The sequence below is a fragment of the Pinus tabuliformis genome, chromosome 2_1, assembly GCF_031772625.1.
Source record: "Pinus tabuliformis cultivar Carrire ecotype Pingquan chromosome 2_1, CPIR1, whole genome shotgun sequence".
NCBI classification, from domain to species: Eukaryota; Viridiplantae; Streptophyta; class Pinopsida; order Pinales; family Pinaceae; genus Pinus; species Pinus tabuliformis.
Genome location: NC_142299.1, coordinates 620,234,984 through 620,307,072, shown reverse-complemented (window position 1 = coordinate 620,307,072; position 72,089 = coordinate 620,234,984). Strand labels below are relative to the sequence as shown.

At 34.1% G+C, this 72,089-nt stretch overlaps 4 protein-coding genes across 4 annotated transcripts; all 4 read left to right on the top strand.

Annotated features, from left to right (window-relative positions):
- The first annotated feature begins 3,128 nt into the window (after positions 1-3,128).
- On the top strand, positions 3,129-5,017 carry LOC149202055 (acetylajmalan esterase 1-like). Its single transcript, XM_089401463.1, has 5 exons — positions 3,129-3,405; positions 3,658-3,879; positions 3,967-4,115; positions 4,375-4,648; positions 4,740-5,017. The coding sequence occupies exons 1-5, from the start codon at positions 3,129-3,131 to the stop codon at positions 5,015-5,017; spliced, it is 1,200 nt and encodes a 399-aa protein (XP_089257589.1).
- A 16,406-nt stretch (positions 5,018-21,423) lies between these two features.
- LOC149202054 (acetylajmalan esterase 1-like) lies at positions 21,424-23,312 on the top strand. The gene is made up of 5 exons (XM_089401462.1): positions 21,424-21,700; positions 21,953-22,174; positions 22,262-22,410; positions 22,670-22,943; positions 23,035-23,312. The coding sequence occupies exons 1-5, from the start codon at positions 21,424-21,426 to the stop codon at positions 23,310-23,312; spliced, it is 1,200 nt and encodes a 399-aa protein (XP_089257588.1).
- A 16,250-nt stretch (positions 23,313-39,562) lies between these two features.
- Positions 39,563-41,451, top strand: LOC149202053 (acetylajmalan esterase 1-like). Its single transcript, XM_089401461.1, has 5 exons — positions 39,563-39,839; positions 40,092-40,313; positions 40,401-40,549; positions 40,809-41,082; positions 41,174-41,451. Exons 1-5 carry the CDS (start codon positions 39,563-39,565, stop codon positions 41,449-41,451), a joined length of 1,200 nt encoding a protein of 399 aa, XP_089257587.1.
- A 16,282-nt stretch (positions 41,452-57,733) lies between these two features.
- LOC149202052 (acetylajmalan esterase 1-like) lies at positions 57,734-59,622 on the top strand. The gene is made up of 5 exons (XM_089401460.1): positions 57,734-58,010; positions 58,263-58,484; positions 58,572-58,720; positions 58,980-59,253; positions 59,345-59,622. Exons 1-5 carry the CDS (start codon positions 57,734-57,736, stop codon positions 59,620-59,622), a joined length of 1,200 nt encoding a protein of 399 aa, XP_089257586.1.
- Positions 59,623-72,089: the final 12,467 nt, after the last annotated feature.

Below are 72,089 nucleotides of genomic sequence, written 5' to 3'. Positions count from 1 at the left end.
GTTATTTTTTGAGTTGCGATTGTAAATTGAAACTGGTTTTTCAAGAGTGTTAATTTTTGAGTTACAATTGTTGTTTTAGGGGGCCAAATTAAATTTATTTTCATTTAAATCAGAGTGAATTCAACTTTGTAAATATGATTGATTTAGTTGAGTTTCGGCTAACACGTTTTATTAAGGATATTGAAGTTAAAATTCTTTTCATTTAAATCACAGTGCATGCAGCGTTGTGAATATGCTTGAGTCGAGTTTTGTATAATATTTTTTATTAAAGATTTTGAAGTTGTGGCTTTTGAGTTTACATGTATATCAATTTTTTTAAGCCTAATCCTGGAATTATAAGAAGAATATTATAATTAAGCAAAGAATTAAATGAAAAATGTTTGTATTTCAACAAATTATTTAATAAAATTCTGGAGCCAAACATAAGTAAATTTGAATTGAATGAAAAATGTTTGTATTTCAACAAATTATTTAATAAAATTCTGAAGCCAAACATGAGTTAATTTTAGAGAAACACAGACATAATTTAATACTCCAATATTCTTGGAAATTTGAATCCTCCCATATTCTTGAAAATTCCAAAATTCAAAAGAAAACGTGAATATATTTTAGACCAAACGTAGACAGTAAAGCAAAGAATCCTCCCATATTCTTGAAAATTCCAAAATTCAAAAGAAAACGTGAATAAATTTTAGACCAAACATAGACAGTAAAGCAAAGAATCCTCCCATATTCTTGAAAATTCCAAAACTCAAAAGAAAACGTGAATGAATTTTAGACCAAACATAGACAGTAAAGCAAATATCAATCAATTTTAGACAGTAAAGCAAATATGAATAAATTTTAGACTAAACTTAGACAGAAATTTGAAAATTAAACACTAAAAATTCAAGAGAAAACATAAGTAAATTTTAAATCAAACATAAACAGACTTCAGTATTAATTTATAATGCATCAATATTCATGAAAATTCAAAAGAAAATATTGGAAGTTCAAGAACAGACAAACCAACTCTTATTCCGCCCTTTCTGGAGAGTGTTCTATTATGAGTTTGTTCTATTCAACCTTGGATACTGGTTCAACTTGGTAAATGGGTTATGGAATGCTTTGACCTCTACTACTTTACTTCTCGGTGCTTCCCCTCGAGAAAATGAAACTATTGGTAGTGCTGCTAAAACTGTTACTCTATCTACATCCTCACTTCTCCTCGAGTAAATGCAATTGCTGGTAGTGCTGCTAAAACTGTTACTCTATCTGCATCTGCACTGGAAAGAGCGTAAAAACCACACCGAAGAACAAGGTTATTTGATGTTCAAAACCAGCGGAAATTACAGAAATTGTCTTCTGGAAGCTACTATGACTAATTAATTGGGGTTATCTGCATCACAAAGAAAAAACTGCACTTGAAGATCGAGTACTAGACCCAACTCTGTTCATCCCCATCCAAAAGCGAAGAATTGTTGTGGGAAGACCCAACCCCAAAAGCGAAGGGAGGAGCCACAAATTGTTGTTTTAGCAGTTGTGGGAAGCTTCATAGATGACAAAGCCTCTTATTCAAATTTTATTATTATTAATATAACTTCGTTATTTCACCTTACATTCGTAGCTCATACACTTGTAAATTTTATCTAACGCCCAATAATATTTATTTTCAATTAATATAATAATATAAAAATTATTTTATGCAAATGCATTTTTTACGGTGTCCTTAGTCATATAGCCAGATCAAATAATTGAGATACGAAAGATTTTAAAGTAAACATTTATGTAAATTGAAAATATCAAATAGATCAAATAATTAAGATAGGGAAAGATTTTAAAGTTCATAGTTCATTTGCATCGGGGCACGTGAAGCGTGCAATAAGACCTCCAATTCACAACTTTGGTTATAAATTTCTTACACCAATATTTGCAGAGATAAACTTTGATAGTGGATAATTTTTTTTGGTCAAAAGACTGGTTAATGTATGGTCAACGATGGATCCATCGCTATTAGTCCCAGGCAAGGACTAATAAGGCATAATTAGCAATATGGTTTCAAGCCAAGAAATATTTAACTTAAGACAACAAAAAAGTTAACTACTAGTCACGAGTAATATTATAATTATGTATCTGGAAAGTAAATATAAACACTCGTAAATACTATATGTTTTATTTTAAACTCTAAAAATAGCTCTCTGTTTATCAAGGTTAGAATTAAAAGAAAAAGAAAAAGCAGGGTTTAGCAAAGTTAGAAGTAAAAAGCTGTGGAAAATAAATATAGATATTTAGTAAAAGGCTGTGGAAAACTAATCTAGATCTGTGCACATTATCTCTAAAAATAACCCACAGAGGCAGTGTAAAATTAGAAAAGTGAGTAAAAATGGAAAAATAAATAACCCATAGAGGCAGTGTAAAATTAGAAAAGTGAGTAAAAATGGAAAAATGGCAATGTAAAATCAGAAGAGTGAGTAAAAAAGGAAAAATAAATAGCCCATAGAGGCAGTGTAAAATTAGAAGAGTGAATAAAAGTGGGAAAATAAATAGCCCATTAGATGCATGCACGTTGGAAGTAACCGTGTAAAATTAGAAGTAAGAGTATCACTGGATCCATGCACGTCGGATCTAAAGAAATAAATAGGCAGCGGAAGCATGGTAAATTTAGAAGTAAAAACAACACTGGCAACTGCAAGTGAATGAATGAATCTTTAGAGAAGTGAAAACAACACAGCGTCGACTGCAGTTTGAGGATTAATTGGAAAATATTGTAGTAACAACACAACGTCGAGTGCAGTTTGAGAAGGATTAATTGGAAAATATTGTAGTAAAAAAATTCTAATTACGGTCCATGATCGTCGTTATGCATGTACCTGATCTAAATATAGCAGTGCAAGATTACACATAAATTACAAAATTAAAAATTACACATAAATTAAAAATTCTAATTACACGTAAATTAAAAATTCTAATTACGTTCCATGATCGTCGTCGTTATGCATGTGCATGATCTAAATATAGCAGTGCAAAATTACAAAAGCACCACTGCAAAATTTATTTATCTTTATAAGGACCACATTGAACGCACTTTGAAGATGATACGTGCTTAAGAGTGTGGAAGAACAGATATTAAGTGATTAAGAAGAGAAGAGATGATGATGAGGAATAGCCTGATGATGAGATTGTTGTTGGCGTTGGTGATGCTCCTTCATGTGGGAGCAGCAGCAGCAGACACAGACGACACAGCCTCAGGGCGATCTTGTTTTGCAGCAATTTACAGTTTCGGAGATTCATTCGCTGATACTGGAAACGCGGACATGGCTTCACCTCCTTACAACCTTCATTTTCGCTCTCTTCCATATGGAAAAACCTTCTTTGGCCTCCCCGCCGGTCGTGCTTCAGATGGACGTCTCGTCATTGACTTTTTGGGTAATAATTACCACCCATCATCCAATTCCATATACATGCCTCTTGGGTGTAAAATATTGCATAGTACTCATGATCACTTGTATATTGTGTATTTTTCAGCCAGTGCACTAGGATTTAATTTCCTCTCCTCTTCTTCTTGTGTATTTTTCAGCCAGTGCACTGGGATTTAATTTCCTCTCCTCTTCTTGTTGTGTATTTTTCAGCCAGTGCACTAGGATTTAATTTCCTGTCCTCTTGTTGTGTATTTTTCAGCCAGTTCGCTAGGATTTAATTTCCTCCGGCCTTCTATTGGACTGATCGACATGGAGCTGGCGGAGAGAAAAAACGGAGTTAACTTTGCCGTTGCGGGTGCCACTGCATTGGACAATTCCTTCTTAAATGACAGACTCATCTTCCCGCAGACACCATTATCTCTAGATACGCAAATCAGATGGTTCCACCAGTTGAAAAATTTCACCTGCAGAGCTAATTTGGGTATAATCATAGTATCATTTCAATTATGTAAAATTTTACTTAGGGTTATGCTTCCAGACGGTTCTAAAACATATATTTGGTCAACAGATTGCCAAGTTCATTTCTCAAGAGCGTTATATGTGATGGGTGGATTCGGTCTCAACGACTATCTAGACTCCACCTTTACGTCCTCGCCATCGGATGAGATAAGGGGCTTTACTCCTCTTATCATAGCCAAGATTCAGAAAGCTATACAGGTAATTGATTTTAATTAAACCCCACTTGATATGTCTTATTTCTTTCTCCATATCAATAACCCTCTCATAACATAATTACGGTTTTCTTTTATTTAGACGATGACATGCGTTGTCGGTTTTCTTTTATTTAGACGATGACATGCGTTGCGGTGAATGATTCGGTTTTCTTTTATTTAGACGATGACATGCGTTGCGGTGAATGAGTTTTTCTTTTTTTGGAAAATTTTTTATATTAAAATGGAATTGGAATTGAGTGCAGGCATTGATAGAAGAAGGAGCCCAGTACATATTTGTCCAAGGAATGCCACCTCTGGGATGTTTGCCCGCCATACTTACTCTAGACCCTTATCCGAGGAACTCCGATTATGATGAAAATGGATGCCTAGCATCATATAACCAACTCTCCCAGGATCATAACACAGCGTTGCAGGAGACACTAGAGCAGCTAAGGATTCAATATCCACACGCCATATTGGTGTATGCGGACTACTATAATATGTTTATGGAAATAATCAAGAACCATGCAGCATACGGTACGTACGGAAATTTTGGATTCGGTTAATAAACTCATATACATTTTGGATTGGATTAGTGTAGTGTAATGACAATGTTGAAATGATGCAGGTTTTACCGCTAATACATTTCAGTCTTGCTGTGGAACTGGAGAACTTTTTAATTTTGATATCATGCATACGTGTGGGACACCAGGAGTGTTAGCATGCTCAAATCCAGAAAGAGCCATCAGTTGGGATGGAATACATTTCACTGAAGCCGCATACAAAATTATTTCACAATTCATCATCAACAAAGCCCAATATACTCAGCCACCTTTCAGTGACATGATGAAAATCTCTGATAATGGCCTTTGTGATGCAGCCAGCCACCAGGGAACCACCTTATGAGAATGTTTTGTAATGGCGGTTTATATGTATTCTGGAGTGAAATATGTCAAATCTCTGGTAATGGCCTTTGTGATGCAGCCACCAGTTAATATTTTGTATTCGCTATTAATATGTATTCTGCATTGAATGTCGCCTTTGTGATGCAGCCACCAGTTAATATTTTGTATTCGCTATTAATATGTATTCTGCATTGAATGTCAAATCTCAATAGGACTTTTGAATTTGAGTCCCTATTTCTTTCATTTGTATTTCAATGGGGGATTTTTTATAATAATAATATTTAATTTGAGTCCCTATTTCTTTCATTTGTATTTCAATGGCGGATTTTTTATAATAATAATATTTTTAATTGTATATTGGTATTCTGAAATAAAAAATTATTATAACGCTTTTAAATTTGAGTTATATTTTTTATTTAAATTATATTATTGTTTAAATTATTATTTATTTTTTATGTTTTTTAATTTGAGTTACATTTTTTTATTTACATTTTGTTATTTTTTGGGATAAAATAAGTTGGTTCTTTGTTAATTTTAAGAATAAAAAAATAATTATTTCAAATCATTACAATGTTATATTACATTAAGAATTGAATATAGTATTTATTGGATTTGGATATCCGTAGATCTAATTATAATAATTATTCCTTCTAGTTAATCAAGTATAAATCAATAAAATTTTGAATACAGTGGTTTATATCTTAGAAATAAAAACTTATATGAAATAGAATCAAAATAAATGTGGTTTAGTTATCATATTATTAGCAAATATTATATTTCATTTTGCCATTGATACTTTAACCACAATCAACCTTAAAAGCTGCTAAATACTCTTTTAAATTAATCCAAAAGAAAGTCATCAATCCAAGGAATCGAACATGTAGACATATCCTCAAGAGTATGCTATCCTTGTTCATATATTAATCATCATTGCAAAGTCAAATGACATCATCTTTCATTTTGTCAACAATTACTAGTTTTCTCTATGGAGATACACCAAGCATGGTCATTCTCAAATAAAGCATATCCTTTAATTGGATGATTAATTCATTATATTCATTATAATTGATTCGTATGGTAAAAGGCCAGCTATATATTTCATTTTAATTTCCCATGTAGTAACTATTATTATACCCTGTATTATAAGGAATATTTATTTAGTTAAATGTATTAAAGTGTATATGGGTACTCTAACTATTTTGTAATGAAAAATAGTATTTCCAAATGAAAAAATATATTTACCTATAAATCTAATGCGATGATCTATATTGTAGCTTAATTAGACAGCTGGATATGTTACAATATGTTATCAAAATGATTTGGATAATATTGGTATGCTAGAGATTGGGTATAGTATACCTCATGATTGTAAATTCAATTATTGATATCATAGTGGTCATCAATGGCCTTTCCCTCTCTTTGTTCCACTTGAATTTAACTTAGGGAAATCCCTAATACAATTGGCTTACAAGGATCGTGCTTTCTAGATGGGAAAACTAGAGGAATTGGCTTACAAGGATCATTTTACAAGTAGCTACTAGTAAACCTCTAGGGGTTTGTAGCCTATCCTCCTCTCCATAAACATGGTCACAATCGAGGGGATTTGAACTTTGGAACTCTCAGTTTTCATAGATTTCACATTATTTTTTATATTTTTAATCTAAGTTATATTGTTTTGAGAAAATTTCTTAATACTTTTTTTTAGATTGAAGAATTAATAATAGAGTTTCAAGCTACCATTAATTAAAAATCGAATACGTAGCTTATTGAAATTAAATTTGAGTGAGAAGAATAACTCATCTGATTGCATTCTATTCCCAAGGTTTACATATTAATACATGGTTTTTTAACCCTTAGTTTTCATCTTCCAAGAGGTCGCTTAGACTTCTATGAATGTCTGAATTCATGCACACCAATCCTATCAGATTAGGCATCCAAAAAACCCCAACCTATTTCCAGTATGGAAGGTATCAACCCTATTGTGGGTGCTAACAATGGAAGTAATTTTGGTGTTAATGGCATAAATAACGTGGGTCCCACCAATGGAAACAATATAGTAATGACCACCACAATGTACACAACTCGGACTTTTCTTTTGTTTATGGCTAGTTTGAACCTCCTTGATTTGAGCCAACCAATAATTGATCCTCTCTTGCATGATTTTGCATGGCATACATGCCAACCAAACTTCTCTAAAATATCCCCAATTTTGAGGGTGATTTTGCATCTTTGTATTTATGGTTATATCTGTAATTTGTGGTGTTCCTGTTTAAATCCAAATCAGTGGATGAGATGCCACATGTCATGTTTTACCACTTCATTAGACTCATTACCATGATGTTGACTGGCACAAACATTTTCTACTTGCTATTTCTTTTTGGTTTATTAGCATAATTTTGATTTGAGGATATAGAATAGAGTCTTGCATTAACTATATGCACAGTTTCAACAAAGTATATCCTTCAAGAAAATCACAACAATTTATCATGTCATTGTCGCAGTTATCTAATCATGATTGCAAACACATAACAAAAGTTATGAAGTTTGCACTCAGCTATAATGTGAATCATCCATTTACATGTTATTAAGTGGAAATGATATCATATAACTTGTTTAGCAAGACCATTGCATAGAATCGCCCCCTAACTAACTAACACCTTTTATTAAGCATGTAATTTGAATAACAACCTAATTGTGAGAACCTTATATCTATGAAAAATAGGCACAAACTCGAAATAAATTAAGCTCCTTAAATTTGATCCTTGGTCATTTCCATCTCTTTAGCCATGGATTTTATAAACCTGTTAAACCCCTTTTCAAATTTGGTCTTTAGCCCTTAATCTTGTCCATTGTTTATAATAATAAAAAATCTTCATTCACAGTATATTTGTATTCAAACATATATAGACGGATATGACTAAATTTGCATTCTTGCACCAAAGCTAGAATACAAATCATGCATTTGTATATCCTTATGCAGATCCTTAATAATAAATGGAAAATTTACCAAGTAACATGTTTACCAAGACCATTAGATGCCAAGTAAAATTTCATTGAGTTTATGTTGAGTATGATATTTAAGTTTACCATTTCCCATATATCATGACATGAAAAACATGCTAGGATATAAATGAATAAATTGTTTGCAAAACATGGTCTTGGAAACTATTACAAGCAGCAATATGTGTAGCTCATAAGGAATTTTGGAAGTACTTTTCCAAGACCATAGAGACATGATCATGTCTATTTTTCAAGTGCAATAGATACAAGCACTAATTTATTAAATACGGATAATTACTTCTAATAATGTAGATCTCCTTTTAACAATTCAATTTTATCATTAAGAAGTTATACTTCGGAAATTCAACCATCAACTCACAAGGACAATAGATATCAGAATGCACAAAGAGAACATATTTACCCTGGGAAAACCGGGCAAAATTTACTTAGATAAATTATTCAATTCAACAAGAGATATTCCTAATATTGCTAGTCAACTATGAGGTCAAACTGACCAACAATGTTATGGTCAAAGCTAGTCAAACAACCCTTTTATCAAGTCAAAATATTTCCCTTCAACTTCAGCCCTCTCGGATCTTCCTAGGCTGAATTTCATCCTCCTAGAATATGCCCAGAAACTCGACCCTGCTACCCAAAATGTTATGCCCAGAATTTTGGACCTACATCCTAGAAGTCCGGCCTGTTACCCAAAAACTTCCTAGAAAGTCACATGTTCAACGTATATAAATCGATAAATGTTCTTGATGTGAATTTGTCCTTATTTTCCTTCTTCATTGTCGTTCTTCTTCGATTGGATGCCCAAAATATTTCTACCTGTGTGAGAAATCGAATCGTGACTTGTGGAGGAGGTTAAGTTCTCTATATATAATGTTTTGTCTCTATGAATGGGTGTCTCTTCACTAGAGCAGACTTGACATTAAGGAGGACCGAATTGAAAAATTTGGAGCCAAAAAATCAGAATTCAAAATTTCAAAATTTCTTTCTTGATATCGACATGAACAATGTGTCTTATATTAATTCTTTCAAGGGAAAAAATGACATGAAGAACATATCATAGAACTACATTATATACTTCAAGGGATAAAATATAAATTATAAAGGCCAACCATGGCTACAAGATTCAGCACTCCCTCTTAACTAGGGAGGTATTCGTAATAACTACGCAGATGTTATTTTGTTGACAAAATTCTCTAACAGAAAGCTATAGAAAATCATCATCATTATTCTATTACCATGAATAGGTGAGCAATTTTGACACATGGTAAACCAATAGCATCCACTAATTACCATAATCTGGTCAAACATCTTTGACATGTGGTAAATCAACAACCTCAACCAATTAATAATTCTAGTCAATACCTCTGACCTATGGTATATCCTCACCAAAATCTTGGTTGATACTCTTAACACATGGTACATCATTTAGCATCAACTAGTAACCATAATTCCAGTCTTTTTCGCATATGGTATACAGACTAATCTTGGTTCACCATTATTCGGTTCAATGTCTTTCATGCATGGTAAATCTCCAAAGGCCACATTTTATCTAAGTAATTTAGGGACTTATTTTAACTGATCCTCATGCTCCAGGAATATTCTTCCTAATTTGTGTCAACATACATTACAAAAGAAGAACAATTATCCTCTATTGGACCATTCTCGCCAATTAGGGTCAATATACTTGACATAGGAAGAATGTCGATCCATGATGTTATCTCATGAGCACTCCCTCTCACTGAGACAAACATTCTCAATAAGTCCAAGATTGTCCCTGAAGTATACAAAATACTATCTGGACAAAGGCTTTCTAAGTATATCAATGATATGCTCATTAGTAGAGACATATTAGAGATTCACTTCTCCCTTCTGCACTATGTCATGAATGAATTGGCACTTGATCTCGATGTACTTCAAATTGTCATGGAAAATTGGATTATCTATCAACTTAACACAGCTTTGATTGTCACAATATATCACAGTCGGTTCTAGCACCTGATCAAATAGTCTTGTGAGTAACTCCCAAAGCCACACTACTTCACAACTCGCTAGAATGGATGCAATATAATCTGCCTCAGCAGTGTTAAGTGCAATACATTTCTACTTCCTACTCATCCACGAATCATAGAGTATCCCGAGCTAAAGAAACCTTCGGAAGTACTATTTTTGTCTTCAACGCTCCCTGCCCAATCTGCATCTGTATATCCGTACAATTGTATATCACCGTTTGAGACATATGTCAAACCATAATAAATTGTACCATGAAAATTGATGAGGCTCAAAAATAGGTGCATCATAAGGGTCATAATGTCATCCTCCATCTTTGGAACTATGTCTTTCTCACATTTATTTATAATTTTTGTTATATTATGCCTAGTGAGAAGGGTAAAAGATGTTTTTCTATGTCATGTAACCTAATATGGTTTAATTGGAGGAAACAGAGGATTTTTTGGGTAATTTACATGTATGGGCTGGGAGTAGACAACGGGGAGAGATTCTAGGAGGTTTTCCACCTCCTTAACTCCTTCAATGAGCCCAAGATCACCACACACTCTCTCATCATCTCGAGGTCATTTGACATTGATGCAATGATAATGATAAGCTTGTTACTGGTTAATCACTAAGTTATCTCTAGAGGGTTGAGGCTCTTGGGTTTGGGCCCAAACCCAATGGCTTAGGCCCCTCTTGTGTATTGGTATTTCTTTTTAGTTCAAAGTGTTTATTAGTTTTCTGCATTTCATTAGAAAATAACCCTTAAAAATCTTGTGATTGTGACCTCTATCTCATCTCTCCCATGGGAGCACGAATGGAAGGATCTACAATCACAGTCCAAAAATACTATGTTTATGATTTCTTGGAAGAAGGTCTATGTTATTCATATTGTTTTTCATGGGCTTAATATAGCTTAGGAGTTGATTCATTGACTGGATCGGAGTTTTTGACACAGATTAGATCACATTTAAATTCAACTCATCCTTTCCACTATTAGTTGTTTCATTTTTCAATGATGAAAGGGTATATGCATGTGATGTTGCAGGGATATTTGTATCTTCAAGAAAGGGGCCTTTCACCACATCCATCTTGGACTTCCTCGGCATCTTTTATGAAGCTCAAATTCTATCTTCAAAGTTATGTTCTTGAGATCAGCCTCTTAGATCACCGTGAGAAGCTCTCCTAGTTCAAAACAGGCCTTCGAAAGGATTTGAACTTGGATAGGGGTGTTGGTCAAGTTTAATCCATTTACCTCAACCTCCATCCACCTTTCCATCCCTGGAACCCATCATTCCTACCTCCTAAATCTTCTCGGCAACCTTCCTATAGAATTACAGGCCTTCAAGTAGCAATATAGGGTACCTGTCGCAGCCTTCTATAACATACATGTAGCGTCCTCTTTCTCCACTTATTTTGACCTTTTATGCAATTTGGACTTAGTTTAGAAGTAGGTTGGCCCCCAACTGTGACTCAATGATCAAGGGAAGCACCTAAGCCACTCCAACCATCATTTTCCTTTACTGCAAAATAAGATAGCAGGACTTTCTTTATTACAGATTTGGCACAAATAAAACATTGGTATATATGCAAGTGTGAGCTATATAGATGATAAATGGAATCTTGAGTTATAATTTGGTGGGTTAGCTTCTTGTCTGCAAGTGTATTTGGTAGCTAGATGGTTGATTGCAAGATAATGTAGTTCCTTATCTACAAGTAGTGTAGCTCTTATATTTTCATGAATTGATTCAATAACATTTACAAGTTGAAGTTCAAAAAGAATTTTCCTTTTGATCATTAAAGGTAGGTTCTAAGTTGCACCTTCATTAGTTATTTTTCCTTCTAATTCAGTAGGAAGAATGGTCTTGGAGAACTATTGATCAAATTTCCTAATTGAGGGTGGCATGAGTAGAATCCCATCTACTGTGTATATAGCATTCTCACCTCGAAGTGTGTACGAACCTTCGGTTGATAAATAGAGTTGAGGAGCCCTTGGGAGTTGCAGAACTCTTGGTGCAATACCAGGTCTCACCACTTTCTTGCGTCATTGTCGGGGAGGTGTCTAGGTAGATGTTATATATGCTTCAACATTGTTTTATGTTTTACATACAGTTTTGAAAAAGCAACATAAAAACAAAAGAGAAAAATTCCTTTCATACCTCGTAGGAATAGAGATACCCAAGGAAAATTCTTACCGAACACCCCCACCCCCTCAAGTAGTCAACCTTCACTCTTCTCCGGTGACTGCGAGCTTCCCTCTCTGACTCTAGGGGTGTTAGAAGACCCTCTAGGTGAGAAACCTGAGATATTTGAAGAACCTATTCGGGAAGGAGAAGTACCCACTTCACCTACCCAAACCATGGCTGGAAATAGGAACAATGATTTTTTTCCCTATCATAGAGACTAGTGGAGAGGCTAGAATGGAGAATATCGGCCCTAATTCCATTCCACACTTTCATGGATTAGCCTCTAAGGATCTTGATACCTTTATGTTTAAATTTGTCGTTACCTGTAGGACCTATGACTATGCCTCTAATGACCAGAAGTTGAATTTATTCCCATCTACCCTTAAGGATGCAGCCTTGGGCTGGTTTATGGGTCTGCCTGGGGATAACGCCACTACCTAGGCTCAAATTCAACAAGCTTTTAATGACAAGTGTAGGGACTACTGTAGGTCCAAATAAACCAAGGAATAAATATTTAGAATGACTCTTGGACATGATGAATCCTTGGAAGACTATGAGGAGAGATTTCAACTCAGTTATAGGAGGGCCAGATGCACCCTTGATCCTGAATCACTCAAGCTAGTTCTTCTTTGAGGGATTAGGGAGGACATGCTGGAAAACATCAACATGTTGTCTCGGGCAGATATCTATCATTTATCCTATGACGGCATCAAAGCATTGTTCAAAATTCCCTCTAGGGCCAATAGAAAGAAGGGTAGGGCTAGTCAAGGCTTGATCAATTCCTCCCCTTCCACAACATCCATCAAGAATGAGATTAGGAACATGTTGGAAGACTTTAAAAGTGAAATTTATGTGCCTTTTCTTTGCAAATGGATACCATGCAAATGAAGAGGAAACCAAAGGAAGCAGAGAGAGCCCTAGTTATTTTATGCCCTAAATGAACTAAAAGGAAACCCAGAAATGAATGCCCATTACATGTTGTACAGGTCTCCTCAATCTGTGAGGAGAACCATGCCACAGATAAATACCCTTATTTTATTTGTTTAAAAGTTGTATACGAAGGGGCGGAAGGTGGGGCTGAGCAACTCTGCTTTATAAATCAAAGGAGGCCTCAAGGACCTCGTCCATACCAGCAGGGCATGCAAGGTGCATCTTACTCTTAATACCATCCCTACCAGAATGCACCCTTTCCACCATAGTACTATTCCCCTCATCCATCACGTTCCACACCTCCTCCTTGGCTTGATGCCCCTCAATATCCTCCCCAACATGTCAATTAACCATTTCAGCCATATGTTTCCCAACCTCCTAAATGGAATAACCCATCACATGGGTGGAGGCCTCAACTTAACCAACCTCCTACTTTACTGCTTCACCTCCACCTCAACCACAAATCACTCATCCCGCTCCAACCAAGCAACCTCAGATGCATGCTCAACCTAATCTGAACCCGAATAATGAGCAAGCACAACAAGTCTACATTGGAGAGACATCTTACTGTTCCTATGCTATGGAGATCTAAGAAATCAACCTTAGGTCCAAAAGGGAACTTGAAGATAACCAACCTCCATCTCCACCTTAAGAACTTGAAGAGGAAAAGGAAGAGAGTATCCCTAAAGTAAATCCACCTCCTTTTCCGTAGAGATCGATCCATCCCAGCTAGCACCCCCCAGAAGAGACTGAACTTATGGGAGGACACAAGAAATGGAAGATCCCAACCAATGCATAAGAAATGGCTAAGATCTAGCAAAGATCGGCAGCTAACAGAAAAATAAATAAATAGATCCAATAGATCAGAAAAAACAAGAAGATCAATGCCTAGTACAAGTCAAAAACCCTCTCCCAATGAAGGACAGAAAATCTAAAGAAATCAAGCAAAATAAAATGAATTTGTACCAGTTCTAGCTATTAAATAGAGAGCTCAGACAGATCGAGGATAGAAAGAAAAACTTTTGAAGACAAAAATTGGTCTTTCGAGGCTAGAAGCTCGGTCGCACACAGAAGACAGGATAAATTTGGTTGGTCGCTAGGGTTCAATTATTGTATAAGTTTCCTAACTTCTCAAGCCCTAGGTGCCTAGATACACAAGTGGGTCAAGTTGATCTCCTTGGGAATGGAAAAGACTAGAAACCTTTTTCACAATTACTTTAGTACTTTTTCATGATTGAAACTACTTTAGTACCTTCCTAATTTATTTTTCATTGCAAGGACAACATGTTCCATTAGTTGGGAGGAGTGGGAGGGGGAACATGGGGTAATTCTCCTGACTATTACATTGCTAATCTTCTAATCACTTCACCCTCATAATCAACTATATCTTCCATAATCTCTAGCACACTAAGGTCCATTATGACACAACACTCTAGAGGTCACTAAATTTTATTTTTGGCATTGATACCTTATTTGGAAATTACTAACCCTCATCTTCCTCATTACATGAATGTTGTCAATGTTTCCATTATTACTATTATTGTTTGATACTGCTATTGGTGTTCATAGCATATTGCTACCACTATTTAATATGATACATCAATCTTTTGCACAATGGGAAGTTCAACTATCCAACATGAACCTGTCACCTTCAAACAACTTTGGGGCAACCCTGAAGTGTGTCAAATTTTTCAAGATGGAGGGTGGATAATCTATAGGGTTTCACCTATAAGTTTTTCCTATTTACAACTATAGCGTGGGGACTCAAAATTAGAGTAATAGAGGAAATCCTTGCCCACGTTATAGGGATAACTTGAATCAATGAGCTTTAGAATCAACTGCTTATTACTGGGAGAAATTGCCAAAGATGATGGTAGGGGAGTTGAAAGAGGTATTATGTTTACTTTATGTCTAATTAATTATTTCCACAAGTTTTGAGCTCTATGCTGATAACTTTAGATTTAAAATAATAAACTACATAATAAAAGATTTCGAAATAGTTTAGGAGGATATCCTAATTAAATATCTATGATTGGGAGGTGAAACTTAACGCACAGATCAAACTTGCTCACTTCCATTTATACAACATAAAATTGTAAAATCATTAAATGTAATGCACCATATAAAAATATTTAAGAAAGAGAGTTGTTAAAATAGGTGATTTCATTGTCAACATTGTTTTGAGCACTATGCTGATAACTTTAGATTTAAAATAATAAATTACATAATAAAAGATTTCGAAATAGTTTAAGAGGATATCCTAATTAAATATCTATGATTGGGAGGTGAAACTTAACGCACAGATCAAACTTTCTCACTTCCATTTATACAACATAAAATTGTAAAATCATTAAATGTAATGCACCATATAAAAATATTTAAGAAAGAGAGTTGTTAAAATAGGTGATTTCATTGTCAACATTTCTTCGTCTTTATTTGCATCGCATCGATTTATATACTCTAAGTCATCCTTTGATAGTTGTTAAAAAGCTTACATCAATGAAGTCATTCAATGAAAATTTCCTTCGACATTCCCAGAATGCATAGAATGTGATCTATAGATATAAGTTCAATATCATCACTCATTCTACGATATTTTCCAAAATCTATTAATTCCAAATATTTTATAATATTTCTAAACGTATATTGTTAACAAGGAGCCACTGCCGTGGCGGTAGTCCCTGCCGGGTCTGCAAGGACAACACAAATGGATTGTATACTGTCCGATTTGAAATGAAACTGAAATAGTTCACCTAGAGCTGTCAAATCGATGGTGATGTGCGGAATTTAATATGCAATTGGGTTTTATTCGAAACCTATGGATTTTGTTTTAGTTAGACCTACTGATTAGTTGAAACAGATTTCAATATTTATTGACATATTTTGAATATTATGGTGAGAAAAATTTGATGTCTTATTCTTCAGTGCATATGTCTTAGTCACACATATGTGTATTTTTAATATTTTTCCCAAACCTATAAATATATATTTAAAATAAAATAAAAGCATATAAATTTATATAATAAAAGCTTTATATATCAAGCTTAGTGCATTGGGAGATCTCTTCCATGGTTTCAGTGCATATGTCTTAGTCACACATATGTGTATTTTTAATATTTTTCCCAAACGTATAAATATATATTTAAAATAAAATAAAATTATATAATAAAAGCATATAAAATTATATAATAAAAGCTTTATATATCAAGCTTAGTGCATTGGGAGATCTCTTCCATGGTTTTATTGGAATGCTAGGGAAAAGTTTCCTACTTTTTAGGCACAATGAAAAATAATGGTTTTGTTTTTGTTTTTGTTTTTTTTTAATAAAAGTTTATATATATTTATGTGAACAAAATATTTTGTTTAATTTTCTTTTATCTTTATTAAGATTAAATAATATAATGATTAAATAATATAATGGTTAAAATGGATATATAATTTTATTTTATCTTTATTAACATTAAATAATATAATAGTTAAAATAGATGCATGCTACTACACATAAAAATATAAATATTTTTAAGACTTAATTCAGATTTAAACACTAGCAAAGATGTTCACCACCTAAACTATAAGACATTTTTCATTATTCATAATGCAGTGCAGTGTTTTGAAGAAAAGAGTAGTGTTTTTATTGATTTTGCAATTATGTAATTGATCTGGATATTTTTAACTTGGGAATTCTTAAATCTTTTACAATATTTTTAAGTTAGAAATTCTTAAATTTTTTACATTATTTGTACAAGTTTTTGATATTAAATATTAATTCTTTACATCATCCATTTTTTAGGAAACAACATATTACAATTTATTATGTTCAAACTTCAATAAAACCAATAACATCATAAAATATAAAAGATTTTACACTAAAAAAATTATATATACTTAATCTTTCAATGAATTTCAATATATTTGACTATATTATATGTAACACAAAAAAATGTATAATTATGCATTTCATTTTTACTAAATAAGTGGAGTTATAAAGTTAAGTTATATATATATATATATATATATATATATATATATATATATATATATATAATATTTGATTTAAATTACTTTAATTTTTAATGTAAATAAAATTTCAAAATATTTATATAATTATATATATAATTTAAAAGACAAAAACTATAATAATTAACGAACTGTAATTAGAATCCAATACTCTCCAATTTCCCTAATAAAACAAAAACAAAAATAACAATAATAAAAATATTTAAAAATTCACGAAATCATAAAAATAATATTTTATATTGAAAAATATATATTTTTATAAGTAATCCCAATGCACTGTGCGATTACATTAACCAATGGGGAATCCCAAGGACATTGGTCCTCTACTTATTAGTATATTTCTACCATTCATGAACAATGCGTTCACGGCATGAGGATGAATTGATATAATCACGTCACTTGTTTTCAGTATTTACTAAGATACTTTGAATATTATGAGAGGGTTATTTTAATATAAAATCAATGTATATAAATGAATTTTATAAAAATGTTCCAAGTCAGCATTGATTTTTGAATTCTTGAACTTATTGGAATGGTCTATTAAATGGAGCCACTATCTTGGATTATAACCCCCCAACATATCACACCACGGATATCTTGTTATTTAACGGAAAAAGTATGGATTGACACATGGGCATCCATGCAAAGCACCATTGAAACAGGTGGACAGGGATGCAAACCACTGTTGGCTCGAACATCATGAAAGAAAAACATAAATAACCAAATCATTTTTGTGCCATAGCTACTGCATCATCAGCCATAGCAACTGCCTAATCAACCAACTGCTCTGTTGATGCCCCTTTAGATATAGTAATCGAGCAGGTATAAATAGAAGTGCGAAAAAAGGAAATGGAAAAAAAAGGCATTTGTTACAGGTTGGACAAAAGGAAATGGCAGGTATAAATAGAAGTTTGAAAAAAAGGAAATGGAAAAAAAATGTACATAAAAGGTTAGAAAAAAGGAAATGTATAAAAAGGAAGAAACAAATGTGCAGAAGACACCTGAAGTACCTGGATCATATGAAGGAAGTTTTAGACCTGAAGGAGAGGCTAGGCGTAAACTGAAACAGGTTTTTCAAGAGTGTTATTTTTTGAGTTGCGATTGTAAATTGAAACTGGTTTTTCAAGAGTGTTAATTTTTGAGTTACAATTGTTGTTTTAGGGGGCCAAATTAAATTTATTTTCATTTAAATCAGAGTGAATTCAACTTTGTAAATATGATTGATTTAGTTGAGTTTCGGCTAACATGTTTTATTAAGGATATTGAAGTTAAAATTCTTTTCATTTAAATCACAGTGCATGCAGCGTTGTGAATATGCTTGAGTCGAGTTTTGTATAATATTTTTTATTAAAGATTTTGAAGTTGTGGCTTTTGAGTTTACATGTATATCAATTTTTTAAGCCTAATCCTGGAATTATAAGAAGAATATTATAATTAAGCAAAGAATTAAATGAAAAATGTTTGTATTTCAACAAATTATTTAATAAAATTCTGGAGCCAAACATAAGTAAATTTGAATTGAATGAAAAATGTTTGTATTTCAACAAATTATTTAATAAAATTCTGAAGCCAAACATGAGTTAATTTTAGAGAAACACAGACATAATTTAATACTCCAATATTCTTGGAAATTTGAATCCTCCCATATTCTTGAAAATTCCAAAATTCAAAAGAAAACGTGAATATATTTTAGACCAAACATAGACAGTAAAGCAAAGAATCCTCCCATATTCTTGAAAATTCCAAAATTCAAAAGAAAACGTGAATAAATTTTAGACCAAACATAGACAGTAAAGCAAAGAATCCTCCCATATTCTTGAAAATTCCAAAACTCAAAAGAAAACGTGAATGAATTTTAGACCAAACATAGACAGTAAAGCAAATATCAATCAATTTTAGACAGTAAAGCAAATATGAATAAATTTTAGACTAAACTTAGACAGAAATTTGAAAATTAAACACTAAAAATTCAAGAGAAAACATAAGTAAATTTTAAATCAAACATAAACAGACTTCAGTATTAATTTATAATGCATCAATATTCATGAAAATTCAAAAGAAAATATTGGAAGTTCAAGAACAGACAAACCAACTCTATTCCGCCCTTTCTGGAGAGTGTTCTATTATGAGTTTGTTCTATTCAACCTTGGATACTGGTTCAACTTGGTAAATGGGTTATGGAATGCTTTGACCTCTACTACTTTACTTCTCGGTGCTTCCCCTCGAGAAAATGAAACTATTGGTAGTGCTGCTAAAACTGTTACTCTATCTACATCCTCACTTCTCCTCGAGTAAATGCAATTGCTGGTAGTGCTGCTAAAACTGTTACTCTATCTGCATCTGCACTGGAAAGAGCGTAAAAACCACACCGAAGAACAAGGTTATTTGATGTTCAAAACCAGCGGAAATTACAGAAATTGTCTTCTGGAAGCTACTATGACTAATTAATTGGGGTTATCTGCATCACAAAGAAAAAACTGCACTTGAAGATCGAGTACTAGACCCAACTCTGTTCATCCCCATCCAAAAGCGAAGAATTGTTGTGGGAAGACCCAACCCCAAAAGCGAAGGGAGGAGCCACAAATTGTTGTTTTAGCAGTTGTGGGAAGCTTCATAGATGACAAATGGCTAACATGCCAATAGCCAGTTGTGGTTAACATAGCCTCTTATTCAAATTTTATTATTATTAATATAACTTCGTTATTTATTTCGTTATTTCACCTTACATTCGTAGCTCATACACTTGTAAATTTTATCTAACGCCCAATAATATTTATTTTCAATTAATATAATAATATAAAAATTATTTTATGCAAATGCATTTTTTACGGTGTCCTTAGTCATACAGCCAGATCAAATAATTGAGATACGAAAGATTTTAAAGTAAACATTTATGTAAATTGAAAATATCAAATAGATCAAATAATTAAGATAGGGAAAGATTTTAAAGTTCATAGTTCATTTGCATCGGGGCACGTGAAGCGTGCAATAAGACCTCCAATTCACAACTTTGGTTATAAATTTCTTACACCAATATTTGCAGAGATAAACTTTGGTTAAACTTTGATAGTGGATAAATTTTTTTGGTCAAAAGACTGGTTAATGTATGGTCAACGATGGATCCATCGCTATTAGTCCCAGGCAAGGACTAATAAGGCATAATTAGCAATATGGTTTCAAGCCAAGAAATATTTAACTTAAGACAACAAAAAAGTTAACTACTAGTCACGAGTAATATTATAATTATGTATCTGGAAAGTAAATATAAACACTCGTAAATACTATATGTTTTATTTTAAACTCTAAAAATAGCTCTCTGTTTATCAAGGTTAGAATTAAAAGAAAAAGAAAAAGCAGGGTTTAGCAAAGTTAGAAGTAAAAAGCTGTGGAAAATAAATATAGATATTTAGTAAAAGGCTGTGGAAAACTAATCTAGATCTGTGCACATTATCTCTAAAAATAACCCACAGAGGCAGTGTAAAATTAGAAAAGTGAGTAAAAATGGAAAAATAAATAACCCATAGAGGCAGTGTAAAATTAGAAAAGTGAGTAAAAATGGAAAAATGGCAATGTAAAATCAGAAGAGTGAGTAAAAAAGGAAAAATAAATAGCCCATAGAGGCAGTGTAAAATTAGAAGAGTGAATAAAAGTGGGAAAATAAATAGCCCATTAGATGCATGCACGTTGGAAGTAACCGTGTAAAATTAGAAGTAAGAGTATCACTGGATCCATGCACGTCGGATCTAAAGAAATAAATAGGCAGCGGAAGCATGGTAAATTTAGAAGTAAAAACAACACTGGCAACTGCAAGTGAATGAATGAATCTTTAGAGAAGTGAAAACAACACAGCGTCGACTGCAGTTTGAGGATTAATTGGAAAATATTGTAGTAACAACACAACGTCGAGTGCAGTTTGAGAAGGATTAATTGGAAAATATTGTAGTAAAAAAATTCTAATTACGGTCCATGATCGTCGTTATGCATGTACCTGATCTAAATATAGCAGTGCAAGATTACACATAAATTACAAAATTAAAAATTACACATAAATTAAAAATTCTAATTACACGTAAATTAAAAATTCTAATTACGTTCCATGATCGTCGTCGTTATGCATGTGCATGATCTAAATATAGCAGTGCAAAATTACAAAAGCACCACTGCAAAATTTATTTATCTTTATAAGGACCACATTGAACGCACTTTGAAGATGATACGTGCTTAAGAGTGTGGAAGAACAGATATTAAGTGATTAAGAAGAGAAGAGATGATGATGAGGAATAGCCTGATGATGAGATTGTTGTTGGCGTTGGTGATGCTCCTTCATGTGGGAGCAGCAGCAGCAGACACAGACGACACAGCCTCAGGGCGATCTTGTTTTGCAGCAATTTACAGTTTCGGAGATTCATTCGCTGATACTGGAAACGCGGACATGGCTTCACCTCCTTACAACCTTCATTTTCGCTCTCTTCCATATGGAAAAACCTTCTTTGGCCTCCCCGCCGGTCGTGCTTCAGATGGACGTCTCGTCATTGACTTTTTGGGTAATAATTACCACCCATCATCCAATTCCATATACATGCCTCTTGGGTGTAAAATATTGCATAGTACTCATGATCACTTGTATATTGTGTATTTTTCAGCCAGTGCACTAGGATTTAATTTCCTCTCCTCTTCTTCTTGTGTATTTTTCAGCCAGTGCACTGGGATTTAATTTCCTCTCCTCTTCTTGTTGTGTATTTTTCAGCCAGTGCACTAGGATTTAATTTCCTGTCCTCTTGTTGTGTATTTTTCAGCCAGTTCGCTAGGATTTAATTTCCTCCGGCCTTCTATTGGACTGATCGACATGGAGCTGGCGGAGAGAAAAAACGGAGTTAACTTTGCCGTTGCGGGTGCCACTGCATTGGACAATTCCTTCTTAAATGACAGACTCATCTTCCCGCAGACACCATTATCTCTAGATACGCAAATCAGATGGTTCCACCAGTTGAAAAATTTCACCTGCAGAGCTAATTTGGGTATAATCATAGTATCATTTCAATTATGTAAAATTTTACTTAGGGTTATGCTTCCAGACGGTTCTAAAATATATATTTGGTCAACAGATTGCCAAGTTCATTTCTCAAGAGCGTTATATGTGATGGGTGGATTCGGTCTCAACGACTATCTAGACTCCACCTTTACGTCCTCGCCATCGGATGAGATAAGGGGCTTTACTCCTCTTATCATAGCCAAGATTCAGAAAGCTATACAGGTAATTGATTTTAATTAAACCCCACTTGATATGTCTTATTTCTTTCTCCATATCAATAACCCTCTCATAACATAATTACGGTTTTCTTTTATTTAGACGATGACATGCGTTGTCGGTTTTCTTTTATTTAGACGATGACATGCATTGCGGTGAATGAGTCGGTTTTCTTTTATTTAGACGATGACATGCGTTGCGGTGAATGAGTTTTTCTTTTTTTGGAAAATTTTTTATATTAAAATGGAATTGGAATTGAGTGCAGGCATTGATAGAAGAAGGAGCCCAGTACATATTTGTCCAAGGAATGCCACCTCTGGGATGTTTGCCCGCCATACTTACTCTAGACCCTTATCCGAGGAACTCCGATTATGATGAAAATGGATGCCTAGCATCATATAACCAACTCTCCCAGGATCATAACACAGCGTTGCAGGAGACACTAGAGCAGCTAAGGATTCAATATCCACACGCCATATTGGTGTATGCGGACTACTATAATATGTTTATGGAAATAATCAAGAACCATGCAGCATACGGTACGTACGGAAATTTTGGATTCGGTTAATAAACTCATATACATTTTGGATTGGATTAGTGTAGTGTAATGACAATGTTGAAATGATGCAGGTTTTACCGCTAATACATTTCAGTCTTGCTGTGGAACTGGAGAACTTTTTAATTTTGATATCATGCATACGTGTGGGACACCAGGAGTGTTAGCATGCTCAAATCCAGAAAGAGCCATCAGTTGGGATGGAATACATTTCACTGAAGCCGCATACAAAATTATTTCACAATTCATCATCAACAAAGCCCAATATACTCAGCCACCTTTCAGTGACATGATGAAAATCTCTGATAATGGCCTTTGTGATGCAGCCAGCCACCAGGGAACCACCTTATGAGAATGTTTTGTAATGGCGGTTTATATGTATTCTGGAGTGAAATATGTCAAATCTCTGGTAATGGCCTTTGTGATGCAGCCACCAGTTAATATTTTGTATTCGCTATTAATATGTATTCTGCATTGAATGTCAAATCTCAATAGGACTTTTGAATTTGAGTCCCTATTTCTTTCATTTGTATTTCAATGGGGGATTTTTTATAATAATAATATTTAATTTGAGTCCCTATTTCTTTCATTTGTATTTCAATGGCGGATTTTTTATAATAATAATATTTTTAATTGTATATTGGTATTCTGAAATAAAAAATTATTATAACGCTTTTAAATTTGAGTTATATTTTTTATTTAAATTATATTATTGTTTAAATTATTATTTATTTTTTATGTTTTTTAATTTGAGTTACATTTTTTTATTTACATTTTGTTATTTTTTGGGATAAAATAAGTTGGTTCTTTGTTAATTTTAAGAATAAAAAAATAATTATTTCAAATCATTACAATGTTATATTACATTAAGAATTGAATATAGTATTTATTGGATTTGGATATCCGTAGATCTAATTATAATAATTATTCCTTCTAGTTAATCAAGTATAAATCAATAAAATTTTGAATACAGTGGTTTATATCTTAGAAATAAAAACTTATATGAAATAGAATCAAAATAAATGTGGTTTAGTTATCATATTATTAGCAAATATTATATTTCATTTTGCCATTGATACTTTAACCACAATCAACCTTAAAAGCTGCTAAATACTCTTTTAAATTAATCCAAAAGAAAGTCATCAATCCAAGGAATCGAACATGTAGACATATCCTCAAGAGTATGCTATCCTTGTTCATATATTAATCATCATTGCAAAGTCAAATGACATCATCTTTCATTTTGTCAACAATTACTAGTTTTCTCTATGGAGATACACCAAGCATGGTCATTCTCAAATAAAGCATATCCTTTAATTGGATGATTAATTCATTATATTCATTATAATTGATTCGTATGGTAAAAGGCCAGCTATATATTTCATTTTAATTTCCCATGTAGTAACTATTATTATACCCTGTATTATAAGGAATATTTATTTAGTTAAATGTATTAAAGTGTATATGGGTACTCTAACTATTTTGTAATGAAAAATAGTATTTCCAAATGAAAAAATATATTTACCTATAAATCTAATGCGATGATCTATATTGTAGCTTAATTAGACAGCTGGATATGTTACAATATGTTATCAAAATGATTTGGATAATATTGGTATGCTAGAGATTGGGTATAGTATACCTCATGATTGTAAATTCAATTATTGATATCATAGTGGTCATCAATGGCCTTTCCCTCTCTTTGTTCCACTTGAATTTAACTTAGGGAAATCCCTAATACAATTGGCTTACAAGGATCGTGCTTTCTAGATGGGAAAACTAGAGGAATTGGCTTACAAGGATCATTTTACAAGTAGCTACTAGTAAACCTCTAGGGGTTTGTAGCCTATCCTCCTCTCCATAAACATGGTCACAATCGAGGGGATTTGAACTTTGGAACTCTCAGTTTTCATAGATTTCACATTATTTTTTATATTTTTAATCTAAGTTATATTGTTTTGAGAAAATTTCTTAATACTTTTTTTTAGATTGAAGAATTAATAATAGAGTTTCAAGCTACCATTAATTAAAAATCGAATACGTAGCTTATTGAAATTAAATTTGAGTGAGAAGAATAACTCATCTGATTGCATTCTATTCCCAAGGTTTACATATTAATACATGGTTTTTTAACCCTTAGTTTTCATCTTCCAAGAGGTCGCTTAGACTTCTATGAATGTCTGAATTCATGCACACCAATCCTATCAGATTAGGCATCCAAAAAACCCCAACCTATTTCCAGTATGGAAGGTATCAACCCTATTGTGGGTGCTAACAATGGAAGTAATTTTGGTGTTAATGGCATAAATAACGTGGGTCCCACCAATGGAAACAATATAGTAATGACCACCACAATGTACACAACTCGGACTTTTCTTTTGTTTATGGCTAGTTTGAACCTCCTTGATTTGAGCCAACCAATAATTGATCCTCTCTTGCATGATTTTGCATGGCATACATGCCAACCAAACTTCTCTAAAATATCCCCAATTTTGAGGGTGATTTTGCATCTTTGTATTTATGGTTATATCTGTAATTTGTGGTGTTCCTGTTTAAATCCAAATCAGTGGATGAGATGCCACATGTCATGTTTTACCACTTCATTAGACTCATTACCATGATGTTGACTGGCACAAACATTTTCTACTTGCTATTTCTTTTTGGTTTATTAGCATAATTTTGATTTGAGGATATAGAATAGAGTCTTGCATTAACTATATGCACAGTTTCAACAAAGTATATCCTTCAAGAAAATCACAACAATTTATCATGTCATTGTCGCAGTTATCTAATCATGATTGCAAACACATAACAAAAGTTATGAAGTTTGCACTCAGCTATAATGTGAATCATCCATTTACATGTTATTAAGTGGAAATGATATCATATAACTTGTTTAGCAAGACCATTGCATAGAATCGCCCCCTAACTAACTAACACCTTTTATTAAGCATGTAATTTGAATAACAACCTAATTGTGAGAACCTTATATCTATGAAAAATAGGCACAAACTCGAAATAAATTAAGCTCCTTAAATTTGATCCTTGGTCATTTCCATCTCTTTAGCCATGGATTTTATAAACCTGTTAAACCCCTTTTCAAATTTGGTCTTTAGCCCTTAATCTTGTCCATTGTTTATAATAATAAAAAATCTTCATTCACAGTATATTTGTATTCAAACATATATAGACGGATATGACTAAATTTGCATTCTTGCACCAAAGCTAGAATACAAATCATGCATTTGTATATCCTTATGCAGATCCTTAATAATAAATGGAAAATTTACCAAGTAACATGTTTACCAAGACCATTAGATGCCAAGTAAAATTTCATTGAGTTTATGTTGAGTATGATATTTAAGTTTACCATTTCCCATATATCATGACATGAAAAACATGCTAGGATATAAATGAATAAATTGTTTGCAAAACATGGTCTTGGAAACTATTACAAGCAGCAATATGTGTAGCTCATAAGGAATTTTGGAAGTACTTTTCCAAGACCATAGAGACATGATCATGTCTATTTTTCAAGTGCAATAGATACAAGCACTAATTTATTAAATACGGATAATTACTTCTAATAATGTAGATCTCCTTTTAACAATTCAATTTTATCATTAAGAAGTTATACTTCGGAAATTCAACCATCAACTCACAAGGACAATAGATATCAGAATGCACAAAGAGAACATATTTACCCTGGGAAAACCGGGCAAAATTTACTTAGATAAATTATTCAATTCAACAAGAGATATTCCTAATATTGCTAGTCAACTATGAGGTCAAACTGACCAACAATGTTATGGTCAAAGCTAGTCAAACAACCCTTTTATCAAGTCAAAATATTTCCCTTCAACTTCAGCCCTCTCGGATCTTCCTAGGCTGAATTTCATCCTCCTAGAATATGCCCAGAAACTCGACCCTGCTACCCAAAATGTTATGCCCAGAATTTTGGACCTACATCCTAGAAGTCCGGCCTGTTACCCAAAAACTTCCTAGAAAGTCACATGTTCAACGTATATAAATCGATAAATGTTCTTGATGTGAATTTGTCCTTATTTTCCTTCTTCATTGTCGTTCTTCTTCGATTGGATGCCCAAAATATTTCTACCTGTGTGAGAAATCGAATCGTGACTTGTGGAGGAGGTTAAGTTCTCTATATATAATGTTTTGTCTCTATGAATGGGTGTCTCTTCACTAGAGCAGACTTGACATTAAGGAGGACCGAATTGAAAAATTTGGAGCCAAAAAATCAGAATTCAAAATTTCAAAATTTCTTTCTTGATATCGACATGAACAATGTGTCTTATATTAATTCTTTCAAGGGAAAAAATGACATGAAGAACATATCATAGAACTACATTATATACTTCAAGGGATAAAATATAAATTATAAAGGCCAACCATGGCTACAAGATTCAGCACTCCCTCTTAACTAGGGAGGTATTCGTAATAACTACGCAGATGTTATTTTGTTGACAAAATTCTCTAACAGAAAGCTATAGAAAATCATCATCATTATTCTATTACCATGAATAGGTGAGCAATTTTGACACATGGTAAACCAATAGCATCCACTAATTACCATAATCTGGTCAAACATCTTTGACATGTGGTAAATCAACAACCTCAACCAATTAATAATTCTAGTCAATACCTCTGACCTATGGTATATCCTCACCAAAATCTTGGTTGATACTCTTAACACATGGTACATCATTTAGCATCAACTAGTAACCATAATTCCAGTCTTTTTCGCATATGGTATACAGACTAATCTTGGTTCACCATTATTCGGTTCAATGTCTTTCATGCATGGTAAATCTCCAAAGGCCACATTTTATCTAAGTAATTTAGGGACTTATTTTAACTGATCCTCATGCTCCAGGAATATTCTTCCTAATTTGTGTCAACATACATTACAAAAGAAGAACAATTATCCTCTATTGGACCATTCTCGCCAATTAGGGTCAATATACTTGACATAGGAAGAATGTCGATCCATGATGTTATCTCATGAGCACTCCCTCTCACTGAGACAAACATTCTCAATAAGTCCAAGATTGTCCCTGAAGTATACAAAATACTATCTGGACAAAGGCTTTCTAAGTATATCAATGATATGCTCATTAGTAGAGACATATTAGAGATTCACTTCTCCCTTCTGCACTATGTCATGAATGAATTGGCACTTGATCTCGATGTACTTCAAATTGTCATGGAAAATTGGATTATCTATCAACTTAACACAGCTTTGATTGTCACAATATATCACAGTCGGTTCTAGCACCTGATCAAATAGTCTTGTGAGTAACTCCCAAAGCCACACTACTTCACAACTCGCTAGAATGGATGCAATATAATCTGCCTCAGCAGTGTTAAGTGCAATACATTTCTACTTCCTACTCATCCACGAATCATAGAGTATCCCGAGCTAAAGAAACCTTCGGAAGTACTATTTTTGTCTTCAACGCTCCCTGCCCAATCTGCATCTGTATATCCGTACAATTGTATATCACCGTTTGAGACATATGTCAAACCATAATAAATTGTACCATGAAAATTGATGAGGCTCAAAAATAGGTGCATCATAAGGGTCATAATGTCATCCTCCATCTTTGGAACTATGTCTTTCTCACATTTATTTATAATTTTTGTTATATTATGCCTAGTGAGAAGGGTAAAAGATGTTTTTCTATGTCATGTAACCTAATATGGTTTAATTGGAGGAAACAGAGGATTTTTTGGGTAATTTACATGTATGGGCTGGGAGTAGACAACGGGGAGAGATTCTAGGAGGTTTTCCACCTCCTTAACTCCTTCAATGAGCCCAAGATCACCACACACTCTCTCATCATCTCGAGGTCATTTGACATTGATGCAATGATAATGATAAGCTTGTTACTGGTTAATCACTAAGTTATCTCTAGAGGGTTGAGGCTCTTGGGTTTGGGCCCAAACCCAATGGCTTAGGCCCCTCTTGTGTATTGGTATTTCTTTTTAGTTCAAAGTGTTTATTAGTTTTCTGCATTTCATTAGAAAATAACCCTTAAAAATCTTGTGATTGTGACCTCTATCTCATCTCTCCCATGGGAGCACGAATGGAAGGATCTACAATCACAGTCCAAAAATACTATGTTTATGATTTCTTGGAAGAAGGTCTATGTTATTCATATTGTTTTTCATGGGCTTAATATAGCTTAGGAGTTGATTCATTGACTGGATCGGAGTTTTTGACACAGATTAGATCACATTTAAATTCAACTCATCCTTTCCACTATTAGTTGTTTCATTTTTCAATGATGAAAGGGTATATGCATGTGATGTTGCAGGGATATTTGTATCTTCAAGAAAGGGGCCTTTCACCACATCCATCTTGGACTTCCTCGGCATCTTTTATGAAGCTCAAATTCTATCTTCAAAGTTATGTTCTTGAGATCAGCCTCTTAGATCACCGTGAGAAGCTCTCCTAGTTCAAAACAGGCCTTCGAAAGGATTTGAACTTGGATAGGGGTGTTGGTCAAGTTTAATCCATTTACCTCAACCTCCATCCACCTTTCCATCCCTGGAACCCATCATTCCTACCTCCTAAATCTTCTCGGCAACCTTCCTATAGAATTACAGGCCTTCAAGTAGCAATATAGGGTACCTGTCGCAGCCTTCTATAACATACATGTAGCGTCCTCTTTCTCCACTTATTTTGACCTTTTATGCAATTTGGACTTAGTTTAGAAGTAGGTTGGCCCCCAACTGTGACTCAATGATCAAGGGAAGCACCTAAGCCACTCCAACCATCATTTTCCTTTACTGCAAAATAAGATAGCAGGACTTTCTTTATTACAGATTTGGCACAAATAAAACATTGGTATATATGCAAGTGTGAGCTATATAGATGATAAATGGAATCTTGAGTTATAATTTGGTGGGTTAGCTTCTTGTCTGCAAGTGTATTTGGTAGCTAGATGGTTGATTGCAAGATAATGTAGTTCCTTATCTACAAGTAGTGTAGCTCTTATATTTTCATGAATTGATTCAATAACATTTACAAGTTGAAGTTCAAAAAGAATTTTCCTTTTGATCATTAAAGGTAGGTTCTAAGTTGCACCTTCATTAGTTATTTTTCCTTCTAATTCAGTAGGAAGAATGGTCTTGGAGAACTATTGATCAAATTTCCTAATTGAGGGTGGCATGAGTAGAATCCCATCTACTGTGTATATAGCATTCTCACCTCGAAGTGTGTACGAACCTTCGGTTGATAAATAGAGTTGAGGAGCCCTTGGGAGTTGCAGAACTCTTGGTGCAATACCAGGTCTCACCACTTTCTTGCGTCATTGTCGGGGAGGTGTCTAGGTAGATGTTATATATGCTTCAACATTGTTTTATGTTTTACATACAGTTTTGAAAAAGCAACATAAAAACAAAAGAGAAAAATTCCTTTCATACCTCGTAGGAATAGAGATACCCAAGGAAAATTCTTACCGAACACCCCCACCCCCTCAAGTAGTCAACCTTCACTCTTCTCCGGTGACTGCGAGCTTCCCTCTCTGACTCTAGGGGTGTTAGAAGACCCTCTAGGTGAGAAACCTGAGATATTTGAAGAACCTATTCGGGAAGGAGAAGTACCCACTTCACCTACCCAAACCATGGCTGGAAATAGGAACAATGATTTTTTTCCCTATCATAGAGACTAGTGGAGAGGCTAGAATGGAGAATATCGGCCCTAATTCCATTCCACACTTTCATGGATTAGCCTCTAAGGATCTTGATACCTTTATGTTTAAATTTGTCGTTACCTGTAGGACCTATGACTATGCCTCTAATGACCAGAAGTTGAATTTATTCCCATCTACCCTTAAGGATGCAGCCTTGGGCTGGTTTATGGGTCTGCCTGGGGATAACGCCACTACCTAGGCTCAAATTCAACAAGCTTTTAATGACAAGTGTAGGGACTACTGTAGGTCCAAATAAACCAAGGAATAAATATTTAGAATGACTCTTGGACATGATGAATCCTTGGAAGACTATGAGGAGAGATTTCAACTCAGTTATAGGAGGGCCAGATGCACCCTTGATCCTGAATCACTCAAGCTAGTTCTTCTTTGAGGGATTAGGGAGGACATGCTGGAAAACATCAACATGTTGTCTCGGGCAGATATCTATCATTTATCCTATGACGGCATCAAAGCATTGTTCAAAATTCCCTCTAGGGCCAATAGAAAGAAGGGTAGGGCTAGTCAAGGCTTGATCAATTCCTCCCCTTCCACAACATCCATCAAGAATGAGATTAGGAACATGTTGGAAGACTTTAAAAGTGAAATTTATGTGCCTTTTCTTTGCAAATGGATACCATGCAAATGAAGAGGAAACCAAAGGAAGCAGAGAGAGCCCTAGTTATTTTATGCCCTAAATGAACTAAAAGGAAACCCAGAAATGAATGCCCATTACATGTTGTACAGGTCTCCTCAATCTGTGAGGAGAACCATGCCACAGATAAATACCCTTATTTTATTTGTTTAAAAGTTGTATACGAAGGGGCGGAAGGTGGGGCTGAGCAACTCTGCTTTATAAATCAAAGGAGGCCTCAAGGACCTCGTCCATACCAGCAGGGCATGCAAGGTGCATCTTACTCTTAATACCATCCCTACCAGAATGCACCCTTTCCACCATAGTACTATTCCCCTCATCCATCACGTTCCACACCTCCTCCTTGGCTTGATGCCCCTCAATATCCTCCCCAACATGTCAATTAACCATTTCAGCCATATGTTTCCCAACCTCCTAAATGGAATAACCCATCACATGGGTGGAGGCCTCAACTTAACCAACCTCCTACTTTACTGCTTCACCTCCACCTCAACCACAAATCACTCATCCCGCTCCAACCAAGCAACCTCAGATGCATGCTCAACCTAATCTGAACCCGAATAATGAGCAAGCACAACAAGTCTACATTGGAGAGACATCTTACTGTTCCTATGCTATGGAGATCTAAGAAATCAACCTTAGGTCCAAAAGGGAACTTGAAGATAACCAACCTCCATCTCCACCTTAAGAACTTGAAGAGGAAAAGGAAGAGAGTATCCCTAAAGTAAATCCACCTCCTTTTCCGTAGAGATCGATCCATCCCAGCTAGCACCCCCCAGAAGAGACTGAACTTATGGGAGGACACAAGAAATGGAAGATCCCAACCAATGCATAAGAAATGGCTAAGATCTAGCAAAGATCGGCAGCTAACAGAAAAATAAATAAATAGATCCAATAGATCAGAAAAAACAAGAAGATCAATGCCTAGTACAAGTCAAAAACCCTCTCCCAATGAAGGACAGAAAATCTAAAGAAATCAAGCAAAATAAAATGAATTTGTACCAGTTCTAGCTATTAAATAGAGAGCTCAGACAGATCGAGGATAGAAAGAAAAACTTTTGAAGACAAAAATTGGTCTTTCGAGGCTAGAAGCTCGGTCGCACACAGAAGACAGGATAAATTTGGTTGGTCGCTAGGGTTCAATTATTGTATAAGTTTCCTAACTTCTCAAGCCCTAGGTGCCTAGATACACAAGTGGGTCAAGTTGATCTCCTTGGGAATGGAAAAGACTAGAAACCTTTTTCACAATTACTTTAGTACTTTTTCATGATTGAAACTACTTTAGTACCTTCCTAATTTATTTTTCATTGCAAGGACAACATGTTCCATTAGTTGGGAGGAGTGGGAGGGGGAACATGGGGTAATTCTCCTGACTATTACATTGCTAATCTTCTAATCACTTCACCCTCATAATCAACTATATCTTCCATAATCTCTAGCACACTAAGGTCCATTATGACACAACACTCTAGAAGTCACTAAATTTTATTTTTGGCATTGATACCTTATTTGGAAATTACTAACCCTCATCTTCCTCATTACATGAATGTTGTCAATGTTTCCATTATTACTATTATTGTTTGATACTGCTATTGGTGTTCATAGCATATTGCTACCACTATTTAATATGATACATCAATCTTTTGCACAATGGGAAGTTCAACTATCCAACATGAACCTGTCACCTTCAAACAACTTTGGGGCAACCCTGAAGTGTGTCAAATTTTTCAAGATGGAGGGTGGATAATCTATAGGGTTTCACCTATAAGTTTTTCCTATTTACAACTATAGCGTGGGGACTCAAAATTAGAGTAATAGAGGAAATCCTTGCCCACGTTATAGGGATAACTTGAATCAATGAGCTTTAGAATCAACTGCTTATTACTGGGAGAAATTGCCAAAGATGATGGTAGGGGAGTTGAAAGAGGTATTATGTTTACTTTATGTCTAATTAATTATTTCCACAAGTTTTGAGCTCTATGCTGATAACTTTAGATTTAAAATAATAAACTACATAATAAAAGATTTCGAAATAGTTTAGGAGGATATCCTAATTAAATATCTATGATTGGGAGGTGAAACTTAACGCACAGATCAAACTTGCTCACTTCCATTTATACAACATAAAATTGTAAAATCATTAAATGTAATGCACCATATAAAAATATTTAAGAAAGAGAGTTGTTAAAATAGGTGATTTCATTGTCAACATTGTTTTGAGCACTATGCTGATAACTTTAGATTTAAAATAATAAATTACATAATAAAAGATTTCGAAATAGTTTAAGAGGATATCCTAATTAAATATCTATGATTGGGAGGTGAAACTTAACGCACAGATCAAACTTTCTCACTTCCATTTATACAACATAAAATTGTAAAATCATTAAATGTAATGCACCATATAAAAATATTTAAGAAAGAGAGTTGTTAAAATAGGTGATTTCATTGTCAACATTTCTTCGTCTTTATTTGCATCGCATCGATTTATATACTCTAAGTCATCCTTTGATAGTTGTTAAAAAGCTTACATCAATGAAGTCATTCAATGAAAATTTCCTTCGACATTCCCAGAATGCATAGAATGTGATCTATAGATATAAGTTCAATATCATCACTCATTCTACGATATTTTCCAAAATCTATTAATTCCAAATATTTTATAATATTTCTAAACGTATATTGTTAACAAGGAGCCACTGCCGTGGCGGTAGTCCCTGCCGGGTCTGCAAGGACAACACAAATGGATTGTATACTGTCCGATTTGAAATGAAACTGAAATAGTTCACCTAGAGCTGTCAAATCGATGGTGATGTGCGGAATTTAATATGCAATTGGGTTTTATTCGAAACCTATGGATTTTGTTTTAGTTAGACCTACTGATTAGTTGAAACAGATTTCAATATTTATTGACATATTTTGAATATTATGGTGAGAAAAATTTGATGTCTTATTCTTCAGCGCATATGTCTTAGTCACACATATGTGTATTTTTAATATTTTTCCCAAACCTATAAATATATATTTAAAATAAAATAAAAGCATATAATAAAAGCATATAAATTTATATAATAAAAGCTTTATATATCAAGCTTAGTGCATTGGGAGATCTCTTCCATGGTTTCAGTGCATATGTCTTAGTCACACATATGTGTATTTTTAATATTTTTCCCAAACGTATAAATATATATTTAAAATAAAATAAAATTATATAATAAAAGCATATAAAATTATATAATAAAAGCTTTATATATCAAGCTTAGTGCATTGGGAGATCTCTTCCATGGTTTTATTGGAATGCTAGGGAAAAGTTTCCTACTTTTTAGGCACAATGAAAAATAATGGTTTTGTTTTTGTTTTTGTTTTTTTTTAATAAAAGTTTATATATATTTATGTGAACAAAATATTTTGTTTAATTTTCTTTTATCTTTATTAAGATTAAATAATATAATGATTAAATAATATAATGGTTAAAATGGATATATAATTTTATTTTATCTTTATTAACATTAAATAATATAATAGTTAAAATAGATGCATGCTACTACACATAAAAATATAAATATTTTTAAGACTTAATTCAGATTTAAAAACTAGCAAAGATGTTCACCACCTAAACTATAAGACATTTTTCATTATTCATAATGCAGTGCAGTGTTTTGAAGAAAAGAGTAGTGTTTTTATTGATTTTGCAATTATGTAATTGATCTGGATATTTTTAACTTGGGAATTCTTAAATCTTTTACAATATTTTTAAGTTAGAAATTCTTAAATTTTTTACATTATTTGTACAAGTTTTTGATATTAAATATTAATTCTTTACATCATCCATTTTTTAGGAAACAACATATTACAATTTATTATGTTCAAACTTCAATAAAACCAATAACATCATAAAATATAAAAGATTTTACACTAAAAAAATTATATATACTTAATCTTTCAATGAATTTCAATATATTTGACTATATTATATGTAACACAAAAAAATGTATAATTATGCATTTCATTTTTACTAAATAAGTGGAGTTATAAAGTTAAGTATATATATATATATATATATATATATATATATATATATATATATATATATATATAATATTTGATTTAAATTACTTTAATTTTTAATGTAAATAAAATTTCAAAATATTTATATAATTATATATATAATTTAAAAGACAAAAACTATAATAATTAACGAACTGTAATTAGAATCCAATACTCTCCAATTTCCCTAATAAAACAAAAACAAAAATAACAATAATAAAAATATTTAAAAATTCACGAAATCATAAAAATAATATTTTATATTGAAAAATATATATTTTTATAAGTAATCCCAATGCACTGTGCGATTACATTAACCAATGGGGAATCCCAAGGACATTGGTCCTCTACTTATTAGTATATTTCTACCATTCATGAACAATGCGTTCACGGCATGAGGATGAATTGATATAATCACGTCACTTGTTTTCAGTATTTACTAAGATACTTTGAATATTATGAGAGGGTTATTTTAATATAAAATCAATGTATATAAATGAATTTTATAAAAATGTTCCAAGTCAGCATTGATTTTTGAATTCTTGAACTTATTGGAATGGTCTATTAAATGGAGCCACTATCTTGGATTATAACCCCCCAACATATCACACCACGGATATCTTGTTATTTAACGGAAAAAGTATGGATTGACACATGGGCATCCATGCAAAGCACCATTGAAACAGGTGGACAGGGATGCAAACCACTGTTGGCTCGAACATCATGAAAGAAAAACATAAATAACCAAATCATTTTTGTGCCATAGCTACTGCATCATCAGCCATAGCAACTGCCTAATCAACCAACTGCTCTGTTGATGCCCCTTTAGATATAGTAATCGAGCAGGTATAAATAGAAGTGCGAAAAAAGGAAATGGAAAAAAAAGGCATTTGTTACAGGTTGGACAAAAGGAAATGGCAGGTATAAATAGAAGTTTGAAAAAAAGGAAATGGAAAAAAAATGTACATAAAAGGTTAGAAAAAAGGAAATGTATAAAAAGGAAGAAACAAATGTGCAGAAGACACCTGAAGTACCTGGATCATATGAAGGAAGTTTTAGACCTGAAGGAGAGGCTAGGCGTAAACTGAAACAGGTTTTTCAAGAGTGTTATTTTTTGAGTTGCGATTGTAAATTGAAACTGGTTTTTCAAGAGTGTTAATTTTTGAGTTACAATTGTTGTTTTAGGGGGCCAAATTAAATTTATTTTCATTTAAATCAGAGTGAATTCAACTTTGTAAATATGATTGATTTAGTTGAGTTTCGGCTAACACGTTTTATTAAGGATATTGAAGTTAAAATTCTTTTCATTTAAATCACAGTGCATGCAGCGTTGTGAATATGCTTGAGTCGAGTTTTGTATAATATTTTTTATTAAAGATTTTGAAGTTGTGGCTTTTGAGTTTACATGTATATCAATTTTTTTAAGCCTAATCCTGGAATTATAAGAAGAATATTATAATTAAGCAAAGAATTAAATGAAAAATGTTTGTATTTCAACAAATTATTTAATAAAATTCTGGAGCCAAACATAAGTAAATTTGAATTGAATGAAAAATGTTTGTATTTCAACAAATTATTTAATAAAATTCTGAAGCCAAACATGAGTTAATTTTAGAGAAACACAGACATAATTTAATACTCCAATATTCTTGGAAATTTGAATCCTCCCATATTCTTGAAAATTCCAAAATTCAAAAGAAAACGTGAATATATTTTAGACCAAACGTAGACAGTAAAGCAAAGAATCCTCCCATATTCTTGAAAATTCCAAAATTCAAAAGAAAACGTGAATAAATTTTAGACCAAACATAGACAGTAAAGCAAAGAATCCTCCCATATTCTTGAAAATTCCAAAACTCAAAAGAAAACGTGAATGAATTTTAGACCAAACATAGACAGTAAAGCAAATATCAATCAATTTTAGACAGTAAAGCAAATATGAATAAATTTTAGACTAAACTTAGACAGAAATTTGAAAATTAAACACTAAAAATTCAAGAGAAAACATAAGTAAATTTTAAATCAAACATAAACAGACTTCAGTATTAATTTATAATGCATCAATATTCATGAAAATTCAAAAGAAAATATTGGAAGTTCAAGAACAGACAAACCAACTCTTATTCCGCCCTTTCTGGAGAGTGTTCTATTATGAGTTTGTTCTATTCAACCTTGGATACTGGTTCAACTTGGTAAATGGGTTATGGAATGCTTTGACCTCTACTACTTTACTTCTCGGTGCTTCCCCTCGAGAAAATGAAACTATTGGTAGTGCTGCTAAAACTGTTACTCTATCTACATCCTCACTTCTCCTCGAGTAAATGCAATTGCTGGTAGTGCTGCTAAAACTGTTACTCTATCTGCATCTGCACTGGAAAGAGCGTAAAAACCACACCGAAGAACAAGGTTATTTGATGTTCAAAACCAGCGGAAATTACAGAAATTGTCTTCTGGAAGCTACTATGACTAATTAATTGGGGTTATCTGCATCACAAAGAAAAAACTGCACTTGAAGATCGAGTACTAGACCCAACTCTGTTCATCCCCATCCAAAAGCGAAGAATTGTTGTGGGAAGACCCAACCCCAAAAGCGAAGGGAGGAGCCACAAATTGTTGTTTTAGCAGTTGTGGGAAGCTTCATAGATGACAAAGCCTCTTATTCAAATTTTATTATTATTAATATAACTTCGTTATTTCACCTTACATTCGTAGCTCATACACTTGTAAATTTTATCTAACGCCCAATAATATTTATTTTCAATTAATATAATAATATAAAAATTATTTTATGCAAATGCATTTTTTACGGTGTCCTTAGTCATATAGCCAGATCAAATAATTGAGATACGAAAGATTTTAAAGTAAACATTTATGTAAATTGAAAATATCAAATAGATCAAATAATTAAGATAGGGAAAGATTTTAAAGTTCATAGTTCATTTGCATCGGGGCACGTGAAGCGTGCAATAAGACCTCCAATTCACAACTTTGGTTATAAATTTCTTACACCAATATGGTTAATGTATGGTCAACGATGGATCCATCGCTATTAGTCCCAGGCAAGGACTAATAAGGCATAATTAGCAATATGGTTTCAAGCCAAGAAATATTTAACTTAAGACAACAAAAAAGTTAACTACTAGTCACGAGTAATATTATAATTATGTATCTGGAAAGTAAATATAAACACTCGTAAATACTATATGTTTTATTTTAAACTCTAAAAATAGCTCTCTGTTTATCAAGGTTAGAATTAAAAGAAAAAGAAAAAGCAGGGTTTAGCAAAGTTAGAAGTAAAAAGCTGTGGAAAATAAATATAGATATTTAGTAAAAGGCTGTGGAAAACTAATCTAGATCTGTGCACATTATCTCTAAAAATAACCCACAGAGGCAGTGTAAAATTAGAAAAGTGAGTAAAAATGGAAAAATAAATAACCCATAGAGGCAGTGTAAAATTAGAAAAGTGAGTAAAAATGGAAAAATGGCAATGTAAAATCAGAAGAGTGAGTAAAAAAGGAAAAATAAATAGCCCATAGAGGCAGTGTAAAATTAGAAGAGTGAATAAAAGTGGGAAAATAAATAGCCCATTAGATGCATGCACGTTGGAAGTAACCGTGTAAAATTAGAAGTAAGAGTATCACTGGATCCATGCACGTCGGATCTAAAGAAATAAATAGGCAGCGGAAGCATGGTAAATTTAGAAGTAAAAACAACACTGGCAACTGCAAGTGAATGAATGAATCTTTAGAGAAGTGAAAACAACACAGCGTCGACTGCAGTTTGAGGATTAATTGGAAAATATTGTAGTAACAACACAACGTCGAGTGCAGTTTGAGAAGGATTAATTGGAAAATATTGTAGTAAAAAAATTCTAATTACGGTCCATGATCGTCGTTATGCATGTACCTGATCTAAATATAGCAGTGCAAGATTACACATAAATTACAAAATTAAAAATTACACATAAATTAAAAATTCTAATTACACGTAAATTAAAAATTCTAATTACGTTCCATGATCGTCGTCGTTATGCATGTGCATGATCTAAATATAGCAGTGCAAAATTACAAAAGCACCACTGCAAAATTTATTTATCTTTATAAGGACCACATTGAACGCACTTTGAAGATGATACGTGCTTAAGAGTGTGGAAGAACAGATATTAAGTGATTAAGAAGAGAAGAGATGATGATGAGGAATAGCCTGATGATGAGATTGTTGTTGGCGTTGGTGATGCTCCTTCATGTGGGAGCAGCAGCAGCAGACACAGACGACACAGCCTCAGGGCGATCTTGTTTTGCAGCAATTTACAGTTTCGGAGATTCATTCGCTGATACTGGAAACGCGGACATGGCTTCACCTCCTTACAACCTTCATTTTCGCTCTCTTCCATATGGAAAAACCTTCTTTGGCCTCCCCGCCGGTCGTGCTTCAGATGGACGTCTCGTCATTGACTTTTTGGGTAATAATTACCACCCATCATCCAATTCCATATACATGCCTCTTGGGTGTAAAATATTGCATAGTACTCATGATCACTTGTATATTGTGTATTTTTCAGCCAGTGCACTAGGATTTAATTTCCTCTCCTCTTCTTCTTGTGTATTTTTCAGCCAGTGCACTGGGATTTAATTTCCTCTCCTCTTCTTGTTGTGTATTTTTCAGCCAGTGCACTAGGATTTAATTTCCTGTCCTCTTGTTGTGTATTTTTCAGCCAGTTCGCTAGGATTTAATTTCCTCCGGCCTTCTATTGGACTGATCGACATGGAGCTGGCGGAGAGAAAAAACGGAGTTAACTTTGCCGTTGCGGGTGCCACTGCATTGGACAATTCCTTCTTAAATGACAGACTCATCTTCCCGCAGACACCATTATCTCTAGATACGCAAATCAGATGGTTCCACCAGTTGAAAAATTTCACCTGCAGAGCTAATTTGGGTATAATCATAGTATCATTTCAATTATGTAAAATTTTACTTAGGGTTATGCTTCCAGACGGTTCTAAAACATATATTTGGTCAACAGATTGCCAAGTTCATTTCTCAAGAGCGTTATATGTGATGGGTGGATTCGGTCTCAACGACTATCTAGACTCCACCTTTACGTCCTCGCCATCGGATGAGATAAGGGGCTTTACTCCTCTTATCATAGCCAAGATTCAGAAAGCTATACAGGTAATTGATTTTAATTAAACCCCACTTGATATGTCTTATTTCTTTCTCCATATCAATAACCCTCTCATAACATAATTACGGTTTTCTTTTATTTAGACGATGACATGCGTTGTCGGTTTTCTTTTATTTAGACGATGACATGCATTGCGGTGAATGAGTCGGTTTTCTTTTATTTAGACGATGACATGCGTTGCGGTGAATGAGTTTTTCTTTTTTTGGAAAATTTTTTATATTAAAATGGAATTGGAATTGAGTGCAGGCATTGATAGAAGAAGGAGCCCAGTACATATTTGTCCAAGGAATGCCACCTCTGGGATGTTTGCCCGCCATACTTACTCTAGACCCTTATCCGAGGAACTCCGATTATGATGAAAATGGATGCCTAGCATCATATAACCAACTCTCCCAGGATCATAACACAGCGTTGCAGGAGACACTAGAGCAGCTAAGGATTCAATATCCACACGCCATATTGGTGTATGCGGACTACTATAATATGTTTATGGAAATAATCAAGAACCATGCAGCATACGGTACGTACGGAAATTTTGGATTCGGTTAATAAACTCATATACATTTTGGATTGGATTAGTGTAGTGTAATGACAATGTTGAAATGATGCAGGTTTTACCGCTAATACATTTCAGTCTTGCTGTGGAACTGGAGAACTTTTTAATTTTGATATCATGCATACATGTGGGACACCAGGAGTGTTAGCATGCTCAAATCCAGAAAGAGCCATCAGTTGGGATGGAATACATTTCACTGAAGCCGCATACAAAATTATTTCACAATTCATCATCAACAAAGCCCAATATACTCAGCCACCTTTCAGTGACATGATGAAAATCTCTGATAATGGCCTTTGTGATGCAGCCAGCCACCAGGGAACCACCTTATGAGAATGTTTTGTAATGGCGGTTTATATGTATTCTGGAGTGAAATATGTCAAATCTCTGGTAATGGCCTTTGTGATGCAGCCACCAGTTAATATTTTGTATTCGCTATTAATATGTATTCTGCATTGAATGTCAAATCTCAATAGGACTTTTGAATTTGAGTCCCTATTTCTTTCATTTGTATTTCAATGGGGGATTTTTTATAATAATAATATTTAATTTGAGTCCCTATTTCTTTCATTTGTATTTCAATGGCGGATTTTTTATAATAATAATATTTTTAATTGTATATTGGTATTCTGAAATAAAAAATTATTATAACGCTTTTAAATTTGAGTTATATTTTTTATTTAAATTATATTATTGTTTAAATTATTATTTATTTTTTATGTTTTTTAATTTGAGTTACATTTTTTTATTTACATTTTGTTATTTTTTGGGATAAAATAAGTTGGTTCTTTGTTAATTTTAAGAATAAAAAAATAATTATTTCAAATCATTACAATGTTATATTACATTAAGAATTGAATATAGTATTTATTGGATTTGGATATCCGTAGATCTAATTATAATAATTATTCCTTCTAGTTAATCAAGTATAAATCAATAAAATTTTGAATACAGTGGTTTATATCTTAGAAATAAAAACTTATATGAAATAGAATCAAAATAAATGTGGTTTAGTTATCATATTATTAGCAAATATTATATTTCATTTTGCCATTGATACTTTAACCACAATCAACCTTAAAAGCTGCTAAATACTCTTTTAAATTAATCCAAAAGAAAGTCATCAATCCAAGGAATCGAACATGTAGACATATCCTCAAGAGTATGCTATCCTTGTTCATATATTAATCATCATTGCAAAGTCAAATGACATCATCTTTCATTTTGTCAACAATTACTAGTTTTCTCTATGGAGATACACCAAGCATGGTCATTCTCAAATAAAGCATATCCTTTAATTGGATGATTAATTCATTATATTCATTATAATTGATTCGTATGGTAAAAGGCCAGCTATATATTTCATTTTAATTTCCCATGTAGTAACTATTATTATACCCTGTATTATAAGGAATATTTATTTAGTTAAATGTATTAAAGTGTATATGGGTACTCTAACTATTTTGTAATGAAAAATAGTATTTCCAAATGAAAAAATATATTTACCTATAAATCTAATGCGATGATCTATATTGTAGCTTAATTAGACAGCTGGATATGTTACAATATGTTATCAAAATGATTTGGATAATATTGGTATGCTAGAGATTGGGTATAGTATACCTCATGATTGTAAATTCAATTATTGATATCATAGTGGTCATCAATGGCCTTTCCCTCTCTTTGTTCCACTTGAATTTAACTTAGGGAAATCCCTAATACAATTGGCTTACAAGGATCGTGCTTTCTAGATGGGAAAACTAGAGGAATTGGCTTACAAGGATCATTTTACAAGTAGCTACTAGTAAACCTCTAGGGGTTTGTAGCCTATCCTCCTCTCCATAAACATGGTCACAATCGAGGGGATTTGAACTTTGGAACTCTCAGTTTTCATAGATTTCACATTATTTTTTATATTTTTAATCTAAGTTATATTGTTTTGAGAAAAATTCTTAATACTTTTTTTTAGATTGAAGAATTAATAATAGAGTTTCAAGCTACCATTAATTAAAAATCGAATACGTAGCTTATTGAAATTAAATTTGAGTGAGAAGAATAACTCATCTGATTGCATTCTATTCCCAAGGTTTACATATTAATACATGGTTTTTTAACCCTTAGTTTTCATCTTCCAAGAGGTCGCTTAGACTTCTATGAATGTCTGAATTCATGCACACCAATCCTATCAGATTAGGCATCCAAAAAACCCCAACCTATTTCCAGTATGGAAGGTATCAACCCTATTGTGGGTGCTAACAATGGAAGTAATTTTGGTGTTAATGGCATAAATAACGTGGGTCCCACCAATGGAAACAATATAGTAATGACCACCACAATGTACACAACTCGGACTTTTCTTTTGTTTATGGCTAGTTTGAACCTCCTTGATTTGAGCCAACCAATAATTGATCCTCTCTTGCATGATTTTGCATGGCATACATGCCAACCAAACTTCTCTAAAATATCCCCAATTTTGAGGGTGATTTTGCATCTTTGTATTTATGGTTATATCTGTAATTTGTGGTGTTCCTGTTTAAATCCAAATCAGTGGATGAGATGCCACATGTCATGTTTTACCACTTCATTAGACTCATTACCATGATGTTGACTGGCACAAACATTTTCTACTTGCTATTTCTTTTTGGTTTATTAGCATAATTTTGATTTGAGGATATAGAATAGAGTCTTGCATTAACTATATGCACAGTTTCAACAAAGTATATCCTTCAAGAAAATCACAACAATTTATCATGTCATTGTCGCAGTTATCTAATCATGATTGCAAACACATAACAAAAGTTATGAAGTTTGCACTCAGCTATAATGTGAATCATCCATTTACATGTTATTAAGTGGAAATGATATCATATAACTTGTTTAGCAAGACCATTGCATAGAATCGCCCCCTAACTAACTAACACCTTTTATTAAGCATGTAATTTGAATAACAACCTAATTGTGAGAACCTTATATCTATGAAAAATAGGCACAAACTCGAAATAAATTAAGCTCCTTAAATTTGATCCTTGGTCATTTCCATCTCTTTAGCCATGGATTTTATAAACCTGTTAAACCCCTTTTCAAATTTGGTCTTTAGCCCTTAATCTTGTCCATTGTTTATAATAATAAAAAATCTTCATTCACAGTATATTTGTATTCAAACATATATAGACGGATATGACTAAATTTGCATTCTTGCACCAAAGCTAGAATACAAATCATGCATTTGTATATCCTTATGCAGATCCTTAATAATAAATGGAAAATTTACCAAGTAACATGTTTACCAAGACCATTAGATGCCAAGTAAAATTTCATTGAGTTTATGTTGAGTATGATATTTAAGTTTACCATTTCCCATATATCATGACATGAAAAACATGCTAGGATATAAATGAATAAATTGTTTGCAAAACATGGTCTTGGAAACTATTACAAGCAGCAATATGTGTAGCTCATAAGGAATTTTGGAAGTACTTTTCCAAGACCATAGAGACATGATCATGTCTATTTTTCAAGTGCAATAGATACAAGCACTAATTTATTAAATACGGATAATTACTTCTAATAATGTAGATCTCCTTTTAACAATTCAATTTTATCATTAAGAAGTTATACTTCGGAAATTCAACCATCAACTCACAAGGACAATAGATATCAGAATGCACAAAGAGAACATATTTACCCTGGGAAAACCGGGCAAAATTTACTTAGATAAATTATTCAATTCAACAAGAGATATTCCTAATATTGCTAGTCAACTATGAGGTCAAACTGACCAACAATGTTATGGTCAAAGCTAGTCAAACAACCCTTTTATCAAGTCAAAATATTTCCCTTCAACTTCAGCCCTCTCGGATCTTCCTAGGCTGAATTTCATCCTCCTAGAATATGCCCAGAAACTCGACCCTGCTACCCAAAATGTTATGCCCAGAATTTTGGACCTACATCCTAGAAGTCCGGCCTGTTACCCAAAAACTTCCTAGAAAGTCACATGTTCAACGTATATAAATCGATAAATGTTCTTGATGTGAATTTGTCCTTATTTTCCTTCTTCATTGTCGTTCTTCTTCGATTGGATGCCCAAAATATTTCTACCTGTGTGAGAAATCGAATCGTGACTTGTGGAGGAGGTTAAGTTCTCTATATATAATGTTTTGTCTCTATGAATGGGTGTCTCTTCACTAGAGCAGACTTGACATTAAGGAGGACCGAATTGAAAAATTTGGAGCCAAAAAATCAGAATTCAAAATTTCAAAATTTCTTTCTTGATATCGACATGAACAATGTGTCTTATATTAATTCTTTCAAGGGAAAAAATGACATGAAGAACATATCATAGAACTACATTATATACTTCAAGGGATAAAATATAAATTATAAAGGCCAACCATGGCTACAAGATTCAGCACTCCCTCTTAACTAGGGAGGTATTCGTAATAACTACGCAGATGTTATTTTGTTGACAAAATTCTCTAACAGAAAGCTATAGAAAATCATCATCATTATTCTATTACCATGAATAGGTGAGCAATTTTGACACATGGTAAACCAATAGCATCCACTAATTACCATAATCTGGTCAAACATCTTTGACATGTGGTAAATCAACAACCTCAACCAATTAATAATTCTAGTCAATACCTCTGACCTATGGTATATCCTCACCAAAATCTTGGTTGATACTCTTAACACATGGTACATCATTTAGCATCAACTAGTAACCATAATTCCAGTCTTTTTCGCATATGGTATACAGACTAATCTTGGTTCACCATTATTCGGTTCAATGTCTTTCATGCATGGTAAATCTCCAAAGGCCACATTTTATCTAAGTAATTTAGGGACTTATTTTAACTGATCCTCATGCTCCAGGAATATTCTTCCTAATTTGTGTCAACATACATTACAAAAGAAGAACAATTATCCTCTATTGGACCATTCTCGCCAATTAGGGTCAATATACTTGACATAGGAAGAATGTCGATCCATGATGTTATCTCATGAGCACTCCCTCTCACTGAGACAAACATTCTCAATAAGTCCAAGATTGTCCCTGAAGTATACAAAATACTATCTGGACAAAGGCTTTCTAAGTATATCAATGATATGCTCATTAGTAGAGACATATTAGAGATTCACTTCTCCCTTCTGCACTATGTCATGAATGAATTGGCACTTGATCTCGATGTACTTCAAATTGTCATGGAAAATTGGATTATCTATCAACTTAACACAGCTTTGATTGTCACAATATATCACAGTCGGTTCTAGCACCTGATCAAATAGTCTTGTGAGTAACTCCCAAAGCCACACTACTTCACAACTCGCTAGAATGGATGCAATATAATCTGCCTCAGCAGTGTTAAGTGCAATACATTTCTACTTCCTACTCATCCACGAATCATAGAGTATCCCGAGCTAAAGAAACCTTCGGAAGTACTATTTTTGTCTTCAACGCTCCCTGCCCAATCTGCATCTGTATATCCGTACAATTGTATATCACCGTTTGAGACATATGTCAAACCATAATAAATTGTACCATGAAAATTGATGAGGCTCAAAAATAGGTGCATCATAAGGGTCATAATGTCATCCTCCATCTTTGGAACTATGTCTTTCTCACATTTATTTATAATTTTTGTTATATTATGCCTAGTGAGAAGGGTAAAAGATGTTTTTCTATGTCATGTAACCTAATATGGTTTAATTGGAGGAAACAGAGGATTTTTTGGGTAATTTACATGTATGGGCTGGGAGTAGACAACGGGGAGAGATTCTAGGAGGTTTTCCACCTCCTTAACTCCTTCAATGAGCCCAAGATCACCACACACTCTCTCATCATCTCGAGGTCATTTGACATTGATGCAATGATAATGATAAGCTTGTTACTGGTTAATCACTAAGTTATCTCTAGAGGGTTGAGGCTCTTGGGTTTGGGCCCAAACCCAATGGCTTAGGCCCCTCTTGTGTATTGGTATTTCTTTTTAGTTCAAAGTGTTTATTAGTTTTCTGCATTTCATTAGAAAATAACCCTTAAAAATCTTGTGATTGTGACCTCTATCTCATCTCTCCCATGGGAGCACGAATGGAAGGATCTACAATCACAGTCCAAAAATACTATGTTTATGATTTCTTGGAAGAAGGTCTATGTTATTCATATTGTTTTTCATGGGCTTAATATAGCTTAGGAGTTGATTCATTGACTGGATCGGAGTTTTTGACACAGATTAGATCACATTTAAATTCAACTCATCCTTTCCACTATTAGTTGTTTCATTTTTCAATGATGAAAGGGTATATGCATGTGATGTTGCAGGGATATTTGTATCTTCAAGAAAGGGGCCTTTCACCACATCCATCTTGGACTTCCTCGGCATCTTTTATGAAGCTCAAATTCTATCTTCAAAGTTATGTTCTTGAGATCAGCCTCTTAGATCACCGTGAGAAGCTCTCCTAGTTCAAAACAGGCCTTCGAAAGGATTTGAACTTGGATAGGGGTGTTGGTCAAGTTTAATCCATTTACCTCAACCTCCATCCACCTTTCCATCCCTGGAACCCATCATTCCTACCTCCTAAATCTTCTCGGCAACCTTCCTATAGAATTACAGGCCTTCAAGTAGCAATATAGGGTACCTGTCGCAGCCTTCTATAACATACATGTAGCGTCCTCTTTCTCCACTTATTTTGACCTTTTATGCAATTTGGACTTAGTTTAGAAGTAGGTTGGCCCCCAACTGTGACTCAATGATCAAGGGAAGCACCTAAGCCACTCCAACCATCATTTTCCTTTACTGCAAAATAAGATAGCAGGACTTTCTTTATTACAGATTTGGCACAAATAAAACATTGGTATATATGCAAGTGTGAGCTATATAGATGATAAATGGAATCTTGAGTTATAATTTGGTGGGTTAGCTTCTTGTCTGCAAGTGTATTTGGTAGCTAGATGGTTGATTGCAAGATAATGTAGTTCCTTATCTACAAGTAGTGTAGCTCTTATATTTTCATGAATTGATTCAATAACATTTACAAGTTGAAGTTCAAAAAGAATTTTCCTTTTGATCATTAAAGGTAGGTTCTAAGTTGCACCTTCATTAGTTATTTTTCCTTCTAATTCAGTAGGAAGAATGGTCTTGGAGAACTATTGATCAAATTTCCTAATTGAGGGTGGCATGAGTAGAATCCCATCTACTGTGTATATAGCATTCTCACCTCGAAGTGTGTACGAACCTTCGGTTGATAAATAGAGTTGAGGAGCCCTTGGGAGTTGCAGAACTCTTGGTGCAATACCAGGTCTCACCACTTTCTTGCGTCATTGTCGGGGAGGTGTCTAGGTAGATGTTATATATGCTTCAACATTGTTTTATGTTTTACATACAGTTTTGAAAAAGCAACATAAAAACAAAAGAGAAAAATTCCTTTCATACCTCGTAGGAATAGAGATACCCAAGGAAAATTCTTACCGAACACCCCCACCCCCTCAAGTAGTCAACCTTCACTCTTCTCCGGTGACTGCGAGCTTCCCTCTCTGACTCTAGGGGTGTTAGAAGACCCTCTAGGTGAGAAACCTGAGATATTTGAAGAACCTATTCGGGAAGGAGAAGTACCCACTTCACCTACCCAAACCATGGCTGGAAATAGGAACAATGATTTTTTTCCCTATCATAGAGACTAGTGGAGAGGCTAGAATGGAGAATATCGGCCCTAATTCCATTCCACACTTTCATGGATTAGCCTCTAAGGATCTTGATACCTTTATGTTTAAATTTGTCGTTACCTGTAGGACCTATGACTATGCCTCTAATGACCAGAAGTTGAATTTATTCCCATCTACCCTTAAGGATGCAGCCTTGGGCTGGTTTATGGGTCTGCCTGGGGATAACGCCACTACCTAGGCTCAAATTCAACAAGCTTTTAATGACAAGTGTAGGGACTACTGTAGGTCCAAATAAACCAAGGAATAAATATTTAGAATGACTCTTGGACATGATGAATCCTTGGAAGACTATGAGGAGAGATTTCAACTCAGTTATAGGAGGGCCAGATGCACCCTTGATCCTGAATCACTCAAGCTAGTTCTTCTTTGAGGGATTAGGGAGGACATGCTGGAAAACATCAACATGTTGTCTCGGGCAGATATCTATCATTTATCCTATGACGGCATCAAAGCATTGTTCAAAATTCCCTCTAGGGCCAATAGAAAGAAGGGTAGGGCTAGTCAAGGCTTGATCAATTCCTCCCCTTCCACAACATCCATCAAGAATGAGATTAGGAACATGTTGGAAGACTTTAAAAGTGAAATTTATGTGCCTTTTCTTTGCAAATGGATACCATGCAAATGAAGAGGAAACCAAAGGAAGCAGAGAGAGCCCTAGTTATTTTATGCCCTAAATGAACTAAAAGGAAACCCAGAAATGAATGCCCATTACATGTTGTACAGGTCTCCTCAATCTGTGAGGAGAACCATGCCACAGATAAATACCCTTATTTTATTTGTTTAAAAGTTGTATACGAAGGGGCGGAAGGTGGGGCTGAGCAACTCTGCTTTATAAATCAAAGGAGGCCTCAAGGACCTCGTCCATACCAGCAGGGCATGCAAGGTGCATCTTACTCTTAATACCATCCCTACCAGAATGCACCCTTTCCACCATAGTACTATTCCCCTCATCCATCACGTTCCACACCTCCTCCTTGGCTTGATGCCCCTCAATATCCTCCCCAACATGTCAATTAACCATTTCAGCCATATGTTTCCCAACCTCCTAAATGGAATAACCCATCACATGGGTGGAGGCCTCAACTTAACCAACCTCCTACTTTACTGCTTCACCTCCACCTCAACCACAAATCACTCATCCCGCTCCAACCAAGCAACCTCAGATGCATGCTCAACCTAATCTGAACCCGAATAATGAGCAAGCACAACAAGTCTACATTGGAGAGACATCTTACTGTTCCTATGCTATGGAGATCTAAGAAATCAACCTTAGGTCCAAAAGGGAACTTGAAGATAACCAACCTCCATCTCCACCTTAAGAACTTGAAGAGGAAAAGGAAGAGAGTATCCCTAAAGTAAATCCACCTCCTTTTCCGTAGAGATCGATCCATCCCAGCTAGCACCCCCCAGAAGAGACTGAACTTATGGGAGGACACAAGAAATGGAAGATCCCAACCAATGCATAAGAAATGGCTAAGATCTAGCAAAGATCGGCAGCTAACAGAAAAATAAATAAATAGATCCAATAGATCAGAAAAAACAAGAAGATCAATGCCTAGTACAAGTCAAAAACCCTCTCCCAATGAAGGACAGAAAATCTAAAGAAATCAAGCAAAATAAAATGAATTTGTACCAGTTCTAGCTATTAAATAGAGAGCTCAGACAGATCGAGGATAGAAAGAAAAACTTTTGAAGACAAAAATTGGTCTTTCGAGGCTAGAAGCTCGGTCGCACACAGAAGACAGGATAAATTTGGTTGGTCGCTAGGGTTCAATTATTGTATAAGTTTCCTAACTTCTCAAGCCCTAGGTGCCTAGATACACAAGTGGGTCAAGTTGATCTCCTTGGGAATGGAAAAGACTAGAAACCTTTTTCACAATTACTTTAGTACTTTTTCATGATTGAAACTACTTTAGTACCTTCCTAATTTATTTTTCATTGCAAGGACAACATGTTCCATTAGTTGGGAGGAGTGGGAGGGGGAACATGGGGTAATTCTCCTGACTATTACATTGCTAATCTTCTAATCACTTCACCCTCATAATCAACTATATCTTCCATAATCTCTAGCACACTAAGGTCCATTATGACACAACACTCTAGAGGTCACTAAATTTTATTTTTGGCATTGATACCTTATTTGGAAATTACTAACCCTCATCTTCCTCATTACATGAATGTTGTCAATGTTTCCATTATTACTATTATTGTTTGATACTGCTATTGGTGTTCATAGCATATTGCTACCACTATTTAATATGATACATCAATCTTTTGCACAATGGGAAGTTCAACTATCCAACATGAACCTGTCACCTTCAAACAACTTTGGGGCAACCCTGAAGTGTGTCAAATTTTTCAAGATGGAGGGTGGATAATCTATAGGGTTTCACCTATAAGTTTTTCCTATTTACAACTATAGCGTGGGGACTCAAAATTAGAGTAATAGAGGAAATCCTTGCCCACGTTATAGGGATAACTTGAATCAATGAGCTTTAGAATCAACTGCTTATTACTGGGAGAAATTGCCAAAGATGATGGTAGGGGAGTTGAAAGAGGTATTATGTTTACTTTATGTCTAATTAATTATTTCCACAAGTTTTGAGCTCTATGCTGATAACTTTAGATTTAAAATAATAAACTACATAATAAAAGATTTCGAAATAGTTTAGGAGGATATCCTAATTAAATATCTATGATTGGGAGGTGAAACTTAACGCACAGATCAAACTTGCTCACTTCCATTTATACAACATAAAATTGTAAAATCATTAAATGTAATGCACCATATAAAAATATTTAAGAAAGAGAGTTGTTAAAATAGGTGATTTCATTGTCAACATTGTTTTGAGCACTATGCTGATAACTTTAGATTTAAAATAATAAATTACATAATAAAAGATTTCGAAATAGTTTAAGAGGATATCCTAATTAAATATCTATGATTGGGAGGTGAAACTTAACGCACAGATCAAACTTTCTCACTTCCATTTATACAACATAAAATTGTAAAATCATTAAATGTAATGCACCATATAAAAATATTTAAGAAAGAGAGTTGTTAAAATAGGTGATTTCATTGTCAACATTTCTTCGTCTTTATTTGCATCGCATCGATTTATATACTCTAAGTCATCCTTTGATAGTTGTTAAAAAGCTTACATCAATGAAGTCATTCAATGAAAATTTCCTTCGACATTCCCAGAATGCATAGAATGTGATCTATAGATATAAGTTCAATATCATCACTCATTCTACGATATTTTCCAAAATCTATTAATTCCAAATATTTTATAATATTTCTAAACGTATATTGTTAACAAGGAGCCACTGCCGTGGCGGTAGTCCCTGCCGGGTCTGCAAGGACAACACAAATGGATTGTATACTGTCCGATTTGAAATGAAACTGAAATAGTTCACCTAGAGCTGTCAAATCGATGGTGATGTGCGGAATTTAATATGCAATTGGGTTTTATTCGAAACCTATGGATTTTGTTTTAGTTAGACCTACTGATTAGTTGAAACAGATTTCAATATTTATTGACATATTTTGAATATTATGGTGAGAAAATTTTGATGTCTTATTCTTCAGTGCATATGTCTTAGTCACACATATGTGTATTTTTAATATTTTTCCCAAACCTATAAATATATATTTAAAATAAAATAAAAGCATATAATAAAAGCATATAAATTTATATAATAAAAGCTTTATATATCAAGCTTAGTGCATTGGGAGATCTCTTCCATGGTTTCAGTGCATATGTCTTAGTCACACATATGTGTATTTTTAATATTTTTCCCAAACGTATAAATATATATTTAAAATAAAATAAAATTATATAATAAAAGCATATAAAATTATATAATAAAAGCTTTATATATCAAGCTTAGTGCATTGGGAGATCTCTTCCATGGTTTTATTGGAATGCTAGGGAAAAGTTTCCTACTTTTTAGGCACAATGAAAAATAATGGTTTTGTTTTTGTTTTTGTTTTTTTTTAATAAAAGTTTATATATATTTATGTGAACAAAATATTTTGTTTAATTTTCTTTTATCTTTATTAAGATTAAATAATATAATGATTAAATAATATAATGGTTAAAATGGATATATAATTTTATTTTATCTTTATTAACATTAAATAATATAATAGTTAAAATAGATGCATGCTACTACACATAAAAATATAAATATTTTTAAGACTTAATTCAGATTTAAAAACTAGCAAAGATGTTCACCACCTAAACTATAAGACATTTTTCATTATTCATAATGCAGTGCAGTGTTTTGAAGAAAAGAGTAGTGTTTTTATTGATTTTGCAATTATGTAATTGATCTGGATATTTTTAACTTGGGAATTCTTAAATCTTTTACAATATTTTTAAGTTAGAAATTCTTAAATTTTTTACATTATTTGTACAAGTTTTTGATATTAAATATTAATTCTTTACATCATCCATTTTTTAGGAAACAACATATTACAATTTATTATGTTCAAACTTCAATAAAACCAATAACATCATAAAATATAAAAGATTTTACACTAAAAAAATTATATATACTTAATCTTTCAATGAATTTCAATATATTTGACTATATTATATGTAACACAAAAAAATGTATAATTATGCATTTCATTTTTACTAAATAAGTGGAGTTATAAAGTTAAGTATATATATATATATATATATATATATATATATATATATATATATATATATAATATTTGATTTAAATTACTTTAATTTTTAATGTAAATAAAATTTCAAAATATTTATATAATTATATATATAATTTAAAAGACAAAAACTATAATAATTAACGAACTGTAATTAGAATCCAATACTCTCCAATTTCCCTAATAAAACAAAAACAAAAATAACAATAATAAAAATATTTAAAAATTCACGAAATCATAAAAATAATATTTTATATTGAAAAATATATATTTTTATAAGTAATCCCAATGCACTGTGCGATTACATTAACCAATGGGGAATCCCAAGGACATTGGTCCTCTACTTATTAGTATATTTCTACCATTCATGAACAATGCGTTCACGGCATGAGGATGAATTGATATAATCACGTCACTTGTTTTCAGTATTTACTAAGATACTTTGAATATTATGAGAGGGTTATTTTAATATAAAATCAATGTATATAAATGAATTTTATAAAAATGTTCCAAGTCAGCATTGATTTTTGAATTCTTGAACTTATTGGAATGGTCTATTAAATGGAGCCACTATCTTGGATTATAACCCCCCAACATATCACACCACGGATATCTTGTTATTTAACGGAAAAAGTATGGATTGACACATGGGCATCCATGCAAAGCACCATTGAAACAGGTGGACAGGGATGCAAACCACTGTTGGCTCGAACATCATGAAAGAAAAACATAAATAACCAAATCATTTTTGTGCCATAGCTACTGCATCATCAGCCATAGCAACTGCCTAATCAACCAACTGCTCTGTTGATGCCCCTTTAGATATAGTAATCGAGCAGGTATAAATAGAAGTGCGAAAAAAAGAAATGGAAAAAAAAGGCATTTGTTACAGGTTGGACAAAAGGAAATGGCAGGTATAAATAGAAGTTTGAAAAAAAGGAAATGGAAAAAAAATGTACATAAAAGGTTAGAAAAAAGGAAATGTATAAAAAGGAAGAAACAAATGTGCAGAAGACACCTGAAGTACCTGGATCATATGAAGGAAGTTTTAGACCTGAAGGAGAGGTTAGGCGTAAACTGAAACAGGTTTTTCAAGAGTGTTATTTTTTGAGTTGCGATTGTAAATTGAAACTGGTTTTTCAAGAGTGTTAATTTTTGAGTTACAATTGTTGTTTTAGGGGGCCAAATTAAATTTATTTTCATTTAAATCAGAGTGAATTCAACTTTGTAAATATGATTGATTTAGTTGAGTTTCGGCTAACATGTTTTATTAAGGATATTGAAGTTAAAATTCTTTTCATTTAAATCACAGTGCATGCAGCGTTGTGAATATGCTTGAGTCGAGTTTTGTATAATATTTTTTATTAAAGATTTTGAAGTTGTGGCTTTTGAGTTTACATGTATATCAATTTTTTTAAGCCTAATCCTGGAATTATAAGAAGAATATTATAATTAAGCAAAGAATTAAATGAAAAATGTTTGTATTTCAACAAATTATTTAATAAAATTCTGGAGCCAAACATAAGTAAATTTGAATTGAATGAAAAATGTTTGTATTTCAACAAATTATTTAATAAAATTCTGAAGCCAAACATGAGTTAATTTTAGAGAAACACAGACATAATTTAATACTCCAATATTCTTGGAAATTTGAATCCTCCCATATTCTTGAAAATTCCAAAATTCAAAAGAAAACGTGAATATATTTTAGACCAAACATAGACAGTAAAGCAAAGAATCCTCCCATATTCTTGAAAATTCCAAAATTCAAAAGAAAACGTGAATAAATTTTAGACCAAACATAGACAGTAAAGCAAAGAATCCTCCCATATTCTTGAAAATTCCAAAACTCAAAAGAAAACGTGAATGAATTTTAGACCAAACATAGACAGTAAAGCAAATATCAATCAATTTTAGTAAAGCATGAATAAATTTTAGACTAAACTTAGACAGAAATTTGAAAATTAAATTTCAAGAGAAAACATAAGTAAATTTTAAATCAAACATAAACAGACTTCAGTATTAATTTATAATGCATCAATATTCATGAAAATTCAAAAGAAAATATTGGAAGTTCAAGAACAGACAAACCAACTCTATTCCGCCCTTTCTGGAGAGTGTTCTATTATGAGTTTGTTCTATTCAACCTTGGATACTGGTTCAACTTGGTAAATGGGTTATGGAATGCTTTGACCTCTACTACTTTACTTCTCGGTGCTTCCCCTCGAGAAAATGAAACTATTGGTAGTGCTGCTAAAACTGTTACTCTATCTACATCCTCACTTCTCCTCGAGTAAATGCAATTGCTGGTAGTGCTGCTAAAACTGTTACTCTATCTGCATCTGCACTGGAAAGAGCGTAAAAACCACACCGAAGAACAAGGTTATTTGATGTTCAAAACCAGCGGAAATTACAGAAATTGTCTTCTGGAAGCTACTATGACTAATTAATTGGGGTTATCTGCATCACAAAGAAAAAACTGCACTTGAAGATCGAGTACTAGACCCAACTCTGTTCATCCCCATCCAAAAGCGAAGAATTGTTGTGGGAAGACCCAACCCCAAAAGCGAAGGGAGGAGCCACAAATTGTTGTTTTAGCAGTTGTGGGAAGCTTCATAGATGACAATAGCCTCTTATTCAAATTTTATTATTATTAATATAACTTCGTTATTTCACCTTACATTCGTAGCTCATACACTTGTAAATTTTATCTAACGCCCAATAATATTTATTTTCAATTAATATAATAATATAAAAATTATTTTATGCAAATGCATTTTTTACGGTGTCCTTAGTCATATAGCCAGATCAAATAATTGAGATACGAAAGATTTTAAAGTAAACATTTATGTAAATTGAAAATATCAAATAGATCAAATAATTAAGATAGGGAAAGATTTTAAAGTTCATAGTTCATTTGCATCGGGGCACGTGAAGCGTGCAATAAGACCTCCAATTCACAACTTTGGTTATAAATTTCTTACACCAATATTTGCAGAGATAAACTTTGATAGTGGATAATTTTTTTTGGTCAAAAGACTGGTTAATGTATGGTCAACGATGGATCCATCGCTATTAGTCCCAGGCAAGGACTAATAAGGCATAATTAGCAATATGGTTTCAAGCCAAGAAATATTTAACTTAAGACAACAAAAAAGTTAACTACTAGTCACGAGTAATATTATAATTATGTATCTGGAAAGTAAATATAAACACTCGTAAATACTATATGTTTTATTTTAAACTCTAAAAATAGCTCTCTGTTTATCAAGGTTAGAATTAAAAGAAAAAGAAAAAGCAGGGTTTAGCAAAGTTAGAAGTAAAAAGCTGTGGAAAATAAATATAGATATTTAGTAAAAGGCTGTGGAAAACTAATCTAGATCTGTGCACATTATCTCTAAAAATAACCCACAGAGGCAGTGTAAAATTAGAAAAGTGAGTAAAAATGGAAAAATAAATAACCCATAGAGGCAGTGTAAAATTAGAAAAGTGAGTAAAAATGGAAAAATGGCAATGTAAAATCAGAAGAGTGAGTAAAAAAGGAAAAATAAATAGCCCATAGAGGCAGTGTAAAATTAGAAGAAGAGTGAGTAAAAGTGGGAAAATAAATAGCCCATTAGATGCATGCACGTTGGAAGTAACCGTGTAAAATTAGAAGTAAGAGTATCACTGGATCCATGCACGTCGGATCTAAAGAAATAAATAGGCAGCGGAAGCATGGTAAATTTAGAAGTAAAAACAACACTGGCAACTGCAAGTGAATGAATGAATCTTTAGAGAAGTGAAAACAACACAGCGTCGACTGCAGTTTGAGGATTAATTGGAAAATATTGTAGTAACAACACAACGTCGAGTGCAGTTTGAGAAGGATTAATTGGAAAATATTGTAGTAAAAAAATTCTAATTACGGTCCATGATCGTCGTTATGCATGTACCTGATCTAAATATAGCAGTGCAAGATTACACATAAATTACAAAATTAAAAATTACACATAAATTAAAAATTCTAATTACACGTAAATTAAAAATTCTAATTACGTTCCATGATCGTCGTCGTTATGCATGTGCATGATCTAAATATAGCAGTGCAAAATTACAAAAGCACCACTGCAAAATTTATTTATCTTTATAAGGACCACATTGAACGCACTTTGAAGATGATACGTGCTTAAGAGTGTGGAAGAACAGATATTAAGTGATTAAGAAGAGAAGAGATGATGATGAGGAATAGCCTGATGATGAGATTGTTGTTGGCGTTGGTGATGCTCCTTCATGTGGGAGCAGCAGCAGCAGACACAGACGACACAGCCTCAGGGCGATCTTGTTTTGCAGCAATTTACAGTTTCGGAGATTCATTCGCTGATACTGGAAACGCGGACATGGCTTCACCTCCTTACAACCTTCATTTTCGCTCTCTTCCATATGGAAAAACCTTCTTTGGCCTCCCCGCCGGTCGTGCTTCAGATGGACGTCTCGTCATTGACTTTTTGGGTAATAATTACCACCCATCATCCAATTCCATATACATGCCTCTTGGGTGTAAAATATTGCATAGTACTCATGATCACTTGTATATTGTGTATTTTTCAGCCAGTGCACTAGGATTTAATTTCCTCTCCTCTTCTTCTTGTGTATTTTTCAGCCAGTGCACTGGGATTTAATTTCCTCTCCTCTTCTTGTTGTGTATTTTTCAGCCAGTGCACTAGGATTTAATTTCCTGTCCTCTTGTTGTGTATTTTTCAGCCAGTTCGCTAGGATTTAATTTCCTCCGGCCTTCTATTGGACTGATCGACATGGAGCTGGCGGAGAGAAAAAACGGAGTTAACTTTGCCGTTGCGGGTGCCACTGCATTGGACAATTCCTTCTTAAATGACAGACTCATCTTCCCGCAGACACCATTATCTCTAGATACGCAAATCAGATGGTTCCACCAGTTGAAAAATTTCACCTGCAGAGCTAATTTGGGTATAATCATAGTATCATTTCAATTATGTAAAATTTTACTTAGGGTTATGCTTCCAGACGGTTCTAAAATATATATTTGGTCAACAGATTGCCAAGTTCATTTCTCAAGAGCGTTATATGTGATGGGTGGATTCGGTCTCAACGACTATCTAGACTCCACCTTTACGTCCTCGCCATCGGATGAGATAAGGGGCTTTACTCCTCTTATCATAGCCAAGATTCAGAAAGCTATACAGGTAATTGATTTTAATTAAACCCCACTTGATATGTCTTATTTCTTTCTCCATATCAATAACCCTCTCATAACATAATTACGGTTTTCTTTTATTTAGACGATGACATGCGTTGTCGGTTTTCTTTTATTTAGACGATGACATGCATTGCGGTGAATGAGTCGGTTTTCTTTTATTTAGACGATGACATGCGTTGCGGTGAATGAGTTTTTCTTTTTTTGGAAAATTTTTTATATTAAAATGGAATTGGAATTGAGTGCAGGCATTGATAGAAGAAGGAGCCCAGTACATATTTGTCCAAGGAATGCCACCTCTGGGATGTTTGCCCGCCATACTTACTCTAGACCCTTATCCGAGGAACTCCGATTATGATGAAAATGGATGCCTAGCATCATATAACCAACTCTCCCAGGATCATAACACAGCGTTGCAGGAGACACTAGAGCAGCTAAGGATTCAATATCCACACGCCATATTGGTGTATGCGGACTACTATAATATGTTTATGGAAATAATCAAGAACCATGCAGCATACGGTACGTACGGAAATTTTGGATTCGGTTAATAAACTCATATACATTTTGGATTGGATTAGTGTAGTGTAATGACAATGTTGAAATGATGCAGGTTTTACCGCTAATACATTTCAGTCTTGCTGTGGAACTGGAGAACTTTTTAATTTTGATATCATGCATACATGTGGGACACCAGGAGTGTTAGCATGCTCAAATCCAGAAAGAGCCATCAGTTGGGATGGAATACATTTCACTGAAGCCGCATACAAAATTATTTCACAATTCATCATCAACAAAGCCCAATATACTCAGCCACCTTTCAGTGACATGATGAAAATCTCTGATAATGGCCTTTGTGATGCAGCCAGCCACCAGGGAACCACCTTATGAGAATGTTTTGTAATGGCGGTTTATATGTATTCTGGAGTGAAATATGTCAAATCTCTGGTAATGGCCTTTTGATGAGCCCTATTTCTTTCATTTGTATTTCAATGGGGGATTTTTTAAATAATAATATTTGAATTTGAGTCCCTATTTCTTTCATTTGTATTTCAATGGCGGATTTTTTATAATAATAATATTTTTAATTGTATATTGGTATTCTGAAATAAAAAATTATTATAACGCTTTTAAATTTGAGTTATATTTTTTATTTAAATTATATTATTGTTTAAATTATTATTTATTTTTTATGTTTTTTAATTTGAGTTACATTTTTTTATTTACATTTTGTTATTTTTTGGGATAAAATAAGTTGGTTCTTTGTTAATTTTAAGAATAAAAAAATAATTATTTCAAATCATTACAATGTTATATTACATTAAGAATTGAATATAGTATTTATTGGATTTGGATATCCGTAGATCTAATTATAATAATTATTCCTTCTAGTTAATCAAGTATAAATCAATAAAATTTTGAATACAGTGGTTTATATCTTAGAAATAAAAACTTATATGAAATAGAATCAAAATAAATGTGGTTTAGTTATCATATTATTAGCAAATATTATATTTCATTTTGCCATTGATACTTTAACCACAATCAACCTTAAAAGCTGCTAAATACTCTTTTAAATTAATCCAAAAGAAAGTCATCAATCCAAGGAATCGAACATGTAGACATATCCTCAAGAGTATGCTATCCTTGTTCATATATTAATCATCATTGCAAAGTCAAATGACATCATCTTTCATTTTGTCAACAATTACTAGTTTTCTCTATGGAGATACACCAAGCATGGTCATTCTTGTTAAACACACATGGATAGGAAAACAATAGGAAAGATAAATCAGTGAGTTCATATTTTTTATTAACATAAGATACACATTTATAGTACAATAGGTGACTCTTGGGATTCAGATCCCAAGGTCTCTTGGACTGCTTAGTCTTTCCGGCTTCCACACTAACCCTTTAGGATTAGGTGTCCAACATTCCCCCCCTTAATCCGAAGGGTTATGTATGAGTCCAAGAAGAGAGCTGTAATACAAAATGTGCAAAAAATGCATGACAGCACTAGGCTGAATGTGCTCTATGAAATGTTGGTAAAAAAGGGCGGTGGTTTAAGGATGACCACCAACACTGGAACGCTTAGTGCAGTTCCCGGAACTCTTCCAAGACTGGCAAGAAACTGAAGTTTTCTGCTAGAGGAAGTGATCCTATTGTTTTAAAGAGGGAAACCTTCAACCATAAAAGGGAGGTCTCACCCCGCATAAAAGGTAAAACTTCAACCTCAAAAGGGAAGTCTCAACCTGTGATGGTTTAAGGATAACCAACAACTCTGGAATGCTTAATGCAATTCCTGGAACTCTTCCAAAGCTGGCAAGAAGCTGGTGTCTTCTGCTAGAGGAAGTGTTCTCAATCTGTGATGGTTTAAGGATGACCAACAACTCTGGAACTCTTCCAAAACTGGCAAGAAGCTGGAGTCTTCTGCTAGAGGAAGTGTTCTCAATCTGTGATGGTTTAAGGATGACCAACAACTCTGGAACTCTTCCAAAACTGGCAAGAAGCTAGAGTCTTCTGCTAGAGGAAGTGTTCTCAATCTGTGTTCACGGGCATCTTTGTCTCTGGCTGCAACTCTGAAACTGGTGTGGCAGGTTGTGGCTCAGGCTCGCTTGATGTGGCTTTGAAGCTTGTAGATGACCATCATTTCCCCCCCTGTCAGGTACAAGGTGAGAAGATGGAGAAAACTCAACTGTAAGACTGTTCAATACTCTGGAACAAGTTCTGACATGTGTTTGGAATATCTTCTTGGCTGTTGATGCCCATTGCCAAGAAGCGATCCATCCTAGATGAATCTTTGTTCTTGCAGGATGTTTGTTTCTGAAGCATCTGTGTGAAGAATGACTGGTTTTATGACAGTGCTTACATGGATGAAGATCAAAACAGTGATCTTTCAGATGGCCAACTCGGTCACAGTGTTGGCATTTCACGATCTGTTGTTTTTGTTGTTGTTGTTGTTGCTGTAGAAGAGGGGCAGAGTCTGGAACAGCTGAAGCTGAACTGTCATGAGGAGCAACTGAACTGTCATGAATGAATCCAGCACTCTGAAACTGAATGGGCTTCGAGTAGTCTGGAATATGAAAGGACAAGTCCTTGTCATATCCAAGACCAGTTCTGTGCTTGTTGTGGACAAGCTGTTCCCAAGGTCTGATGATGGGCTTGGGAAGTGCAGATTGAACCTCTGCATCTGCATATAACTTTACTGCTTTATCTGAATGAACTGTAACATTATTGACTTGCTGTTTATGGGAGTTTGTTTCATTGTTCTGAACAGAAACAGGTTCAGAATGATGACTCCACTGGTGTAATTCTTCCTGTTGTAGCTTTGTTTCAAGCTGCAAAAACTCAATATTCTCATGTGCAGTTTGCAGAGAAGTTTGGATGTCAAAGAGAGTTTCTTTGTTAACTTTGACCATCTCATCAATAGTGGAATGAATTAGGATATTCAATAACTTTAATGCATCTTCAAGTCTAGCCATTTTTCTTTTAATGTCTGATTTACACCTTGATTTCTTTGAGTAGCTAAATCCCCATAACTGGAATTTTGTTAATACCCAAATCCTTCCCTCAACAAAACTCACCCATAGACTCTCCTAAACAAGAAGTAGAACAATGGCATATGAATTCTTAGCATACCCAGTGAATCATTTCTCTGCAGTCCACACTGCCTAGTAGGATATAAGAAGGAAAGAAAGTCTATGAATTCTATATCTGGCCAGGAAGAAAGTCTATCAATATACCCCTAATGCATATAATTTTATAACAATGGGACTGACCCAGAGTATACACAGAACCAGCTTGTACAAAAGCCCAGAATCCCTTGCGGCCCAATCATTCTCACCATGAAGAATGAAATTCTCAAGAATGAGAATAACTCAAATGAAACACTGCCAAAATGGATTGACAATAACCTCCTGGACCCAATACAGGTTGTTATAGAAAATCCGCATAACGATCATTTTATCTCAACCCTTTTTCTGGTAATATTTAAAAGAAAGGAATATATATGTAAAATTATACATACGTCTTGAAAATTTACCATGAGGATCCTTCTTTTTCCTTTGACTGAAAGTTGGAACGAAGCATTTTTATTTGTTTGCGTTGAATAAATTTCTATATGATGGCGTGGGGTCCTGGCAAGCTAATCATAGGTCAGTCGGATAACCATACACAGCTACAAATAATTCGTGTAACGCCACTGGGAAGAAACGTGCTAGTTCCTATGGCAAGGAAAGAACCAATAAAGACATCATGGCTGTTGCAGATCCCAAAGAAGTCGAAGAAGAAGATCCGCTGCCCGAATGATCTCGATTTACACCACAAGCTCTTGCAAGGAGGCCGTTACCTCAATCAACCTCAGAGATGCTACTGTTAAGGGTTTAATCCACAAATCTTGTCGCGGACGAGCCTTAGAGATTGCCCTGGACTGTTTGGAAGCAATCCTAAGTGGCCTTAGGAGAGAAACCTACCCATAGATATGCTCTGGACCGACTGTCTGTTGTTCCTCGCTGCTTCGGACAGATTCATTTGACCACATAAATCCTCTTAGTGACTTGCCAGTCTAGACCCGGGCTGCTTTGAACAGTGGGCAAGTTTCCTCATACCCAGAAATGTAAATTTTAGCAGAGGACCGACTTAATGCGTCGGAATTGATACAGCTTTCAGCATTTAGCTTTGTGCTTGAGACTGCAACCCATCAACAGAGGTCTCCGCATTGCAATTAAGAGTTCAAGCAATCTAAGGATGGGGATGGCGTTTCCCCCACTGCTATCAGAGAGATAATGCTACTCAGGGAGTTTTCCCATGAAAATATCGTTAAACTCGTGAATGTGCATATAAATCACGTAGACATGTCTCTGTACTTGGCATTTGACTATGCGGAACATGATCTTTATGAGATTATCCGAGATCATCGGGAGAAGCTAAATCATCATAACATTAATCAATACACCGTTAAGTCACTACTCTGGCAATTATTGAATGGATTGAATTATCTTCACAGTAATTGGATACCATCGGTTTCATCATGCTCTTTATTCAGGCCGTCGTCCAATGCTCAGAGCGGCGAGGTCGGGAGGTCGAATCCGTCTGCCTTCAGGAGCTTGAATGGTCTGCTGGTGGCCGAAAACAGAAAGCCCAAGAAGGGCTTTTATTCTTCGTGTTCCAAGCGAAGGGAAGGCTCCAGGACGCCAAATAAAAATAGCAACAGGTATCTGAAGCCCGGAGTGCCGGGACAACAATACGAGCTATTAAACGAAGTACAAACGCCAATATTTAAATATTCGATTGGTACAAAAGACGACAGGCTGCTTGAGATACGAGGAGAACGTGCGAATGTTCATAAAGCTCTGGAACAAGTTCTTTCTAATCTAAAGATGTTTGAGCATGATCTTAGCGTTCTTCCTAAATTTGGAATCAATATCATGTTAAAGATCCCAAGGCCATTTCCTGACGATAATAATTACAGACACACGATGCAAACTTCTGAGGGCGTTGTGAATCATAAAATTGTTCCAAATATGGAGAGCTGTGAAAAGAATAGTGGAGCAACCATAGTCGTGCAAGAAATGAGAGAAATGGCTGGTCAAATGACAATCAATGGACAAGCGTTACCATCAACGGACAAGCGTTACAAATTTTGGGGCGTTTCTCTGTGGGAGCATTGCAGTCAGAGAAGAATATGAAACCAACATAAAAACGCATTAAACACAGTTCTAACAAATGCAGTCATATGGCAGAAATGAGCAGCCCATCATTAAACATAGTTTTGTCAGGGAATAATGATAATCCCAGGTGGTGCAGCGCTTTTAAATGGTGTGTATATGGACAGAGAACGCGGGTCTCATAACGGCTTGGACATATGCGTTATATGGCAGAGGCAGAGGCAGCATGTCAGGAGCGTGCTGGAAAAGAATATGGCAGAGGGCCAGCACTGACATGCCAGGACTGATATGCACATAACAGGCCACAGAAAAACTAGTGGCTCCGATACCATGTTAAACACACATGGATAGGAAAACAATAGGAAAGATAAATCAGTGAGTTCATATTTTTTATTAACATAAGATACACATTTATAGTACAATAGGTGACTCTTGGGATTCAGATCCCAAGGTCTCTTGGACTGCTTAGTCTTTCCGGCTTCCACACTAACCCTTTAGGATTAGGTGTCCAACAAATCTCAAATAAAGCATATCCTTTAATTGGATGATTAATTCATTATATTCATTATAATTGATTCGTATGGTAAAAGGCCAGCTATATATTTCATTTTAATTTCCCATGTAGTAACTATTATTATACCCCGTATTATAAGGAATATTTATTTAGTTAAATGTATTAAAGTGTATATGGGTACTCTAACTATTTTGTAATGAAAAATAGTATTTCCAAATGAAAAAATATATTTACCTATAAATCTAATGCGATGATCTATATTGTAGCTTAATTAGACAGCTGGATATGTTACAATATGTTATCAAAATGATTTGGATAATATTGGTATGCTAGAGATTGGGTATAGTATAACTCATGATTGTAAATTCAATTATTGACATCATAGTGGTCATCAATGGCCTTTCCCTCTCTTTGTTCCACTTGAATTTAACTTAGGGAAATCCCTAATACAATTGGCTTACAAGGATCGTGCTTTCTAGATGGGAAAACTAGAGGAATTGGCTTACAAGGATCATTTTACAAGTAGCTACTAGTAAACCTCTAGGGGTTTGTAGCCTATCCTCCTCTCCATAAACATGGTCACAATCGAGGGGATTTGAACTTTGGAACTCTCAGTTTTCATAGATTTCACATTATTTTTTATATTTTTAATCTAAGTTATATTGTTTTGAGAAAATTTCTTAATACTTTTTTTTAGATTGAAGAATTAATAATAGAGTTTCAAGCTACCATTAATTAAAAATCAAATACGTAGCTTATTGAAATTAAATTTGAGTGAGAAGAATAACTCATCTGATTGCATTCTATTCCCAAGGTTTACATATTAATACATGGTTTTTTAACCCTTAGTTTTCATCTTCCAAGAGGTCGCTTAGACTTCTATGAATGTCTGAATTCATGCACACCAATCCTATCAGATTAGGCATCCAAAAAACCCCAACCTATTTCCAGTATGGAAGGTATCAACCCTATTGTGGGTGCTAACAATGGAAGTAATTTTGGTGTTAATGGCATAAATAACGTGGGTCCCACCAATGGAAACAATATAGTAATGACCACCACAATGTACACAACTCAGACTTTTCTTTTGTTTATGGCTAGTTTGAACCTCCTTGATTTGAGCCAACCAATAATTGATCCTCTCTTGCATGATTTTGCATGGCATACATGCCAACCAAACTTCTCTAAAATATCCCCAATTTTGAGGGTGATTTTGCATCTTTGTATTTATGGTTATATCTGTAATTTGTGGTGTTCCTGTTTAAATCCAAATCAGTGGATGAGATGCCACATGTCATGTTTTACCACTTCATTAGACTCATTACCATGATGTTGACTGGCACAAACATTTTCTACTTGCTATTTCTTTTTGGTTTATTAGCATAATTTTGATTTGAGGATATAGAATAGAGTCTTGCATTAACTATATGCACAGTTTCAACAAAGTATATCCTTCAAGAAAATCACAACAATTTATCATGTCATTGTCGCAGTTATCTAATCATGATTGCAAACACATAACAAAAGTTATGAAGTTTGCACTCAGCTATAATGTGAATCATCCATTTACATGTTATTAAGTGGAAATGATATCATATAACTTGTTTAGCAAGACCATTGCATAGAATCGCCCCCTAACTAACTAACACCTTTTATTAAGCATGTAATTTGAATAACAACCTAATTGTGAGAACCTTATATCTATGAAAAATAGGCACAAACTCGAAATAAATTAAGCTCCTTAAATTTGATCCTTGGTCATTTCCATCTCTTTAGCCATGGATTTTATAAACCTGTTAAACCCCTTTTCAAATTTGGTCTTTAGCCCTTAATCTTGTCCATTGTTTATAATAATAAAAAATCTTCATTCACAGTATATTTGTATTCAAACATATATAGACGGATATGACTAAATTTGCATTCTTGCACCAAAGCTAGAATACAAATCATGCATTTGTATATCCTTATGCAGATCCTTAATAATAAATGGAAAATTTACCAAGTAACATGTTTACCAAGACCATTAGATGCCAAGTAAAATTTCATTGAGTTTATGTTGAGTATGATATTTAAGTTTACCATTTCCCATATATCATGACATGAAAAACATGCTAGGATATAAATGAATAAATTGTTTGCAAAACATGGTCTTGGAAACTATTACAAGCAGCAATATGTGTAGCTCATAAGGAATTTTGGAAGTACTTTTCCAAGACCATAGAGACATGATCATGTCTATTTTTCAAGTGCAATAGATACAAGCACTAATTTATTAAATACGGATAATTACTTCTAATAATGTAGATCTCCTTTTAACAATTCAATTTTATCATTAAGAAGTTATACTTCGGAAATTCAACCATCAACTCACAAGGACAATAGATATCAGAATGCACAAAGAGAACATATTTACCCTGGGAAAACCGAGCAAAATTTACTTAGATAAATTATTCAATTCAACAAGAGATATTCCTAATATTGCTAGTCAACTATGAGGTCAAACTGACCAACAATGTTATGGTCAAAGCTAGTCAAACAACCCTTTTATCAAGTCAAAATATTTCCCTTCAACTTCAGCCCTCTCGGATCTTCCTAGGCTGAATTTCATCCTCCTAGAATATGCCCAGAAACTCGACCCTGCTACCCAAAATGTTATGCCCAGAATTTTGGACCTACATCCTAGAAGTCCGGCCTGTTACCCAAAAACTTCCTAGAAAGTCACATGTTCAACGTATATAAATCGATAAATGTTCTTGATGTGAATTTGTCCTTATTTTCCTTCTTCATTGTCGTTCTTCTTCGATTGGATGCCCAAAATATTTCTACCTGTGTGAGAAATCGAATCGTGACTTGTGGAGGAGGTTAAGTTCTCTATATATAATGTTTTGTCTCTATGAATGGGTGTCTCTTCACTAGAGCAGACTTGACATTAAGGAGGACCGAATTGAAAAATTTGGAGCCAAAAAATCAGAATTCAAATTTTCAAAATTTCTTTCTTGATATCGACATGAACAATGTGTCTTATATTAATTCTTTCAAGGGAAAAAATGACATGAAGAACATATCATAGAACTACATTATATACTTCAAGGGATAAAATATAAATTATAAAGGCCAACCATGGCTACAAGATTCAGCACTCCCTCTTAACTAGGGAGGTATTCGTAATAACTACGCAGATGTTATTTTGTTGACAAAATTCTCTAACAGAAAGCTATAGAAAATCATCATCATTATTCTATTACCATGAATAGGTGAGCAATTTTGACACATGGTAAACCAATAGCATCCACTAATTACCATAATCTGGTCAAACATCTTTGACATGTGGTAAATCAACAACCTCAACCAATTAATAATTCTAGTCAATACCTCTGACCTATGGTATATCCTCACCAAAATCTTGGTTGATACTCTTAACACATGGTACATCATTTAGCATCAACTAGTAACCATAATTCCAGTCTTTTTCGCATATGGTATACAGACTAATCTTGGTTCACCATTATTCGGTTCAATGTCTTTCATGCATGGTAAATCTCCAAAGGCCACATTTTATCTAAGTAATTTAGGGACTTATTTTAACTGATCCTCATGCTCCAGGAATATTCTTCCTAATTTGTGTCAACATACATTACAAAAGAAGAACAATTATCCTCTATTGGACCATTCTCGCCAATTAGGGTCAATATACTTGACATAGGAAGAATGTCGATCCATGATGTTATCTCATGAGCACTCCCTCTCACTGAGACAAACATTCTCAATAAGTCCAAGATTGTCCCTGAAGTATACAAAATACTATCTGGACAAAGGCTTTCTAAGTATATCAATGATATGCTCATTAGTAGAGACATATTAGAGATTCACTTCTCCCTTCTGCACTATGTCATGAATGAATTGGTACTTGATCTCGATGTACTTCAAATTGTCATGGAAAATTGGATTATCTATCAACTTAACACAGCTTTGATTGTCACAATATATCACAGTCGGTTCTAGCACCTGATCAAATAGTCTTGTGAGTAACTCCCAAAGCCACACTACTTCACAACTCGCTAGAATGGATGCAATATAATCTGCCTCAGCAGTGTTAAGTGCAATACATTTCTACTTCCTACTCATCCACGAATCATAGAGTATCCCGAGCTAAAGAAACCTTCGGAAGTACTATTTTTGTCTTCAACGCTCCCTGCCCAATCTGCATCTGTATATCCGTACAATTGTATATCACCGTTTGAGACATATGTCAAACCATAATAAATTGTACCATGAAAATTGATGAGGCTCAAAAATAGGTGCATCATAAGGGTCATAATGTCATCCTCCATCTTTGGAACTATGTCTTTCTCACATTTATTTATAATTTTTGTTATATTATGCCTAGTGAGAAGGGTAAAAGATGTTTTTCTATGTCATGTAACCTAATATGGTTTAATTGGAGGAAACAGAGGATTTTTTGGGTAATTTACATGTATGGGCTGGGAGTAGACAACGGGGAGAGATTCTAGGAGGTTTTCCACCTCCTTAACTCCTTCAATGAGCCCAAGATCACCACACACTCTCTCATCATCTCGAGGTCATTTGACATTGATGCAATGATAATGATAAGCTTGTTACTGGTTAATCACTAAGTTATCTCTAGAGGGTTGAGGCTCTTGGGTTTGGGCCCAAACCCAATGGCTTAGGCCCCTCTTGTGTATTGGTATTTCTTTTTAGTTCAAAGTGTTTATTAGTTTTCTGCATTTCATTAGAAAATAACCCTTAAAAATCTTGTGATTGTGACCTCTATCTCATCTCTCCCATGGGAGCACGAATGGAAGGATCTACAATCACAGTCCAAAAATACTATGTTTATGATTTCTTGGAAGAAGGTCTATGTTATTCATATTGTTTTTCATGGGCTTAATATAGCTTAGGAGTTGATTCATTGACTGGATCGGAGTTTTTGACACAGATTAGATCACATTTAAATTCAACTCATCCTTTCCACTATTAGTTGTTTCATTTTTCAATGATGAAAGGGTATATGCATGTGATGTTGCAGGGATATTTGTATCTTCAAGAAAGGGGCCTTTCACCACATCCATCTTGGACTTCCTCGGCATCTTTTATGAAGCTCAAATTCTATCTTCAAAGTTATGTTCTTGAGATCAGCCTCTTAGATCACCGTGAGAAGCTCTCCTAGTTCAAAACAGGCCTTCGAAAGGATTTGAACTTGGATAGGGGTGTTGGTCAAGTTTAATCCATTTACCTCAACCTCCATCCACCTTTCCATCCCTGGAACCCATCATTCCTACCTCCTAAATCTTCTCGGCAACCTTCCTATAGAATTACAGGCCTTCAAGTAGCAATATAGGGTACCTGTCGCAGCCTTCTATAACATACATGTAGCGTCCTCTTTCTCCACTTATTTTGACCTTTTATGCAATTTGGACTTAGTTTAGAAGTAGGTTGGCCCCCAACTGTGACTCAATGATCAAGGGAAGCACCTAAGCCACTCCAACCATCATTTTCCTTTACTGCAAAATAAGATAGCAGGACTTTCTTTATTACAGATTTGGCACAAATAAAACATTGGTATATATGCAAGTGTGAGCTATATAGATGATAAATGGAATCTTGAGTTATAATTTGGTGGGTTAGCTTCTTGTCTGCAAGTGTATTTGGTAGCTAGATGGTTGATTGCAAGATAATGTAGTTCCTTATCTACAAGTAGTGTAGCTCTTATATTTTCATGAATTGATTCAATAACATTTACAAGTTGAAGTTCAAAAAGAATTTTCCTTTTGATCATTAAAGGTAGGTTCTAAGTTGCACCTTCATTAGTTATTTTTCCTTCTAATTCAGTAGGAAGAATGGTCTTGGAGAACTATTGATCAAATTTCCTAATTGAGGGTGGCATGAGTAGAATCCCATCTACTGTGTATATAGCATTCTCACCTCGAAGTGTGTACGAACCTTCGGTTGATAAATAGAGTTGAGGAGCCCTTGGGAGTTGCAGAACTCTTGGTGCAATACCAGGTCTCACCACTTTCTTGCGTCATTGTCGGGGAGGTGTCTAGGTAGATGTTATATATGCTTCAACATTGTTTTATGTTTTACATACAGTTTTGAAAAAGCAACATAAAAACAAAAGAGAAAAATTCCTTTCATACCTCGTAGGAATAGAGATACCCAAGGAAAATTCTTACCGAACACCCCCACCCCCTCAAGTAGTCAACCTTCACTCTTCTCCGGTGACTGCGAGCTTCCCTCTCTGACTCTAGGGGTGTTAGAAGACCCTCTAGGTGAGAAACCTGAGATATTTGAAGAACCTATTCGGGAAGGAGAAGTACCCACTTCACCTACCCAAACCATGGCTGGAAATAGGAACAATGATTTTTTTCCCTATCATAGAGACTAGTGGAGAGGCTAGAATGGAGAATATCGGCCCTAATTCCATTCCACACTTTCATGGATTAGCCTCTAAGGATCTTGATACCTTTATGTTTAAATTTGTCGTTACCTGTAGGACCTATGACTATGCCTCTAATGACCAGAAGTTGAATTTATTCCCATCTACCCTTAAGGATGCAGCCTTGGGCTGGTTTATGGGTCTGCCTGGGGATAACGCCACTACCTAGGCTCAAATTCAACAAGCTTTTAATGACAAGTGTAGGGACTACTGTAGGTCCAAATAAACCAAGGAATAAATATTTAGAATGACTCTTGGACATGATGAATCCTTGGAAGACTATGAGGAGAGATTTCAACTCAGTTATAGGAGGGCCAGATGCACCCTTGATCCTGAATCACTCAAGCTAGTTCTTCTTTGAGGGATTAGGGAGGACATGCTGGAAAACATCAACATGTTGTCTCGGGCAGATATCTATCATTTATCCTATGACGGCATCAAAGCATTGTTCAAAATTCCCTCTAGGGCCAATAGAAAGAAGGGTAGGGCTAGTCAAGGCTTGATCAATTCCTCCCCTTCCACAACATCCATCAAGAATGAGATTAGGAACATGTTGGAAGACTTTAAAAGTGAAATTTATGTGCCTTTTCTTTGCAAATGGATACCATGCAAATGAAGAGGAAACCAAAGGAAGCAGAGAGAGCCCTAGTTATTTTATGCCCTAAATGAACTAAAAGGAAACCCAGAAATGAATGCCCATTACATGTTGTACAGGTCTCCT

Coding starts and splice junctions, on each gene's coding strand:
- LOC149202053 (XM_089401461.1), top strand. CDS start 39,563: ATGATGATGAGGAATAGCCTGATGATGAGATTGTTGTTGGCGTTGGTG. Junction 39,840..40,091: donor TCTCGTCATTGACTTTTTGG/GTAATAATTACC, acceptor TGTATTTTTCAG/CCAGTTCGCTAGGATTTAAT. Junction 40,550..40,808: donor AGATTCAGAAAGCTATACAG/GTAATTGATTTT, acceptor AATTGAGTGCAG/GCATTGATAGAAGAAGGAGC.
- LOC149202055 (XM_089401463.1), top strand. CDS start 3,129: ATGATGATGAGGAATAGCCTGATGATGAGATTGTTGTTGGCGTTGGTG. Junction 3,880..3,966: donor CACCTGCAGAGCTAATTTGG/GTATAATCATAG, acceptor TTTGGTCAACAG/ATTGCCAAGTTCATTTCTCA. Junction 4,116..4,374: donor AGATTCAGAAAGCTATACAG/GTAATTGATTTT, acceptor AATTGAGTGCAG/GCATTGATAGAAGAAGGAGC.
- LOC149202052 (XM_089401460.1), top strand. CDS start 57,734: ATGATGATGAGGAATAGCCTGATGATGAGATTGTTGTTGGCGTTGGTG. Junction 58,485..58,571: donor CACCTGCAGAGCTAATTTGG/GTATAATCATAG, acceptor TTTGGTCAACAG/ATTGCCAAGTTCATTTCTCA. Junction 59,254..59,344: donor CAAGAACCATGCAGCATACG/GTACGTACGGAA, acceptor GAAATGATGCAG/GTTTTACCGCTAATACATTT.
- LOC149202054 (XM_089401462.1), top strand. CDS start 21,424: ATGATGATGAGGAATAGCCTGATGATGAGATTGTTGTTGGCGTTGGTG. Junction 22,175..22,261: donor CACCTGCAGAGCTAATTTGG/GTATAATCATAG, acceptor TTTGGTCAACAG/ATTGCCAAGTTCATTTCTCA. Junction 22,411..22,669: donor AGATTCAGAAAGCTATACAG/GTAATTGATTTT, acceptor AATTGAGTGCAG/GCATTGATAGAAGAAGGAGC.